This window comes from Rhinolophus sinicus, chromosome 1 (assembly GCF_057876585.1).
Source record: "Rhinolophus sinicus isolate RSI-liver-muscle chromosome 1, RSI-T2T, whole genome shotgun sequence".
Classification (NCBI taxonomy): Eukaryota; Metazoa; Chordata; class Mammalia; order Chiroptera; family Rhinolophidae; genus Rhinolophus; species Rhinolophus sinicus.
This window is the reverse complement of record NC_142501.1, coordinates 155,725,473-155,797,561: the sequence shown is the minus strand read 5'-3', so window position 1 is coordinate 155,797,561 and position 72,089 is coordinate 155,725,473. Positions and strand designations below refer to the sequence as shown.

Genomic DNA, 72,089 nt, shown 5'->3' with positions numbered 1-72,089 from the left:
GCATTAAGACAGATTTTGCTGTATCAATATTATTTTAGGCTGTTTCTGTAGTTTGAAATATATCTTCTGGTTGTACTAAAGTTGATAGTTGATTTCCTTTCGAGTTTTGAGAAGTTCTTTGCAGTATAGGTGAGTCTATGGAATCCTCTTTAAGGTTTAGAAAAATAATCTGGATTTAAGAATAAGAGAATTTGGAAATAGCGCAATAGAAAATTGATCTGGAAAATTGGTGGAAAGCTTTGTTTCAGCTTTGGCAGCCTTCGCAGGTCTATATAATCTAATTTTTATGTCTGTATATTCAAGAAAAAGGACAGAGAATTACATTCCTCTTCTTTAGTTTTTGATTTTGTACTATTATCAGTCCTAATATTTTAATGCATCTCAATCCTTGTCATTTTCAAAGTACTTCTATATACTTCATAATTATCAATTATCTAGAACAATTATTGAAAGTAAATATAGTGTTCAGAAATCTGTTGGGGGCACTCATTTTGCTTAATGTAACAAAGCTAGTGGACTAACAATGGATAATGATGACACTGATAGATTCTTAATACTACTTTCTCTAAGTATTAGGTTGGTGCAAAAGTAATTGTGGTTTTTGCAATTGTTTTTAATCTTTTAAACCACAATCACTTTTGCACCAACCTAATACAATCTTTCTTTATCATGACTGCCTTTTGTATCAGCTATGATACAATACTGGATTCAGTTTTATAAACTAACCCTTTTTTAGCCTGGAGATATTTTTCTCCTTTTTTTGATTTCAAAGTTTCATTTTAATTGTTTCCTTCTGGTTTGGTTTCATCAAAACCTAAGTTAAATCATTCAATTGAGTAAGGGTCTTCTTCATTGAGAGAAATTACAATTATTTTTGTAATTGCCATGTCTGCCTCTGGAGTTTTAGGTCTACCTTTGGATGGCACTTTGTACTGGAATAGGAGACAAAGGCAGACTGAGAAACTCTTGAACTGAAAAGGCAGGGAAAGAAACAGGTCATTCTGTAGGGGATAGCAGGACCAGTTAGCATGCATAGCAAGAATGGGAGAAGTGATTCTCACATCTGTCTGTAGTTAGGCCTCCCCGTAAAACAATTGCTCAGATTGAGTTGTGAAGTGAATTAAGAGCATTGGTATTCATTACCTTGTTACTTAAATGCAGATTTGTAATAAATAGAACAGTAGATGAGGAGGAAATGATCTTTTTGGCATATTCTTGAATCCTGTGAATTTTTATAAAGGGTAGGATCTTAATTTCTGAGCACAAGAGGAAGGTCAATTGATGTCTGTGATGAAAACATTTTTTAAAATATGGTATAATCTCTTAAAAAACTAGCCTGAAAACATTTTTTTTTTTTTTCTCTTCGAACCTCATTTTTTTTTCCAGGAAGGGATAAAAAACTGAAAATAATGTTATGGAATATATTAAAATGTTTGTAATTTCAACTTCTATGTAATAAAATATTTTTAAAAATCTGATCCTTTGTCTTAGAAATTGCTGAGAAAAAGATTGTGCTTAAGTTCCACAGATATGAGACAGATTAAGTAAATATTACAAAAAAAGGAGAGACTCAGAATTTCTTTACAATTAAAACATAACATAGACATCTAATTAAAAAAGATACTCATTGGGCACTTTACATAAAAATACTGGAAATCCACAATTTTTCTTTTATTTTGTGCTAAATATAAAAAAAGGAAGCGAGATAAGAGTTCTGAATGTGGAGAAATCTTTTATCTGATTAGCTGAGCACAATCAAAAAAGGAAAGGAAAAATACCGGTGAAGGCAAAATCAACTTGCAATGATTTTGAGGCTTTTTCTGCAGTCATAGAAAGATGGACCCTAATATGTCTCAGGAAGGAATTTGTTTTCTAAGTAAAGAGAATGAATAATAAAGAAAGGTCTAATTGAGATTATGAAAAAAAATTACAGAATGAAATGTATATTATAATTTAGGTTTAGTAAAAATGGTAACTGATTTACTACTAGAGAAGGGTTTGATAAACTGTGGCATGTGGGCCTGATTTGGCCTCTGGCCTGGTTTTGTACCCAGTAAATGAAACATGGTTTTTATAAATTTAAAAGATTATAAAAACAACAAACAAACAATAAAAAATATCCACAAATTCCTAAAATGTTTACTACTTGGCTCTTTACAGAAAAATTTTGCTGATCCCTGTTTTAACTAGAGGAACTTTTTAAAGAAAGTCTATTTCACCATTTATTGTTTGCTATCGCCTATTTTTAAAAGTCCTTTAAAAAATAAAACAAATATTTTCTGGGAAACATTGGTGTATTTATGCAGTTATTGGTGTACTACTGGGCTCTATATAAAATTGTCTGGGCTCTACCTTTTGATGTACTAGCTGTATGATCTTATGTAAGTTATTGAACTTTTCTAAGATTTAGTAATCTCAGTTACTGATTTTCCTCGTTAGTGATGTATGTGCATGATTATGAAATCTATCTATGGGCTTTTTGTGAAGTTTAAATGGGGTACTGAACATTACATGTGTAGCAGTATCTGACACAAAGTAAATGCCCAATAAGTGTTAACTATTATTATCTGTGAAATTGTTAGATACAAAAATTCCAGAATTATTGCAACAAGGAAGCAAATTTACCATGCTACACAGGTAGAGTTTTTCGTGACATCCATGTGTCTGCCCAATGGGGAAATTTATATTAATTTTGGAACCCATTGAGGAATTTGTCTTCCCACTCAATGTTGTGGAAATTAACTCACAACAGTGTCACCAGTGTGCAGACAACATCTGCAGCTGGCTAGAGACCTTGGCACAGAGCTCAAAGTAGAAAAGTAAAGAAACAGATGTACAACCACAGAACCAAAAAAAAAAAATCTGTTTTCAGATTAAATAAAGCAAAATTACCAATATTTTATTGAGTTTGCCAAAGAAATGAACACCTTTCATTTATACCCGAGCACAAGCAGAAACTGAAATAAGGCATATTTCACCCCACATTGGCTTGGAACAAGCCTCAAAGCTTGTCCTCATTGAACACTGAGATGTCTCTAATGAGAATAGCTATTCTCCAAAATAGGATGACCTTGGACATTACTACTGCCTCAAAAGGAGTCACCTGTATCATTATCTGAACAGTGCTGTGTACTCATATGATGAGTTTGCTTATGTGTCGTTTTTATTAAATCACATCAGGACACAAGTGAACACCCTGAATGTTCTGACCCCCAGCCTACGGGACTAAATAAATCAGTGTTTTGGATCATGGGACTCTTAGTGGAAACTTATTTTGGTAATCATTGTCTTAATGTGTTATCTCTTACATGTATCTATATTGTTGCTATGGTATCTGTCTCCAATGCAGGCAGATAGCTGCCAAACCAGCCACTTCCATGCTAGTAAAACACTTGCTGACTGCTCAGGACATAGTGCAGGAGTTGTGGGGTGGGGGTGGGCACGTACATTGTAATAGCCAGTCACCAGGGGTGGAATGTTGGAGGATGTCATTGAGGGGACATGACCACTAGTTGACCTGTGAGCTGGATCCCGGCAATCTAGGCTCCTCACCCCCTCCTCTATCCTTGGAAAGTACATTTTCCCACTGTTTCCCCACCTGGAGCCATTTCAAGGATGGAACCTCGAGAGACTAAGGTGTTATTGAGAGCATCTGGACTGAGTATGTGATAAAACCCAGCTAAGGCCTCTATATAAACTTTTCAGATTCTGGTGGGAATGGAGAGCTACTCATTTAGCTGCCACTAAAGAAAGCCTCATAAGTTTCCTTACTTATTAAACCTGCCAGTTACCAATCTGGAGAGGTTTTTGTCTTATTTGGGTCTCTCCTTGTTCTTCATGTACAGGGGCTTGTTTGAAAACCAATAATATTATGTTAGGTATGGCTGTTTTGTTTGTAGATACTCTATATTAGTTTGAGAAAAGTACTTTCTCTTAGTTTACAGAATTTTTGTCACAAATGAGTGTTGAAATTATGTGGAATGCTTTTTCTGCTTTAATTGAGATGATTATACGGTTTTTATCTTAGGCTTTCAATAGGGTGAATTGCAATTTAGTTGACATACAATATTATATTAGTTTCAGGTATACAACATAGTGATTAGACATTTATATATCTTACAAAGTGATCACCCTGACAATCTAGTACCCATCTAACACCATACATAGTTATTACAATATTATTGACTATATTCCCTATGCTAGACTTTATATGCCTATGACTGTTTTATAACTACCCATTTGTACTTCTTAATCCCTTCCACTTGTCACCCACCCCCCAAAGCCCCTCCCATCTAGCAACCGTCAAAATGTGCTCTATTTCTATGACTCTGTTTCTATTATGTTTGTTCATTCATTTTGTTTCTAAGATTCCACGTATAAACAAAATCACATTGCATCTGTCTTTCTAGGTCTGACTTACTCCACTCAACATAGAACCCATCAGGTCCAAATCTGCCACCAGAAAGGGCAAAAACCCATTCCCTTCTATGGCTAAGCAATATTCCATTTTATATATGTACCACCTACACTTTATCCATTCATCCATTGACAGACACCCAGGCTGCGTCCAAATCTTGGCCATTGTAAACAATGCTGCAATGAACATATGGATGCACATGTGCCCTTGAAATAGCGTTTTGGTGTTTTTTTTTGAATAAATACCCAGAAGTAGGATTATTGGGTCCTTTGTCTTCTGTTATAAAGTCTTTGTTTTAGAGTCTTTTGCCTGGTATAAGTATTTTTACCACAACATTTTAATTTTTATTCTTTTGCCTGTTTATGAAATATCTTTTCCCATCCCTTTACTTTCTGTCTGTGTGTGTCTTTCAATCTGAAGTGAGTTTCTTGTAGGCAGCGTATGTAAGGGTTTTGTTTTCCTATCCATTCAACCTTCCAATGTCTTTTGATTGGAGAATTTAGTCCATTTACAGTGAAAGAAATTGTTGATAGATACGTAGCTATTGTATTTTGTTATTCATAATTCTGATTTTTTTCCCATCTTAAAGAAATCCCTATAACATTCCTTTTAATACTAGCTTGGTTGTGATGAACTTCTTTAGCATTTTTTTTTTTTGGTCTGGGGAGCTCTTTATCTGTCCTTTGATTTTAAATGATAGCTTTGCTGGATAGAATAATCTTGGCTGTTCATTATGTTCCAATATTTTCTGCCAATCTCTTCTGTCCTGCAAAGTTTCTGTTGAGAAATCAGCTGACAGTCATATGGAACCTCTCTTATAAGTTACTACTTGCCTTTCTTTCGCTGCCTTTAGGATACTCTTTTTGTCTTTAACCTTTGCTATTTTAATGTGTCTACTTCTGGGCCTACTTGAGTTCATTCTGTTTGGGGCTATCTGCACTTCCTGGGCTTTTTTGTGTCTATTCCTTTCCCAGGTTAGGAAAGTTTTCAGTAATTATTTCTTCAAATAGGTTCTCAATCTCTTGCTGTCCCTTTTCTCCTTCTGGTACCCCTATGATGCAAATGTTGTTGTGCTTGATGTTGTCCCAGAAGTTTCCTAAAATATCCTCATTTTGGGGGATTTTTTTTTTTTGCTGTTCTGATTAGGTGTTTTCTACTACCTTGTCTTCCACACCACTAATTCAATCCTCTGCTTCTTCTAGTCGGCTGGTGATTCCTTCTAGTGCATTCTTCATTTCAGTTATTGTATTCTTCACTTCTGACTGTTTCTTTTTTATGGTTTCTATGTCCTTTTTTATATTTGCAATCTCTTTGTTAAAATTCTCACTAAGTTCCTTGAGCATTTTCATAACCATTGTTTTGAACTCTGGTAGGTTGCTTGCCTCCATTTTATTTAGTTCTTTTTCTGGATTTTTCTCCTGTTCTTTCATTTAGGATGTATTTCTTCATTTCATTTTAGCTGCTTCTCTGTGTTTGTTTATATGTATTGTGTAGATCTGCTGGGTCTCCCAGTCTTGGCCTGGTGACCTTATGGAGTAGGTGTCCTGTGGGGCCCAGTGGCACAGTCTCCCTGGTCACTTGAGCTCGGTGCTCCAGAAGTGTCCCTCATGTGGGTTGTGTGTGTGCTCTTGTTATAGTTGAGCCTAGATTGCTATTGGCACGTCAGTAGGTGGGATTGACTCTCAGGCTGACTCACTATGGGGTTTGGCCTCATCCACAGCTTATGGGCTGCTATGTGTGAAGCTTACCTCACTGAGTGGAACTTGCCCCAATGGGCTCTGGTGCCTCTTGAGACCACCCATTGTATGTGCCACTTGTGTGGCTAATTGGCTAAGTGCTGTGGTCTGAAACCAACCTCTGAGTATGTTGGTTCTGGGCCTCTTGGGAGGGGTTCTGGTGCAGGACCAGGTCACCCACTGCGTGTGACTGGCTGGGAGCTACCTGGTAGGAGCTACAAAGCAATCGTCAGATATGTGTTGCCTTTGCTAAACCTGGAGGTTCATGAGAGAGGGTTGAGTATTTTGTTTTCAATTATAGTTGATGTTCAATATTACTATATATTAGTTTCCGATGTACAGCCTAGTGGTTAGACATCTATATAATTTATGAAGTGATCCCCCAATAAGTCTAGTACCGATTTGATGCTACACATAGTTTTTACAATAATATTGAACATATTCCCCATACTGTACTTTATGTCCTGTGACACTCCTGTAACTACCAATTTGTGTTTCTTAATCCCTTCACTTTTCTCACTCAGCTCCGCAATCCCCTCCCATCTAGTAACCATTAATTTGTTCTCTGTATCTATGGGTCTGTTTCTGTTTTGTTTGTTCATTTATTTTGTTCTTTAGATTCCACATGTAAATGAGACCATATTTGTCTTTCTCAGTCTGACTTATTTCACTAAGCCTAATTTTCTGTAGGTCCATCAATGTTGTTGCAAATGGTAATATTTCATTCTTTTTCTGGCAGAGTAATATTCCATTATATATACATGACACAATTTCTTTATTCAGTAGTCTATTGATGGGCATTTTGGTTGTTTCCATATTTTGGCTCAATACAATAGCATAGTGAACATAGTGGTGCATATATTTTTTGAATTAATGTTTTGGATTTCTTCAGATAAATACCCAGAAGTAGAATTGCTGGATCATAGGGTACCTCTATTTTTAAGTTTTTGAGGAGCCTCTGTACTTTTTTCCATTGTTGCTGCACCAATTTGAAATCCCACCAACAGTGCATGAGAATTCCCTTTTCTCCACATCCTTGCCAACACTTGTTTGTTGATTTGTTTATCATGGCCATCATGACAGTTGTGAGGTAGTATCTCATTTTGGTTTTAATTGCATCTATTCAGTTCTTCCGCCCATTTTAAAATTGGATATTTTAAATTGGATTTTATTTTTAAATTGAATTTTTGTTTTCTTTTTCTGCTTTTGAGTTGTTTGAGGTCCTTATATATTTCGGTTATTAATCCCTTAATAGATTTATTATTTGCAAATATTTTCTCCCATGTTATGTTTTTTTTTTTTTATTTTGTCGATTGTTTCTTTTGCTGTGCAGAAGCTTTTTTAGTTTGATGTAGTCTTTTTTAGCTTGATGTTAGTCTTACTTGTTCACATTTGCTAATAACATAACATTTAAGATTACATTTTTCTTTGATCATAGCCTTGATTTTGGAACAAATTATTCAACTCTTTCTAATTTCCTATATAATTTGTAACTACAGTTTTGATTTTTTCTTTGTCCCAGTGATTATTTAAGAAAATGTTTCTTGATTTCTAGTAGATGTTTTCCCCCTGAACTCTATTCCTCTATTGGTTTACTTTGCCCTGTCATGATATGGGAAGAGGCTCTTGGCTTATGCAAGGTTAATTTGAGTCCAGAAACCAGGTACAGATAAAGGCAATTAATTATGGGACTAAGAAGCTGCTAGGAGCAGGAGGGTAGTTGAAAAGTCTGTAATAAAAATGTTGAAATTGGAATCTGGGTCAAAATAGGTTTGATGATTATATTGCTAGGTCAATTCCAGAGAAAAATGGAGTTAGGTTTGCTTAGCCAAGATTTGGATCCCTGCCAGCAAAGGAAGGAGGATGACCATGCCAATCCAGACTCAAAGACTGGAATAAAGATGGAAAGGAGAGGTGATTACCAGGGGGGAGCAAATTTTCAGAAAATTAAATTCCCAACATCTGTGTTAATGGCTCTTACAGCTTGTGACCCATGATCATTGGATAATTTATTAGTCTTGCCTAATTGCAACTCTTTTTTTTCCCCAAGAGATAGAAACACTCATTTGTCCAAATGCAATTCTTAAGGCAGTAGTTTTCAAACTGTGGTTATGGTACATTAGTGGTGAGTGACTAGCATTAAAATACTAAAGACAGTATATATATGATATGAGATGTATTATATTTCATGGTGTAGCAAAGATGAATCTGAAGAGTTTGAAAAAAATATGAAATGTGAGAATACAAAACAACATTATTTAAAAATTGATATCTTTTTCCACATCATATATGATTTTAAACATATATGTAGATCTAATTAAATAAATTATAAGCAGAATGTGACAATTTTATTTACATTTTTACAAGTTTATATATTTGTGTTTACAAATTTAGAAGCTTTCAGTTATCCCCTCACCTGAAAATGTGTGAAATGTTTGTATTCAGAGTTTATGCAGGCAATATTCTAGTTAAATAACTGCCCACATTGAGGAGCTATAAGCATGTAAAGAAAGTATTGGAAGTGGATCTGAGTGCTTTGTTTACATGTGGCTGGATGTAATCGTTGCATTTAATTTATCTCACATATCCTTTCTATTGAAACTGAGGGGTTGGAGTCTCTTCTATGTACAACAAATAAAAGAAACCCTTATTTCAAACTTTTATTAGCTAGGGAAAATCAAGAAGAGAGTTTCTTGGTAGATTTCCCATCAGTGGCAGGCACTTCTGTTTGGTAATGCTAATACACACTGTTTATTAGATCTTTATACTTAAATAATGGGATTTGAAGTAAATTTTTCAGTGTTTGATACTGTTATGTATATTCTGTGAAAGAGTCACAATCATAATTTCTAGAAATAAATTTGCAAATACTTATTTTTTTGTAAGTGCTTTTCTGACACGTTTTAAGGCATTCCATGAATAAAAATTCAAAGTTTCCCAGCACATAAAACACAAGGTGATTTTTTTCTTATTATATGTATTTATTATTTAAAATACACCATATAATTGGCATTTTTAGTGGTCTTAATATGACTGATTAAAAATAGTCAACTTACATAAAATTTATTAGGAACACATTTGTTGGGTAAAGAATAAAATACTCTACATTAAAATTTCTCCTACATAATTAATTTAATTCATTTTTGCATAATATCATCATCTTATGATAAGTTACTTTTTTCCATTTCGTAATGATTAATGAATGACTAATCTGTGCCTCAAAGCTGCAAATAGTCTTTTAAAAATTTTGTTTTCAGAGTCCAAGGGAATACAATAAATGTATCATTAATAAGATATCTTCAATTTTCTCATATTAGCTTTCAATTTTATTTAATTTTTGTTGCTTATAACTTATTCTTTCTGGACTACATTTTCATCTCATCACTCAAATGAATGCTGGGTAATCAGCAGTCATGTGTAAGTTAATGCCCAGTTTCATCTGAATAGGAGCTCAGATTGTTTTCATTCTATGATAGTTCCTGTAGTCATATTGATATTTCTAATAATGATGCTGGATCTTTTTGATTCATTTACAAATTGTTATATGGCTGGAATCATTTCTCCTAAAGCCAGTAGTCTTGACTCCTTCCTTGGTGATTACAAGTATGTAAATTGTTCTTTCAGTGTAATTCACATTCTATATACTTATACACCTCTAATACACCCCACCTTCTTCTATCTCCTTTAAAATTTTTCTTGACTCCCAACTCCTGCTGAAATTCTCAACATCCTTTCAGGATGCTTTACAATAGTACATAATGTTTATTTGTCTGTATTCTTGAGCATAATATTATTTTTCTGACCTAAGACTGATATCACTGAACACCAGCCTCTATGAAATGTAGATGAAATAAATGCACATAAAAACTTGTATATAAAGGTCTTCAATACTTTTTTAGAACACCAGAAAAACATATACAGACAGAACAAAAACTGATATGGCTTGCAAACTGGATTCCAGTATTAAAGAATTTAATCAAAGTTAAGTACAATAGACTGAGAAAATTCACTCCCCAGCTAAAAAATTTCCCACAATGAAAACTGCAACCAGAGGTTTGCTGTGTATGGTGGAGGGCCCAGGGCTCAGACCTTGGACCTCTGCAGAAGAGAACTTCTTCAAACTCCTGCCACAACATCTACCTACCTACCAACATCTGCACCCACCTGTTATCTTCCCACTTGTCACCATAGATGTATATCTGCTCCTAACTAAAGCTAATCCACTCGTGTTCTAAATTCTACCCCCATTTCCTACTCAGGAATGTTGCTGCAGCTGTTCTCCTGCATCAATATTTGCTCCTCCAAGAATGTTTCTATGAGCATAAAAATACATTTCTTGACCCACTTTTCTCACCAGCTATCATCCACTCATGTGCTCCCCTTTGCAGGAAAACACCTGGAAAGAGTTATTTATTCTTGTTCTAAATTCACTTTTTCCATTCTTTCTTAAACTCACTACAGTCAATCTTTTATTCCCACTATTTCACAGAAATCATTGTTGTCAAGATCTAAATCCAGTGGTCAGTTCTTAGTTCTCATTTTACTTGACCTATTATCAAGTAATAGGTCACACAGCTGACCTATTAGCATCACACAACTGACACTCCTGACACTCCTGTTTGGAATACTTTTTTTTTTTAAGTTGGTTTCATAGATACTCGTACAAACATTCTCTTAGATTTCCTCATATATCCCGAGCTATTCTTTTTCAGGCTTCTTAGCTGGTTCTTTCTTTCTCCCTGATGTCTTTCCCTATCTACACTCACTCACTCACTCACTCACTCACTCACTCACTCACTCACTCACTCACTTAGTTCTTTGGTAATCTCATTCATTCTCATGACACTCAAATTTATAACTTTCTCCTGATCTTTCTCTGAACTCAGAATCTTCCATACAACTGTCTCCTTGAAATCTCTACTTGCATTATTTATTACCAATTTTATACTTATTCATCGAAAAATGATCTTCTGATCTTTTTCTCCAAAATTATCCATATGCATGCAGCCTTCCGCATTGCAGGTGATGGCAGCTTTCACCTTCTAGTTGCCCAGGACAAAACTTCAGAGTCAAACTTGACCTGTGTCTCATAGCCCCACTCAATCCATCCTGTTAGCTCTACTACAAAACATATGCAGAATTTGATGACTTCTAACCATTTCCACTGCTACCACTGTGCTCCAAGCCACTGCCATCTGTTACTTACTTACTGTAGTAACTGCCTACCTAGTCTTTCCACTTCTAATCATATCATCTTGGAGTTAATTCTCAAGATAATAACCAGTATGTTTAAAACATAGGTCAGATTAATACAAAACATAGGCTACTCTTAACACAACATCTAGTGTGTTTAAAATATAAATCAAATCATGTCATTTCCTCACTGAAAACCCTCCAATGGCTGCTCACTTCACTGAGTAAGAATTAAAATGTTTACTATGACCTCTAAGGAATTATGTAATTTAGCTTCTATTGCCTTTTTGACATCATCTCATACTAATTTCTGTCTCATTCACTCAACTCCAGCCTCCTTGCTATTCCTGCAAAACAGCAGGCACACTTTCACTTTGGTGCTTTTGCCCTTGTTCCCTGTGCCTGGAACAGTCTTCCTCCAAGAAGCCTCACATTTAGCTCCCTCATTTGCTTCAGCTATTTCCTTAAAAGTCACTTTTTCAGAGGTGTTCTCTGGCTACCCTACCAAAAAAATTTAAGTTGATTTTCTTATATATCATACTTCCTTGCTTAACTTATTTTCCCTTAGCATTTATTACCACTAGCATATCATATATTTATTTATTGTTTATTTGCTTATTACTGTATCCTAGTCTCTAGAATAGTACATGGTACTTGGTAGGCACTCAATAAATGTTTGTTGTTGAGAGAATGATGTTTACAGTGGTTTGTTCCACCCTTTAAAAGAATAAAAGTAGCCGCTTGGTTAGCATATGTAAAAAAAAATTCAAATTACATATTAGTGACTTTAAATTGCATATTAATATCTTTAAATCATATATGACGGCAGACTAGACTCAATGGAAATTACCGAGAGGCAGGTCACGAACACTAAGAGGCCCATGGTCAAGTAGAGCCCTTTCATCCTTCCCATCTGCTTCCTGAAAAAGCAAGGACAACTCATTCTCTGTTTTCTATGCAGCAACTACATTCATGACACATATTTATTATCAACAGAGCCATTTCTTATAGAGGAACTTATTAAGCGTAACAAAAAAATGTTTGAAATCTTTTAAGTAGACAAAACATAAATATCTTACATTTAATACTTTAACGTATTTGCATTCTTGGAAAACTGTTTTTCGATATAAAATTTTAAAAATTAGTAAGCATGTAGAAGGGAAAATAGTAATGTTAAACCATTTTGAATTTCAGAATATTCATCATTATTCAAATCATGCTGTGAGCTGCATTTCAGCATTGAATATGAATATTTATTTAGTGAATATTGTGTTATTTGAGTTAGAACTGCCCTCTACTGTATAGTACCAAGAGTTAGTATGATTAAAGCACATATTTCATTGTATTGGGAATTCATTTTATGAAGTCATGGAATGTGAGTTAGAAAGGATTTGAGAGATAATGATGATTTCTGACCAGTTAGTGCAATGTGTCATAAGAACATAGACTTCAGTCTACTAAATAGGTCTATCATTTACTGAGTAGCTATCATTTACTGAACTATTCTAAGAAATGGGCAACATGTTATTTATATTGCTCTCAATTCTAGCAACAACTCTAAGAAGTAGATAAAACCACCATCATTTAATAGATAGAAAAACTAAGAAAAAGTTTAAGCAACTTTTTCAAGGTCTCAAGTAAGTGACAAAGTCTATCATTTACTGAGTAGCTATCATTTACTGAACTATTCTAAGAAATGGGCAACATGTTATTTATATTGCTCTCAATTCTAGCAACAACTCTAAGAAGTAGATAAAACCACCATCATTTAATAGATAGAAAAACTAAGAAAAAGTTTAAGCAACTTTTTCAAGGTCTCAAGTAAGTGACAAAGCTAGGGTTTAAAAATATTACTCTGACTCAAAAGCTCTTATTTTTTTTTAAAACCTGTTATGCTACCATGGAAAGTCTAAAATAATGTATTTTTCTTCAATATTCTACAAGAGAAGAAAGCTTTTCTTTTTGGAACATCTGTTCTCTAATATGGTCGTATTTTTGTTAGGTGTGTGCATTTATCTTGGAAATTAATTAAACTGCAGGACTAGAATAATGGAATAAGAAGGAATTACACAGCTAATTTTTGAGAAATTTACTCTTAACCATTCTATAAAAAAAATAGACGCTATGGTTAGATTTCTAAGTAGCAATAATATGAACTACAAAATTCAGTCATTATGTTAAGGCAAACATTCAATTAATTTAAACCTGTGGTCAAGTGAGTGAATGTTATTTGACACTGAAAGTTTAGAAGAGAAGTCTAGAAATGGCTATTGGATGGATACGGCACTTCTAAAATGGGGCTTAATGAACACTTTTCTTTACTATATTTCCTACTACATATTTTGCAATTTTATAAGAACAGCATCATTGACTGCACATTCATTGAAAGCATATCAAAATTTCAACCTATCAGAGTGCCTGGTAAATTTTCATTAAGCTGCAAAATCCAAAGTATAAAGAACTGAGTCTGGGTCTCTTTTCAAAAGTCTCAATTGAAAATTACCAGTACATATGGTACCTATCCTGTGGTGTCCGTCCTTGATATGGTCAAATTAGTTTAATGGATTCTTGTCAGTCACTGTGTTTGGGCATCTTCACAATCCAAGAGTAAGTGAAGACTAAGGACACCATTTAAGAAGAACCAGTGAGATAACAATGGTTTTTATAATTATGTTTTTTCTATTTCATTCTTTTGAGCAATAGGATATATTGTGCTGGAAGAGAAGGTCATGACTGAATTCAACTGAAGTGTTCTCTTAAACAAAAGGATAAATGGTTGTCATTCACTGTGTTTGATAGTTGTCTTTGTCTTCCTCCAACAGTTGTGTTGTAATTCACCACACCAGGTTTTTATAAGCAACTAAGTTAAAAAAAAAGCCCTTTATAACCATGTCCATTTTATTCAGGGTATAATGTGTAAATTGGAAAAGCACAATAAAAAAAATTGAAGGCATGGCAGTGATATAAAATATTAGTGCTGGAGCTTATCTGTTTGTTCTATAAATACCATTTCACTGTTTTATTTTGCACTTACCTCAGTATGCCTTTTAGTACAGTAATGTAGACATCTGTCTGACTTGCCCACTTGATTAGGGACATGTTTGGTGTCTTGTTCTCCTTTGTATTGGCCATAGCTTCTAGCATAGAATCTTGTACAAATCAGGCACTTGATATCTGCTTGCTGAACGTTTTTTATATTTTACAGAAGATATAACTTATTTTAGAAATGGAATATATAACTTCAGGCAGTGGTGACTTGGTCACAATTCACCCTCTTGTTTTCAAAAATTTGCAGAGGAACACCTGGCATATTAGATGTACAATTAAAAGAGAAATTATTCATAATTTTTATGCATGTCATTCACTTCACTGTTGGGGCTCCATCATGTATTTTATTTTTGTTCCTCTCATGTAATGTTTGGCTATTTATCCATCAAAACAAGGCTTCTAAAATTCCATTCCTTTATGAAGCCATCCTTGATGAGATGATCAGCATTATGAATTTTCTCTCTCTTTTTTTTTTGAACTTTGATTTTTGTTTAGTATCCTACAATTTAGTCCTCTGTCATACTTCATTGTGTCTCTCACTCTCTTCTCTGCTTCTTTCCTTTTTTCCTGCCATCCATGGTTTGTAATCTAAGTGTCTAATATTACCTTCAAAAACAGTGAAGGATCTAGTGTGATATTTTCTCCTCTATTTTGATGAGGGCTTCATAGTTAAAAAAAAAATAGGTCCACAGATTTAATTTGGGAAGTCTTTGTGTTCTGGATTCTATGAATACTAGTGTTCTGCTTATGAATTTGTTAATTTAGAATACAGATTTGTCTTGTTTTAATAATGCTACCGTTTATTAAGCCAAGGTTATTAGGACAGGTAATCAGTAACATATTTAGCATTAGAAGTTTAGGAAGAGATGACAGGAGATACATGCTAAATGATATTATGGGTTGAATTGTGCCTCCCCCCCTGAAAAAAGGTATGTTGAAGTCCTAACCCTCAGTAACTGAGTGTGATCCTGTTTGAAAATAGGGTCATTGTAGATGTAAGCATTAGGGTGAGGTCATACTAAAGTAGGATGAGCTCCTAATCCATTATACCTGGTGTCTAAATAAGTAGATGATCATATGAGGACACAGGGACAACACCATGTGAAGCAGGCAGAGATAGGAGTTATGTTGTCACACGCCAAAGAATAGTTGGAGCTGCCAGAAACTGGAAGAGGAAAGAAAGAATCTTTCTTTCAAAGGGAGCATAGACCTGCCAACACCTTGATTTTTTGACTTCTAGCCTCATAAAATGGGAGGCAATAAATTTTTTGTGGTTTTAAGGCACCTAGTTTGTGACACATTTTTTAGGCAGACTTAGGAAACTAATACAAATGGAGACAGGGTTTCTTACTAAGTAAATATCCCAATGAGGTTTTATATGCTTTTCTTTTGAATGCTTTTCTCTTTCACACTAATATGTACATATGTATAAAAAAACTCTGCAGCATTGCTGGCTTATTAGCCGCTAGGAATAACATATTTAAAGGTTTCAGCATGGATCTGTATTCAAAGACCTCTGTGTGTGATCCCAAAGTTCTACCTGAGTGGGATCCTTCCCACTGGGCCTGTTAGAGAGATGCCCAGCAGCCCCTGTGCGCAGGCATCTGCAAGCCCCAGAGAAACAACTACAAGGAGACTGCTGAGGAGCTCTGAAAGGACAGTGGCTCATAAAGCCCTCTAATAAATTCATTTGGACATTGGAAGAGAAGATTGTATCTGGAGTGAGACATTTTGCTCAAAGGAAAGAAAGATACTTGCTCTTGAAGAACTTACCAGTTGTTACTTGTATATCCTTTCTTCCCTAAGAACTGTGTTGTGACTCAGTGGGTCATATTGGCTGGACACTGCAAGTTAGTTTTGCATCAAGCTTTTATTTTTTGGACTGATACTGTTAGGCAATTGGTGGTAACTTTAATAACAACTATCCTCTGTTCTGATGGAGACATTGTTGTCTTAATCAGACAAAGCTCCTTACAGAATTGCCCAATTGCTCCAGGATATTATTTAACAGCAGAAACTCTGGCTTTGATATATCCACAAAAAGTTATCAGGAGTGACAAAACTTATTTCATTCATGCAACAAGCACTTAGTAACATATTTCTATGGGCCTGTCAGTAGCCTTTGGGTGTATGTCGCATTTTCTCTCAGCCATGCTAGTTGATGGCATTTTTTTTAGTTTTCTCATGATTAAATATTTATATTTAAAATGATCTTTCATACTATCTTTTAGATATAGCTATGTAATCCTTTAAGTACTCTCTCAAGATCCTCTATCAAAATTAAGCTTCATGTGCCTTCTTATAGTATTATTGTCTCCTTATTTAAAAAAGTATTTGAGAATAGCTGAGACTAGAACTCAGGATTAGTGGCTTTGTTATTATTATTCATTCATCAAATTAAAAATATTTTCTATGTCCTTTAAAAATTTTCTGAAACCTATAATTTTTCAAAACTTTTGATATTATGTCACAGATCCCTGTGTCTCTTTTTATTTTGAGTATATATATTTTTTTCTCTTTCCTTGTTTGGTTGAATAACTTTTTTGTTTTTCAATTAAAAAATGTATTAAATTTTTCGGGATGACATTGCTAACCATTTAAACCTAAAACTGTCAGGGAATCTCTTTCAGGATACATTGCCCTTCTCCACATAATAAGGACTATGGACATATTAGTGGTTTTTCAATTTAACTTTTCCTCAGAACCTTCTAGTAAGTTTTTTAGAAATACAGGCCTTACCTCCAGAGATCATGTTCAGAAAGTCTGTTCTGAAGTAGGACCCAGATATCTGAATTTTTCTTAAAGTTCCCTAGGTTATTTCTGATAATAAGCCAAGTTTGAGGACTACTATACTAGATGATACTTTAGGGAGACAGAGCATATGACAGAGACTCTTGGTACTAATAACTTCTGAATTCTGTAAAGAAAGTTTCTCTACACAGATGTGGAGATATGCTATCTGTCAAAATCTTACGATAAAGTCCCTTGAGACAAGGGCTATAGTTTATTAGTCTATTTTCATCACAGCTTTTAAATGAATGTTCAAGGTCAAGAAGGAATCTTTCAAAGATGTTCTATGCCACCCTTTCCAAGTTCTTAAATTTGTCAGTCACAACATATATATTTTTAAATATAAAAACAATAAGAAAAAATACTCAGCTTTCTCAGAATTATTTGGGTATTCATTCATTCATTCAAATATTTACTGAGCAAATACTATGTACCTAGCATTGTTCTAGGCATTGTGAATAAAAGTAACACATATGAAAGTAAAAACATATTTTCCCACTGACACAACAGTTTTCTTTTAGTAATTTACATGTGTCTCCTTCTCCTAGGTTAGTGACAGATTTGCTATCTTTTTTATCTTTGTTTCCTTTGTAGATCTATAGCACTTTGCATAGACTTTATTGTATAGTGTAGTTGTTCTATATATTAATTAGACTGATACTGTCTGCTGGAATAAATAGGACCCAAAATTTATAATGGCTCTCACTCAAGAGAGGATTATTACTTGATTGATGACTGCTGTTGTAGTTCATTGGGTAGCTTTACTTCATGTGGTGATTCAGAGACTCAGGTTCCTGTTCTTTTGTGTTCTCACCATCTACTAGAGCCCCATCAACACCTCTGTCCAGCTGGTGAAAGAGAAGTGGGAGAGGAGACAATAGACTTTTAAGAGTGTTGGAAAAAAATAAAAAAATAAAAAAAATAAAAAGAGTGTTGGCCTAGAAATAACTATGTCACTTCTGCTTATAAACCATAGTGTGGAACTCAGTCATATGACCAACTAGTAGCAAAACAGGCTAATGTCTATAAAAAAGGGGAAATTTTATACACAAACACACACACATATAAATATATATTAATATATATATTTGGTCAAAAGCTAGTAATGTCTTCTATATTTGCTGATTAAAATTTTTATTTTATCAGACCAAAACCTAATAAATTCAAGTAATGGAAAATATTTCCTCATATTTATCAAATGCTTGCTATGATTTAGACACTGTGGTAAGTATTGGGTTACATCAGTCAACAAGAGAAAGAAAATCCCTGCCCTATAGAAATTTCCTTCTAGGTTGTGTGTGTGTGTGTGTGTGTGTGTGTGTGTGTGTGTGTGAGACATAAAATAAATTGTATATTATATTAAAGGTGATAACTTGTACGGAAAAAACAGAGCTGCGTAAGGGAAATTAGAAGTGCTAGTGGAGGAGGCATTGAAATAGATAATCACAGAAGACCTCATTGAAAAAAATGACAATTGACCACAAATATGAAGAAGGTGTGGAAATGAATCCTGTGGTTTCCAGAAGAATATTTTTGGCAGAAAGAACTGAGGTGGGAGTGTGGCTGGCTTGGTTGAGGACAAGTAAGAGGGCCAGTATGGCTTAGGACAAAAAACAGGGAAGAAGCATAAAGAGATCATGACAGAGAGGAAATGGCCCAGATCGTATAGGGCCTTATACACCACCGTACAAGATTGAAGCAATTGCAGGCTTTTTAGCAGAGTAGTGATATGATTTGACTCATGTTTTAAAAGGAAAACTGTGACTATAATAATGGAGAGGACAACAGGAGAGAGGCAAAGATGGAGGAAGGGAAATTAGTAACATGCAATAACATGGGCAGAGTTGGTGATGGCTTGGACAAGGGTGGATACAGGCTGGCAAGAGAGGTTAGAGTCTAAAGCTATCTGAAATTAACACCAACAAGGTTTGCTGATAGATTTGATGATTAGATGAAGCAATTGATAGAAAGAGGAATCAAGATTTTGGGCTTGATCCATCAGAAAGATGAAATTGCCTTTAACTGAGATAGAGGAGTGTGTGTGTGTGTGTGTGTATCTTAGAGATCAGGAGTTCCAATTTAGATATATAGAATTTCAAGCGGAAAAAAATTACATTCTTTTATCATAGCTAATTTTATCTTTAATTTCAAAATCTGGAGGTAATTTTGAAATGTTATGAAATCCTAATTGAATTACATTTCTAGTTTTCTTGTTTGATAGATAGAAAGGTTACCCTTTGGTGCCACTCTTTCCTCTTTCTGACTCTCTACTCCATCTTCTAAGATCAAACCTCTCGAATCACATATGTTCCTGAAGACGTTCATGACCATTTGTGGGGACAGAGCCAGGAGTGCAGTTTCCAGGCTCTCGGCCTCACGTGGAAAAGTGCTGGCTCAGGTAGTAAATGGCCATCAACCAGCTGTGGCTAGTTGACCGTCAGCTGTAGCCAGTGAGCCATTGGCCACTAATATAACTGCCATGGCTTTGCTAGCAGAAAATGGGGGCTAGTAAGAAGATGGTGGCTGAGCCTGCAAGCGGCGCAGTGAGGGTTGCGGATCGTGTGGCTCCTGTTTCCTGTTTCTCCAACCCAGCCGCCAGCGAGACTATAGTGGTGTGACTCCCCTACCTATGGCTCCGTGGGTGTTCCTTGTTGGCCTTACCATATCCTGTGTTCTTATGTGGGGAATGGGACTAGAGACCCCGCCTGACACCCTGCGTGACACCATTGTATCCTTTTATTGATCTTTCTTCCTTATGCACCTAGTGAGGATCTTATGGTTTTATATACTGTCCTTTACCCCTACTGTTTTTGTCTTTTCTGTAGTTTCCTAAACTTATGTAGGGTCTATGTATGATATGTTTACAGGGGCCCTGCAGTGTACAGAAACCTGGACATAGTAGCTTACAGGTTTTGAAGCCACTGTGTTACAGTATTTATGATTCCTACTTATGCTACTGTATACAGTTAGCAAATGGATATATACTTTCAGTGTTTCAAATATGTTGATAGTCCTCCATTCACCAAAACACAAATTAAGTAACTGAGAGAGCATATCTTATAATTGGCTTATGAGGCTGGTGAGATATTCTGTGTGAGATAACAAAGGGACACTCATCTTTCTAAACAGGATTCTCCGGGGGTTAATTATCCATAACGTTGTTATTGTTAGAGTAGCAATATCCATAAATTTGTCAATCTCAGGAAGGTTAGAAAAACAATCTGTACTTTGTAGTAAATGGCTCATTGGGATTTTCAGTCTTTTCTATTTTAGTTTGTAACGTACAAATCCATTGATTTTAAAACATTTTACACATTAGTCAATCTATTTCCTTTCTTATTTTTGTCTACTTGCTCTGATGATTTTTAAGATATGTTAAAGATCACCCATAATTGTGAATTGGTTAATATTTCATTTTATTTATATAATTTTTCTTTATATTTATATTTTTAAGTGTTCAGAAGTTCATGCTATTATAATTTTAGACGGATTGTGAGTTGTGTATCAATATAAATATATTAGAAATTCTTGCCTGGCATCCTGTGAAGTTTAGATGCTTTCCTATAGATAATGGGGGTGAGGGTGGGCATTGATAGTTTGTAATCGAGTAGAGGAATGATCAGCTTTGACTTTTTCTGAAAACTTTTCAGAGTGGAAGATGGGTTTGATTTGGAAAAAGCTAAAGGTAGGAAGACTTCTATAGAGAATTATTGTAAAATACTGCATACTCACAATGTGGTTCTATTATAGACTGGTAGGAATGAGGATGATATGGAAAGCATCTGTTCCATAGATAGAATCAATTAGATTGAACAGTAAATGATATCTGTAGTTTGCTACCTTTAATACCTCCATTGCATCAAAAGCCAGAAAGTCCTCTCATTCTTGTAAAGTCATCTCTCTGCTTTCTGGGATCAAGAGAGGTCTTATTTATACAGGAATGTCAAGTCAAGCCCAAGAAGCCCGTGTGCTTTCATAACATCCACACTTCTCTCTGCAATACTCACTGCCTTGCTACCACTGTCTGCTCTGTATACCCTAATGATCTTTATCCCTGTTTATGTCAGTCACCACAAGACTTACAAGTCTCCCAGGAAATGCTCCCATTTTCCACACTAATTCCTATAAGGTATTGCACATTTCTCCTTTTGACTCATCTCTGATTACTGCCCCTTGATTCCTGAAATTTTTATCATTCCATCCAGTTTGCAGTCTTACAGTGAATTTTAACTCTTTTTTCAGCCCTACTTTTAGTTCATAACTTAAATCTGTCATCAATGACTTTCAGAAACAACTTTTTTTATTCCATACTTCTTAGCAAATAAATGCTAAAAAATTAATAATTATTTGTTGAAAAAAAGATTGAATATTCATTGTCACAGCTTCAATATCATCACTTGACTGTTTTTTTCTCATTATTTAGCTTAAATGATACCTCTTCAGAGAAGCTTTTTGAAACACCCAATCTAAACTAGTATCTTTACTCTCTATTATTTCACACTACTTTAGTTCCTGTAGTTTACTTTTTATCTCTATCTCAAATGACCTTTCTTTTCTTCCTTATAATATGACCTCACTCCCAAGAAAGTAGGATCTGTGAGAGCAGTGACTTTGTCTTTCTTGTTGTACATTGTATGTCCAGTTGTTTAAACAGTGCCTGTCACATATATGTGGTCTCACAATTAAGTCTGTGAACTTGCCACTGTGCACCTACATTGGCAGCACTGTAAAACAGCTCAGTGAGGTTCCATAACCTTGGTATATCAGTGTCATACAGCTGAGTTCATGTCGATGTGTGGCGGTGTCTTGCTGAGTGGTGTTCGGTATTGGTGGACTAACAGGGACATGTTAATCCAAGTTTATGGGGATAATGCCATGAAGAAATGGCACTGCACAAATGGATCAAACATTTTTCTGAGGGGAGAGAATGCTTCACTAATGAAGAGACGTCAGGGTGGCCAGTAGTGAGCAGAACTGATGAAAACATTGCAAAAATTCATTGACTTGTGCATCAAAATCATTGGATGACTGTGAGTAGGATAGCAGACCAAGTAAACATAGGTAGAGAAACAGTTAGAAAAGTCTTAACTGAAAATCATGGCCTGACAAAGGTGAGTGCACAAATGGTCCCGAAGGAGCTCACTGATGAACAAAAGCAAAGGAGAGTCGAAGTTTGCCAACACCTTTTGGAGAGGCAAGATGATGTTTTGGGCCATGTTATCACTGGTGATGAAACATGAGTGTACCAATATGGCCCTGAAACAAAGCGTTGAAGTGCTCAATGGAAGCCAGCCAATTCTCCATGACCAAAAAATTTCTGTCAGTCCAAATCAAGAGTCAAAACAATGAAAAATTGCAATAAAAGTGGTGGTGTGAGGTTAGCCTCTTGAAATCTCCCTGGAATTTACAGCAAATTGAACAACTATAACTCCACAAAGGACTCCCTGCACAGCAGACAGGCAGGACTAAGGGGCACACTACTGAAATCATCTAAAGGTGGGCAAATTGCGTGAGCAGGTGAGGAGGGAAGGGCGAAGTGTGGAGATGGGACAGCATGGTCGCAGGATGCAGACCTAGCTTGGTGCTCTGAGCTCGCTACATTCTGGAATTACCGCTGATGCAGGAGAGGGAAGAATTTGGACTGCTAGGCTCTGCTTATGGCCCACAGAGCTGAGGGGGCAGCATATAACATGGCTGAACCCAACACTCACAACAGAGACTTTAGAGCAAAGACTGAGGGAAAAAGGCTAAAAACAGTGGTTTAAGCCCTCACTGCCAAGCAGAGAACAGAAGCCTTAGGAACTGAGCCTAGCTACCCCTTCCCTACCCTCCCAGAGTTTGCCCTGCCCCCACCTGCCCAGTGCTAGAAGTGGAACAGTAGCAGTGTCAGATCAAAAGAACAGAATGTTTGTAGGTCTGAGAACTGTGGACCGCAGACAAGGACTAGCAGCCCAACTAGTTCCTGCAAAGGGGAGGGAGCCGTGGAAGCAGGACTGGCTGTGGTTGTTGTTGCCACCATTGCTCTGGGCCACCTCTCAGAACCCACCATACCCCTGTCCCCACGTATCTGGGTGGATCCCTGCAGGAGTAAACAGAGCTCCTGAAACACATGGGCTCTGAATCTGGTGAGGGAAGAGCTTTGGAACTTCAGAAGCTCTCCACATCTCCTCACAGAAATGGCAGCCTATGACCCAGGAGAGCTGTTCACAGAGGAGGAGCCCACCTTCTAGGGAATCCCTCCCTTTGTGTGAGATGCTGGAATAGTGCAGAGAAAATATAACACTACAGTGTGAGAAAGAATAAAAGGCTGCAGTTGGAGAGAAAATAAAACATTATAGCAAAACCTACTGGAAAACAAAAGAAAGACCTCTTTCTATCAACCTGTTGCAGAACCCACTCCTGTAGATGTCTAGGAAGATAAATAATAAATCATTAATAGACAGGAATAACCAAGGTAACAAGACAGCTCAGAAAGAAAATGAAAAGTCTCCAGAAAATGAACTTAAAGGTATGACTTAAATGACAGAGAATTCAAGATTGCAGTTCTTAAAAAACTCAATGAGATGCAAGAAAACACAGAGAGGCAGTTTAATGAACTCAGAAACACAATTGAAAAACAAAATGAAGATTTTACCAAAAAGACTGAAATTTTTAAAAAGAACCAAATAGAATTTCTGGAGATTAAGAACTTAATAAAAGAAATGAAGAATGAAATAGCCAGTTTAGGTAGTAGAGTTGACCAGATGGAGGAAAGAATCAGTGACACCAAAGATAGAAATCTGTAAATGACATGGATGGAAGAAGAAAGAGACTTGAGACTTAAAATAAATGAAAGAATTCTACAAGAACTTTCTAACTCCATCAGAAAGAGCAATATAAGAATAATGGGCATGCCAGAGGGAGAAGAAAGAGAGAAGGGAACAGAGAGTATATTCAAACAAATTGTCAACAAGAATTTCCCAAACTTTGGGAAAGAACTGGATCCTTGAATCTAAGAAGCAAATTGAATACCTAATTACCTCAACCCCAACAGGCCTTCTGCAAGGCACATTGTATTGAAACTGTCAAAAATTAACGACAAAGAAAGAATCCTCAAGGCAGCCAGGGAAAAGAAGATGGTAACCTACAAAGGAAAGCCCATTAGTTTATCATCAGATTTTTCGGCAGAAACTCTACAAGCCAGGAGGGAGTGGAATCAGATATTCAAACTGTTGAAAGAGAAATTGTGAGCCAAGAATAATATACCCAGCAAAGATATCCTTTACATATGAAGGAGCAATAAAGACCTTTCCAGACATACAGAAGCTGAGGGAATTTTCTAACACATGACATGCACTACGAGTGATACTGAAGGAGGCTACTCAACCAGCATACATATGGATAATCTGTGACAACCAAAACATAAAAGGGGGGAGAGTAAAAACCTGGACTGGAATATGGCAATAGAGAAAATAAGCATGCTGAAGAAAATGGAATACACTAAATATGAAACTTTCTTTTACATAAACTTAATGGTAATCACCCAAAAAAAAATCCAGAACTGAAATATATAACATAATAAAAGAAGAAATAGAAGGAAAAATCATAGAATGCCACCACACAGAAATAATAGATAACAAAAAGTCAAAGATACGATGGAGACACAATCTTATTAGAAAACCAAAGACAGAATGATAGGAAATCCTCACATATAAATAATCACCCTAAATGTAAATGGATTGAACTCACCAATAAAAAGGCACAGAGTAGCAGATTGGATCAAAAAACTAAACCCCACAATATGCTGCCTCCACGAGACACAACTCAGCTACAAGGACAAACATAGACTCAAAGTGAAAGGGTAGAAATCGACACTCGAAGCAAATGGTATCCAGAGAAAATCAGGTGTGACCATACTGATATCAAATGAAACAGACTTCAGGATAAAAAAGGTAACAAGAGACAAAGATGGACATTTCATAATGGTAAAGAGGACTATACAACAAGAAGACATAACAGTCATCAATATTTATGCCCCCAATCAGGGAGCACCGAAATATACCAAGCAACTACTAACAGAACTAAAGGGAGAAATTGACCAAAACACAATTATACTAGGGGACCAAAATACATCATTGACAGTTATGGATAGATCATCCAAACAGAAAATAAATAAAGAAATAGCAGCCCTAAATGACACATCAGATGAAATGAACATAATTGACACTTATAGAGCACTTCATTCTAGAACATCAGACTATACATTTTTTTCTAGTGTACATGGAACATTCTCAAGGATAGACCATATATTGGGACATAAAACTAGCCTCAGCAAGTTTAAGAATATTGAAATCATACCAAGCATATTCTCTGATCACATAGCTTTGAAATTCGATATCAACTGCAAAAAGAAAGCAGGAAAAACCACAAATACATGGAGATTAAACAACATCCTTTAAAAGAACGACTGGATCAAAGAAGAAATTAGAGGAGAGAGCAAAAGATACATAGAAACAAATGAGAATGAAAAAACATCCTACCAAAATTTTGGGGATGTAGTAAAAGCATTTTTAGGAGGGAAATTTGTATCATTACAAGCCTATTTCAAGAAACAAGAAAAATCCCAGATAAACGACCTCATGTTACACCTTAAAGAACTATAAAAAGAACAAATGAAACCCAAGGTCGGAAGAAGAAAGGAAATGATAAAAATCAGAGAAGAACTAAATAAAACAGAGAACAACAACAACAAAAAATATATAGAAAAAATTATTGTGACAAAGAGCTGGTTCTTTGAAAAGAATATCAAAATTGACAAACCCTTGGCTAGACTCACTAAAATAAAAAGAGAAAAGACACTAATAAACAAAATCAGAAATGAAAGAGGGGTCGTTATCACAGATGCCACAGAAATACAAAGGATCATCCAAGAATACTGTGAAGGATTATATGCCACCAAATTCAATAACCTAGAAAAAATGGAGCAGTTCTTAGAAACATATAGCTTTCCTAGGTTGAATCACGAAGATTTGGAAAATCTATATAGACCGATCACCAGTAAAGAAATTGAATCAGTCATCCAAAAGCTTCCTACAAGCAAAAGTCCGGGACCAGGTGGCTTCATTAGTGAATTTTACCAAACCTTCAAAGAGGATCTAATACCAATCCTGCTCAAACTCTTCCAAAAAACTGAAGAAGAGACAATACTTCTTAACTCATTTTATCAGGCCGACATTACCCTGATACCAAAACCTGGTAAGGATAACACAAAAAGAGAAAACTACAGACCAATATCTCTGATGAATACAGATGCAAAAATCGTAAACAAAATTCTAGCAAATCGAATGCAACAATGCATTAAAAAGGTTATTCATCATGACCATGTGAAGTTCATCCCCGGGGCACAAAGATGGTTCAACATACGCAAATCCATCAATGTGATACATCACGTAAACAAGATAAAGGACAAAAATCATATGATTATATCAATCAATGCAGAAAAAGTGTTTGATAAGATAGAACATCCATTTATGATGAAAACACTTAATAAAATAGGTATAAGGAAAATATCTTAACATAATAAAGGCCATATATGACAAACCCTCAATTAATATCACAATTAACAGTGAAAAACTGAAGCCCTTTGCTCTTCATTCAGGAACACGACAGGGCTGTCCCCTATCACTTCTGCCTTTCAATATAGTGTTGGAAGTCCTTGCCAGAGCAATCAGGCAAGAGAAAGAAATAAAAGGCATACAAATTGGGAATGAAGAAGTTAAATTGTCACTCTTTGCAGATGACATGATGCTATATATAGAAAACCTTAAAGACTCCACCAAAAAGCTATTAGAAACAATCAACGAATACAGTAAAGTTGCCGGCTACAAAATCAATGTACAAAAATCCATTACATTTCTATATACTAATAATGATATCTCAGAAAATGAAATAATAAAAAAAGCAATTCTTTTTGCAATTGCAGCAGAAAGAATAAAATACCTAGGAATAAACTTAACCAAGGATGTGAAAGACCCATATGCTGAAAACTATTAAGACATTTTTAAAAGAAATTGAAGAAGACACAAAGAAATAGAAAGACATTCTGTGCTCATGGATTGGAAGAATCAACATAGTTGAAATGGCCATATTACCCAAAGCAATATACAGATTTAACACAATCCACATCAAAATCCCAATGGCATTTTTTAAAGAAATAGAACAAAAAATCATCAGATTTGTATGGCACCACAAACGACCCTGAATAGCCAAAGCTATCCTAAGAAGAAAGAGCAATGCTGGAGGTATCCACTCCCTGACTTTAGTTTGTGCTACAGGGCAACAATAATCAAAACAGCGTAGTATTGGCAGAAAAACAGACACACAGAGCTATGGAATAGAATTGAGAACCCAGAGATAAACCCCATAAATATGGACAGATAATTTTTGACAAAGAAGCCAGTAACATACAATGGAGAAAAGACAGCCTCTTCAATAAATGGTGCTGGGAGAATTGGATAACCAAGTGCAAAAGAATGAATCTGGACTGCTATCAGTCACCATGTACCAAAATTAATTCAAAATGGATGAAAGACTTAAACATAAGACCTGAAACAATAAATGGCATAGATGAAAGCATAGGTACTAAACTTATGGACCTTGGGTTCAAAGAGCATTTTATGAATTTGACTCCAAAGGCAAGGGAAGTAAAAGCTAAAATAAATGAATGGGACTATATCAAACTTGAAAGCTTCTGCACAGCAAAAGAAAGCATTGACAAAATAAAGAGGCAACCAACTGAATGGGAGATTTTTGCAAACAGTGCCTCTAATAAGGGACTAATATAAAAAATATACAAAGAATTCATACAACTCAACAACAAAAAAGCAAACAACCCAATTGAAAAATGGACAGAGGACCTGAAGAGACATTTCTCCAAAGAGGACATACAAATGGCAAAAAGACATGAAAAGATGCTCAACATCACTAATCATCAGTGAAATGCAAATAAAAACCACAATGAAATATCACCTTACCCCAATTAGAATGGTTATCATCAACAAGACAAATAGTAACAAGTATTGGAGAGACTGGAGAAAAAGGAACCCTCATACACCGTTGGTGGGAATGCAGAATGGTGCAGCTGCTATGGAAGGCAGTGTGGAGTTTCCTCAAAAATTTAAGAGTAGAATTCCCATGTGACCCAACAATCCTTCTCCTTGGTATCTACCCAAAAAATCTGAAAACATTTATCCATAAACACAAGTGTGCTCCAGTGTTCATTGCAGATTTATTTATGGTGGCCAAGACGAGAAAACAACCAAAATGTCCTTCGATAGATGAATGGATAAAAAAGTTGTGGTGTATATACACAATGGAATACTATTTGGCGGGAAGCAAAGATGAAATAGGACCATTTGTGACAACATGGATGGATCTTGAGATAATAATGCTAAGCAAAGTAAGTCAGACAGAAAAAAGTCAAGAACCATATGATTTCACTGATATGTGGTATATAAAACTGAAAACAACAAAAGAACAAGACAAGCAAATGAAGAAACAAAATCTCATAAATATAGACAATAGTTTATAGGTTACCAGAGGGTAAGGGGGGGAGGAGGGCTCTAGAAGTGGGTAAATGTGGTCTAATATATGATGATGGAAAGAGAACTGACTCTGGGTGGTGAATACACAAGGTGAGATATAAATGATGTATTACAGAATTGTACACCTGAAATCTATGTAATTTCACTAACAATTGTCACCATGATAAACTTTAAAGAAAACAAATAAAATAAAATAAAATAAAGAGTCAAAATGATGTTGCTAAGCTTTTTGATATCAGAGGGATTATTCATTATGAATTTATACCAACTGGACAAAACAGTTAACCAAGTTTACTATTTGGAAGTGCTGAAAGGCTTTGTGAATAAGTTAGATGAAAGTGACCTGAACTTTCCACCAACAATTCCTGGCTCTTGCATCACGACAATGCACCAGGTCACATGGCACTGTTTGTGGAGGAGTTTTTAGTCAGTAAACAAATAACTGTATTGTAACACCCTCCCTACTCACCTGATCTCGTCCCCAATGACTTCTTTCTTTACCTGAAGATAAAGGAAATATTGAAAGGAAGACATTTTGATAACATTCAGGACACCAAGTGACAGCTCTGATGGCCATTCCAGAAAGTTTCAAAATTGCTTTGAAGGGTGGACTAGGTGCTGGCATTGGTGGAGTATTTCCCAAGGGGAGTACTTTGAAGGTGACCATACTGATATTCCGCAATGAGGTATGTAGCACTTTTCTAGGATGATTTCATGGACTTAATTTTCAGATCTCGGATATAGCACCTCTTCTTTATCTATTCATCTATTCAATGACACTCAGTTTGCCTTCATAGCTTGGCTATTGTAAATAATGCTGCAATGACCATATGGATAAGCATGTCCCTTCGAAGTGTTTTGGGTTTCTTAGGATAAATACCCAGAAGTGGAAATTCTAGGTCGTCCCTTGTGTGTTGTTATAGTCTGATTTAAAGTCTATTTTGTCTGGAATAAATATTGCTACCCCAGCTTTTTGCTTGTTTGTTTCCATTTTTCATGAAATATCTTTCTCCATACCTTTACTTTCAGCCTGTGTGTGTCTTTCAATCTGAAGTGTGTCTCTTATAGGCAGCATATGTAAGGGTATTGTTTTCTTATTCATTCAGCCCCACTATCTTTTTTTTTTAATTGGGGAATATTGGGGAAGAGTGTGTTTTTCTAGGACCCATCAGCTCCAAGTCAAGTCATTGTTTTCAATCTAGTTGTGGAGGGCGCAGGTCATTGGCCCGTGAGGGAATTGATTCAGAGACCTTGGTGTTATGAGCACTGTGCTCTAACCAACTGAGCCAACCGGCCGCCTCCCCCCTCAACCACCCTCCCCCCGCTATCTTTTGATTGGAGCATTTAATCCACTTACATTGAAAGTAATTATTGGTAAGGTATGTAGTTATTTCCATTTTATTATTCATATTTTTGATTTTTTTTTTTTTTTTCATCTTAAAGAAATCCCTCTAACATTCCTTGTATAGTAATACTGGTTTGGTGGTGATGAACTTCAGCTTTTTCTTGTCTGGGAAGCACTTTATCTGTCCCTTGAATCTAAATGATAGCTTTGCTGGGTAGAGTCATCTTTGCTAGGTAAAGTAGTTTTGCTTTTTGTCACTTTGAATATTTCCTGCCAGTCCCTTCTGGTCTTCCAAGTTTCTGTTGAGAAATCAGCTGAGAGTCTTATGGTAGCTCTCTTGTAGGTAACTAACTTTTCTCTTGCTACTTAAAGCATATGTTTAACTGATATAATCAGAACAGATATTTTATCAACTGTAAAAAATAGTAAAATTATGGCCTGCCCCTGGGTCTAATCACAAAATAATTAAATTGAGAGTTTCTAAATACCTACCTACATGAGATACTTCACAGTTTCTTTCAAACTTCTTGTCCTGTGGATTGTTGTCAACTATTACGTTTGGATATCTTTACAATACAGGCGTAACTGAAGATAAAGGAAATAAGTCAGAAGATGGGGGCAATAATTTTTTTTATAGCTTTCCTTGTTTATTCACTTTGGAGATGGAAGGGAATGTCACATCCAGATTGCTGCTTTTGCTCAAGCTTAGAACTGATAGTTGTTACACTGGGAGTTTGGCAGTTGTCCTTGTACAGCTATTTTCTCTCAAGGACCTGTGTATTATACCTCAATAAGTCAGGTTCTCGAATGTCTAAGTTATATACTCTGATTAAAGTAATCACATTAACTCTTTTAGAGCACAAGTATAACTAGAGCCAAGATTTCCTTGTGTTTTTAAACAAGAAAGTTCCATTATAAGAGTGCACATTTGCTTCAGGATATGATGTAAACATTAAAATATTTTGGCTCACCAGCATGCTTGAACAGATTCATTATAAATTTATAGAACTTTAGAACTAGAAGGAATTTCCTTTCTCTCTGCCCCCTTTCCTCATTCCCTCCTTCTTCTCTCCCTCCCTCCCTTCCTCCTTTCCTTCCTCTCTTCATCTCTTTTTCCTCCCTGCCTACTTTCCTTCCTTTTCTATTTGTTCATTTATTGATTCAGCATTTATTCAGCATCTATTATATACTAGGCACTAATATTAATTACATATTGACTACATAGGATAATCAATGAATCTTATTTTTCCACATGATTTAGTTGAATTAGATGTTTATTTTTTTAAATTCTCTTCATAAGGATACTTTGTAATTGCTCTTTTATATAATTGCTAAAGTGATTCCAAGTCAAAATTGATCTCTTCCTCTTACGTGTTTCCACAGCTCTCAACTGTTATCCAGCTCATCACATGGTGGTTACTCCCACTGAAGTGAATACACCTCTTTGCAACCTCCCTTCATGGAACCAGAGTAAGACTTTTGGAAAGAGCAAGCTCTCAATACGTTTTGTTGTAAATAATTTTTACTTTACCTTTCAAAATAATGAAAATGTAATTTTATATTTCTTTCAGATGGAATAGCATGTTAACCTTACATGAATTAAATTTCTTTCAGAAAATATGTGTAAATCTGTGGGGACAGAGCCAGGAGTGCAGTTTCCAGGCTCTTGCTCTCACGTGGAAAGGTGCTCACTCAGGTAGTAAATGGCCCTCAACTGTGACTGGATGGCCATTAGCTGTAACTAATTGGCCGTCAGCTGTAACCAGTGCGCCATTGGCCACTAACATAACTGCCATGGCTAGGCTAGCAAAAAATGGGGGCTAGCAAGAAGATGGTGGCTGAGCTACAAGAGCAGATTGCAATTAGCACGGTGGATTGCAGCTAGCAAGTGAGGTTGGTTGTCAGAGAAGTGGACGCAGGTTGTGGATAGTGTGGCTCCTGCCTCCTGTGTCTATAACCCAGCTGCCAGCGAGAATATAGCGGTATGACTCCCCTATCTATGGCTCCGTGGGTGTTCCTTTTTGGCCTCACCATATCCTGCGTTCTTATGTTGGGAGAGGGAGCTGAGACCCTGCATTCCACCCTGAATGACAAAATCCTTAATATATAAATTCTAAAATACTTAAGAAATCATATTTATTATTTTGGACAGCAGTGAACTCACCTGTGGATATTTGTCTTAATTCTGCCTACCAACTGATTTCAGTAACTTTCTTCCTACCTGTCCTTATAGTTCAAGCCACCCAGATTCATTCCCCATGAAGTAGCCCATCTCTAGGCTATTTCCTTCCAGTACCTCTTCCTCTCTTTTGCCTGAGCTTATACTCTGTTTAATTAGGACTGAAAAATATTATCTCTGTTTTCCTTCATTGTATTTTGGTTTTGGCAGTGGTATCATATGTCTTAGACTTGTTTTCCAGTCTAGGGAAGAGTGTCTGCATGAAACTTTCTCTTTTCCTTCCAAAAGATCTCTACAATTTGCCAAAACCCAAGTATGGAAACTTTGCCAAGTTAGCCAATTGATTTGGAATTATGTTTTGTTTCTTAATTAAGACTCATTATATGTTTTATTGGGTTAACAATAGAATTTTCTGGGATTAAAAAATTCATAATTTTATTCTTTCTCAAAGTTAATTTTTAAGAGTGTGCATCAGAAGGTTAGAGAAACAATTTGTACTTAGTAGTGAAAGTACTTATTTTAATTCCTTCTCTTTAACCTCAGTTGACATCACCTGTGTCCATGACAGGTGAGAACCTCTGAATTGCCATGTCCTAAGGATGAATTGAGCAATTTTTTCAGCTTTATAGAATGCTTTGTTTTTTTGGAAATGACACTTAAAATTATTTTAGTGGTTTCTTTTTGTTCTGGATTGGCAGGTCTTTTGCACACTGATTTTCAAGGCTCATAAAATCTTGCGGCTCTGTTGAAGCAGTTTCCTTTTTCATCAGAAACGTCTTGTTGCTATGCAGCTGAAACCTTTGTTGTATTCTATGGCAGCATCTTGCTTGTTTTCCAGCTGAAGGACAGGAAGCCTTTTTGCTGTCTTCTACTTTTTGGCCTTACAACGTATTTACTCTGCTGGTGATTCAGTGTGTTTTTTCTAGACTTTGGGTTAATCAATAGGTATTTTGAGGAAGGACCTGAGTCCTTTTAAGGAGGTATATAAAAATTCTTAAGTGTAGAACTACCTTCCTACTTCATATTCTTTTGCAAATATGAATTATTGTGCATTGGGCTTGCTCAAATAAGAATGGCAGTTTTAGGGAGAAAATTATAGAAGCACTCAGACGTGGATTTACTATGAAGCTAGTAATAGTTAAGCTTCAGGGCTGGTCATTTGCAAAGGCTTCGTCTCACTCCTTGGGAATGAACCACCACCCACCCTTCCACCCTGCAAACTGATTTGAATGTCAAGACTGATGATACCACACATAGCAGGAGGGACACAAAAGGCTTTATTGTTCACATAGTGGAGATCAACACAGGTGCAAGCTGGTCCAGCTGGCCTGAGGGAAGAAGAGAGAGTGAGTTGGACCTATGTGGTGGTTAGGGGTGGGTCTGGGGAAGAATTCACAGTGGGCTTGGGGTTTGTAAAGTAGGAACTGCCCTCAGGCACCAAAAGACATGTCATACACACAGGCCTTCTTACCATAGTTGCCCAGATATGGTGTAGGTAGAGAAGAGGATGGGGATTTAAATGCTGTCAATGGTTAAACATCAAAAATGAAGTATGCCTCACTATTACAGAAGAATACCTAACAATGTGGTCATATAGGTTATATACTTTTGCAATATTTGCAGAAATAAAATATTTAACCATGCTTGGTTAAGATCACCATCTTTCCCTCTTCAACATCACTCTGTCTCACTTCCCTTTGTGTCTGGTGGCGTTTGAAATGATGCTGCAGGCATTTTGGAGAACAGGTTATGAGGAAGTTGTGATGGGAATATATTTAGTTTAGATATATTAGGATATATTTTTATGGGTCACGTTCACTTTTAGGTATAGGTAAGTTATTGCTAGCCTTCCAAGTATAAGAGAGACTTACATAAATAATTCTACTGTCCACTGTATAAATTGACCTGGCACTGTGATATGAATGTGTAGGGCCAAAGGTCATATCAGAGTAAGAACATATCTAAGGTACCTAGCACCCAAAGAAATATGGATAGGGGAAAAGAAAGACGGTTTGAAAGGTACAGAGCCAGAAGTGAGTCTGTACAAAATTCTTCTCTCATCAGATGTGTAAAATTGTAAACAGAACATTTAGTTTTCATTGATGCATAGTCAACATGGAAACTCTTGCCTTGATTATAAAATTTATCTATCTATCATCTACCATCTGTCTATCTATTTCAGGGATATCATGAAACAGAATTTTCATTTTTTCTGTTTTTGTAGTGCATGAACAAAGCTATTCAAACAGTGAGTACAGCTCTGTGTTAAGCTGCAAGTTTTTTGTATGTTCAGGAAACTAACATTGTCAAAAATATTATAAAACCCATAATATACTACTAAACGTGAGAACATCATTAATAAATTGCCATCATTTCAAAAGGTATTTAAGTTACTTTTACAGGAATACTTCAAATACTCTGAAATCGGATAGCTCATATGTGAAAGAAACTTGGTAAAAGTTTTCCAGCATTTGACAATGATTTAAAAAATGTACATGCTATTGCCAATGAGTTGTAAGCGTAAATGAAAAATTTAAACTATCAATAATAAAAAGATATTTTAATCAAAGAATTTACAAAAATGCAGGATATGGATCCGCCTGTTAGTTATAGCATAGAATGCTGAGGTCAATCATTTTATCTCCTTCAGGAGCAGATTCACATATGTAACCAAGCACTGAAGATTTATTAGTGTGACTACTACTGTTGCTATCTTACTAACAAACAAAAATAAAGGTAAACTGGTGTTGTTTATCTAATGCAAATTGTGGGAGGTATGTGAGATTCTATGAGAGAGAGAGAGAGAGAGAGAGAGAGATTAAGTATGAATAAATGTGAAATATTTGGCTTTATTTATTGCTTCATCTGGGATGAATAATATAATAGTTATTTTATATAATAATAATCTGGGCATTTAATAGTTTTAATATCCATAAGTTTATGACTTACCAAAAGGTTAGATAAAACATGTTACTGCTTAGGTAAAATCTTGGCTCTGACACTTTTAATCTGTATAATGGGGAACAATAATAGTTTGGAGGATTAAATGAGTTAGTGTTTGTAAAGCTCTTAGTGTCTGACAGTACCATATAAGTGCTAAATTAAAAAAATTGTGCCAGTGATGGCTTATGTAGATTTTAGATTTTTCTCTCTCCTGTCTGTCAACATCCTACTTCAATGGTACCAAGTTGTCTCTGTTAGGTAAGGCTCTTAGATTTCCCATGCTAAATCCATTTTATCACTTTTTTTTTTATTTTTTAAATTTATTGGGGTGACAATTGTTAATAAAATTACATAGATTTCAGGTGTACAATTCTGTATTACATCATCTATAAATCCCACTGTGTGTTCACCACCCAGAGTCAGTTCTCCTTCCATCACCATATATTTGATCCCCATTACCCTCACTTTTTAATTATTCATTTTTATCAAAGAAATATAATTTATAGATCAAACACTATTATAAGGGGAAAAGTAGTTGTCCCAGTCCCACCCCTTCACATCCAGGCAGCTCTCCAGAGGGAATTAGTTCCAACTCTTTTAGCTGTTTCTTTTAGCATTTGCCTGCATTTTCAAAACCAGAAGCTTAACAGATATTTTAAAAATTGGTGACATTTTAAAGGAGATATAATATACTTCCAGTAAATTGTGCACAACTTAACCTTTACCTGTTTCATCTTGAATATTTACATATGTCACATATGCATACACCTGAGTGTCCAGAGCCCAGATCAAGACAGGAAATATTTCTTGCTTCCCAGGGATTCCCTTTGCTTTCTCCTAGCCAAACCCTCCCAGCATAAATCATTTGTCACCTTAGATCAGGGTTTCTCCGTCTCAGTTAACACTACTGACTCTTGTAGAGGCCATCCTGTGCACTGTAGGATGTTTAGTAGCATCTGTGTCCTTTTCCCATTCATGTAGGAAGAATAAAACTTCCCGCAACCCCCAAAATGTCTATGCCCTAATCCCTAAAATCTGTGACAATTTCTGTTACATAGTAAGGGGGAATTAAGATGGCAGATGAAGTTAAGGTTGCTAATCACATCATCTTAATATAAGCAGATTATCCTGAATTGTCCAGGGCTCAGTGTAATAATGGCAGACTTGCAAAAATGATGAGCCCCTGTATTCCATTAGAGTGTCAGTGTGTTGTGACTCAAGAAATTCATTTTACCAAGGGCTCATGGAAGAATGGAAAAATATGGGCAGGTATCAGTCCTCATCAAAATAGTCCCTCCAGGTGGCCAAACTAGCCTGGCAATTGAAATAGGGCATATGTAGAAATGGCAAAAATTTTCCACATTAAAAGCTCTGTGGGATGGTACACTGATGGCTGCCAAAAGTCAAAGGGACAAAGAGCTCCTGATGGAAATATGTTTTTGATTATGTTTGCATACAGGTCATAGTAAAGTACCTATTAGTATTTATTTTCTAAATAAAGGTCAAATTGAGGATTAAACTGGAGGTGGCATGAATCAGTCCAGTTGCTGCTATCAGGAAGAGGAGATGGGGTGGCCCAATGGCTCAGTTGGTTAGAGTGCAAACTCTTAACAACAGGGTCACCAGTTAGATTCCCACATGAGCCAGTGAGCTGCACCCTCCACAACTAGGTTGAAGATAACGAACTGCCACTGAGCTGCCAGAGGGGTGGCCAGATGGCTCAGTTGGTCAGAGTGTGTGCTCTCAACAACTAGGTTGCTGGTTCAATTCCCACATGAGATGGTGGGCTGCGCCCCCTGCAACTAAGATTGAGAAATGGAGACTGGACTTGAAGCTGAGCTGCACCCACCACAACAAGATTGAAGGACTACAACTTGGAGCTGATGGGCCTTGGAGAAACACACTGTTCCCTAACTTAAAAAAATAAAAAATAAATTAAAAAAAAAAAAAAAAAAAAGAAGAGGAGAGCAACAGAGAATAGCTAGTACAGTGACTCTGATCCCAAGCTGGAAAATTAGTGGGGCCTGGATTTATGTGTAATGCTTAAGCAGCATAGAGGTTTAGAAGCCAGATTATGGTGATGGCACCTGAAAAGAACATTGGAGAAATCTGGAATGTAGTGACTTAATGCTCTAAAGTAGGAGTTCAGAGCTGTTCTTCAAAGGCCAAATACACATGGATATATAACTCTGACTTTTCATATATTCCATAAAGATTTGGTGTAGTCTTTTGTGTAATACAATCATGAACAGACAGTCAGATACAAAGTTTTTAAATGACAGAAATATACCTGATATTATTAGGTTGATTGTGGACAACTAATTCTGTAGCCATATTTGCTGGTTGCACCTCTGAAAAGTAATTTTCTGCTATAATCGAAAATAACTAAACAAAATGGAGACAAGCAGTCTACCAGAAACAGAATTAAAAACACTAGTTATAAAGATGCTCAGTCATCTCAGGGAGAACTTCAACAATGAGATAGGAAACATAAAAATGGGGACAGAAAACATAAAAAAGAACCAGTCAGAAATAAAGAATACAATCACTTAAATGAGGAATACATGAGAGGGAATCAACAGTAGATTAGATGAAGATCAAATCAGTGATTTAGAAGTTAAGGTAGCAGAAAACACCCAATGAGAACAGCAAAAAGAAAAAAAAAAATCTAAGCATTAATTGAAAGAAAAAGAAAAGAAAAGAAAAAAAAAAATCCAACAAAATGAGAAGAGTTTAAGGGGCCTCTGGGACAACATCAAACATACCAACATTCACCATAGGGGTACCAGAAAGAGAAGAGATAGAGCAATGAATTGAAAACCTATTTGAAGAAATACATGTAATGATGGAAAAGTTCCCTAACATGGCAAAGGAAATAGACATAAAAGCCCAGGAAACACAGAGAGACCCAAACAAGATGTCTCCAAAGAGGCCCACACTAAGACACATCATAATTAAAATGTCAAAAGTTAAAGACAAAGAGAGAATTTTAAAAGTAGCAAGAGAAAAGCAGTTAGTTGTCTACAAGGGAGCTCCATAAGACCGTCAGCTGATTTCTCAACAGAAACTTTGCAGGCCCGAAGGATTGGCAGGAAATATTCAAAGGATGAAAAGCCAGCACCTACAACCAAAATTACTCTACACAGCAAAGCTATCATTTAAAAGTGAAGGAGAGATAAAGAGCTTCCCAGTCAAGAAAAAGCTTAAGGAGTTCATCACCACAAAATCAGTATTACAAGGAACGTTAAATGGACTTTTTTTAAGAAGAAGAAGAAAAATAAAAGATAAAAAATATAAATACAAAAAAGGCAATAACTACACATCTATCAACAATTATTTTAAATGTAAATGGATTAAATGTTCCAGTCAAAAATAGAGTGGCTGAAGAGTTAGCCTACAAGAGACTCACTTGAGATTGAAAGACACACACAGACTGAAAGTAAAAAGATGGAAAAAGATATTTCATGAAAATTGAAACAAACAAACAAACAAAAAAAAAACTGGGGTAATAATACTTATACCAGACAAGATAGACTAAAACAAAGGCTATAATAAGAGACAAAGAAGGAACCAGTGATCCCACTCTGGGTATTTATCTGAAAATATCCAAAATGCTACTTTATGGAGACATGTGAATCCATATGTTCATTGCAACATTGTTTGCAATGGCGAAAATGTGCAGGCAGCCTGGGTGTCTGTTGATGGACGAGTAGATAAAGAGGAGGTGGTACATATATACAGTGGGATATTGCTTCGCCATGGAAGGGAATGGGTTCTTGACATTTGTTGTGGCATGGATGGACCTGGAGGGTATTGTGCTGAGTGGAGTATGTCAGACAGTGAAAGACAGATATATTGTGATTTTGCTTATATGTGGAATTTAAAGAACAAAATAAACAAATAAACAATGCAGAAAGAAACTCATAGATACAGAGAAAATTTTGATGGTTGCCAGACAGGTGGGTTGTTGGGAAGATGGGTGAAGTGGGGACGGGATTAAGAAGTACAAATTGGTAGTTACAAAATAGTTACGGGGTTGTAAAGTATAGCATAGGGAATATAGTCAATAATATTGTAATAACTATGTATGGTGTCAGATGGGTACTAGATTTATTGAGATGAGGTGAACACTTCATAAGTTATATAAATGTCTAATCACTATGTTGTATACATGAAACTAATATAATATTGTGTGTCAACTGAGTTGTAAGATAAAAAATTTATTCAAAATGTTTCCTGCTGTAATCAAATTTCATTTAAATTCCATTTTAATAAAATAGATACAATTCTGTCTCATGTCCTATTTAGACAATTAGATTTGCTAGAATAGAAAGAAGAGAATTTTCACTCCAAAGATGAATAAATCAATGATGCCATCATTATAGAAAATGATTACATAGTAATATGAGAGATAATTTGAGGGGAGGTAAAATGATCAACTTTAAGATATTACCTTATGTTTCATATTTATAGTCTGTGCTGCTATAATTAAGAAGGCACTTTTAAAGTTTTTAAAATATGCCTTTTGTTTATATTGACATATTTATGTATGTAGTATTTTTATTTCAATTTTGTTTTATGTTTCTTTTTTTAAATTTATATATTTTTATTTATATTTTTATTACCTAGTTTCCCTGCAAAAGGCAATACAAATTGATATACTTTTATAATTCATCTTGCTGCCATCTCTTCTCCTTTCTGTGCAGGAAGCCAGGAGCCCTCATATACTTTCTTGTCTACTTATTTGGCTTCAAAATGCTGAACCAGGTCACTCTGTGCTGACAGTTCCTCGTTAGCAGTTCACCTTTCTCTGCTTAGCTCTCCACCCTGGGAGGATGACCATACAAACTCATTACATAGGTTCCCTTGCCTGTGAAATTTTGATTGGAGTCCACTGATGAAAGCAATAGGAGAAGGGGAAAAGTAGGGGTACCATCCTGCTCTCTCCATTCTGTGGGCTGCAGTAGTTACATCCATTCACAGCAATAAGTCCCACTGGGTGAACTTTCACTGTCCCAGCTTTCATTCAGGCTTTGGTATAGGCATTTGATCCTTTTACCCAAGTAAGCCTAGGCACACTACCAGCTAGATTCTGTATTTCTCTATATTTCTCAACATCCCTTGTTGGTTCACTAAATCAAGCCTCTCTTTAAGTACATACTCTATTAAATGCCTGTTTTGTATAAAGTGTCCCTGTTTCCTTCTGGGAAACTGACTGATCAGCTATTGGGAGATAATAAACTGTAGGATTGAGTGGTAGTCATCATGACAGCAATAGATGCATATTTTTGCTCAAATAGTACTTAATTTTATTTGTTTGGTGTGCTAGTTATCAGAGTTGGTTTCATTGAAATAATTACAATTCATTTCTCTTAAGGGCTCAGAGCAATTTGGAAAATATCATTTCTCACAATTTTGATCAAAAAAGCAAAGGAATTTATCCCAATAATACTTGAAATTTTTCGTTTTTGGTGTTGTCACTTGGATAGTGGTACTGGGTAATATGGTGGTGGGAGGGTTGGTTATAATTTGAGTAGTAGCTGTGGTAGATTGTGTAGTGGTGGGGTCTATTGACGAAGAGGTAGGTATTGCTGATGAGGTGGTGGCTTCTGTTGTGGTGATGATTGGTTCTGTGGAAGTGATGGTGGTGGCTATTGTTGTTGGTTCTGTGGAAGTGGTGGTTGTTGCTACCGAAGAAGGTAGTACAAACATCGTGGTGGTTGTTGCGGGGGTGGGTTCTGTGGAAATGATGGTGGCTGTTGTGATAGGTTCTATGGAAGTGATGGTGGTTGTACCCATTGTAGTGGGTACTGTGAAAGTGGTGGCTGCTCTTGTGCTGATGGGTTCTGTGGAAGAGATGATGGTTGTTGTGGTGGGTTCTGTGGAAGTGGTGGTGGTTGATGTTGTGGAGATGGGTTCAGCGATGGTAGTGACTGTTGTAGTAGCTACTATGTCATTGGTGGTGGTTGTCATGGTGGGTTCTGTGGAAATGACGGTGGGTGTTGTGGTGGGTTCTGTGGAAGTGATGGTAGTTGCCATTGTAGTGGGTACTGTGAAAGTGGTGGCTGCTGTTGTGCTGATGGGTTCTGTGGAAGAGATTACGGTTGTTGTTGTGGTGGGTTCTGTGGAAATGGTGGTGGTTGATGTTGTGGTGACTGGTTCGGTGGAAGTGGTGATGGCTGTTGTGCTAGTGGTTTCTGTGAAATCAGTGGTAGCTTCTCTTATAGCTGTTTCTGTGGAAGCGGTGGTAGTGACTGTTGTAGTAGCTACTATGTCATTGGTGGTTGTTGTCATGGGGAGTTCTGTGGAAATGATGGTGGGTGTTGTGGTGGGTTCTGTGGAAGTCATGGTGATTGATGTGGCGATGGGTTCGGTGGAAGTGGTGATGACTGTTGTGCTAGTGGTTTCTGTGATATCAGTGGTACCTTGTGTTGCAGCTGTTTCTGTGGAAGTGGTGGCAGTGACTATTGTAGTGGGTACTGTGGAAGTAGTGGTGGTCATGGTGGGTTCTGTGGAAATGATGGTGGCTGTCGTTGTGGGTTCTGTGGAAATGATGGTGGCTGTTGTGGTGGGTTCTGTGGAAGTGATGGTGGTTGATGTGGTGATGGGATCGGTGGAAGTGGTGATGGCTGTTGTGCTAGTGGTTTCTGTGAAATCAGTGGTAGCTTCTCTTATAGCTGTTTCTGTGGAAGCGGTGGTAGTGACTGTTGTAGTAGCTACTATGTCATTGGTGGTTGTTGTCATGGGGGGTTCTGTGGAAATGATGGTGGGTGTTGTGGTGGGTTCTGTGGAAGTCATGGTGGTTGATGTGGCGATGGGTTCGGTGGAAGTGGTGATGGTTGTTGTGCTAGTGGTTTCTGTGATATCAGTGGTACCTTGTGTTGCAGCTGTTTCTGTGGAAGTGGTGGCAGTGACTATTGTAGTAGGTACTGTGGAAGTAGTGGTGGTCATGGTGGGTTCTGTGGAAATGATGGTGGCTGTCGTTGTGGGTTCTGTGGAAATGATGGTGGCTGTTGTGGTGGGTTCTGTGGAAGTGATGGTGGTTGATGTGGTGATGGGATCGGTGGAAGTGGTGATGGCTGTTGTGCTAGTGGTTTCTGTGAAATCAGTGGTAGCTTCTCTTATAACTGTTTCTGTGGAAGCGGTGGTAGGGACTGTTGTAATAGCTACTATGTCATTGGTGGTTGTTGTCATGGGGGGTTCTGTGGAAATGATGGTGGGTGTTGTGGCGGGTTCTGTGGAAGTCATGGTGGTTGATGTGGCGATGGGTTCGGTGGAAGTGGTGATGGCTGTTGTGCTAGGGGTTTCTGTGATATCAGTGGTACCTTGTGTTGCAGCTGTTTCTGTGGAAGTGGTGGCAGTGACTATTGTAGTGGGTACTGTGGAAGTAGCGGTGGTCATGGTGGGTTCTGTGGAAATGATGGTGGCTGTCGTTGTGGGTTCTGTGGAAATGATGGTGGCTGTTGTGGTGGGTTCTGTGGAAGTGATGGTGGTTGATGTGGTGATGGGTTCAGTGGAAGTGGTGATGGCTGTTGTGCTAGTGGTTTCTGTGAAATCAGTGGTACCTTGTGTTGCAGCTGTTTCTGTGGAAGTGGTGGCAGTGACTATTGTAGTGGGTACTGTGGAAGTAGCGGTGGTCATGGTGGGTTCTGTGGAAATGATGGTGGCTGTCGTTGTGGGTTCTGTGGAAATGATGGTGGCTGTTGTGGTGGGTTCTGTGGAAGTGATGGTGGTTGATGTGGTGACGGGTTCGGTGGAAGTGGTGATGGCTGTTGTGCTAGTGGTTTCTGTGAAATCAGTGGTAGCTTCTCTTATAGCTGTTTCTGTGGAAGCGGTGGTAGTGACTGTTGTAGTAGCTACTATGTCATTGGTGGTTGTTGTCATGGGGGGTTCTGTGGAAATGATGGTGGGTGTTATGGTGGGTTCTGTGGAAGTCATGGTGGTTGATGTGGTGATGGGTTCGGTGGACGTGGTGGCTGCTGTTGTGCTGATGGGTTCTGTGGAAGAGATGATGGTTGTTGTGGTGGTGGGTTCTGTGGAAGTGGTGACGGTTGCTGTTGTGGTGGCAGATTCTGTACTGGTAGTGGTTGCAGTTGTAGGTATGGTGGTTGTTTTAATTGCGGGTTGAGGTTTAGGGAAGGGACAATAAATAGACATGGGATATGGCAGAGGGTAAGGTCTTGGTTGGAAAGGTAAATTTGGATAACCTGGAAAAGGTAGAGGTTTCAATGGATGGGGTCTAGGATTAATATGCACTGGGCCAAAGGGAAAAGCATAAAGAGGAATGCATCCTGGTGGAACAAGAGGAGGTAGAGGTGGTGGAATACGTCCCGGGCTGGGTGGTGGAATACGTCCCGGGCTGGGTGGTGGAATACGTCCGGGGCCGGGTGGTGGAATACGTCCCGGGCTAGGTGGTGGAAAACGTCCCGGGCCGGGTGGTGGAATACGTCCGGGGCCGGGTGGTGGAATACGTCCGGGGCCGGGTGGTGGAAAACGTCCCGGGCCGGGTGGTGGAATACGTCCGGGGCCGGGTGGTGGAAAACGTCCCGGGCCGGGTGGTGGAAAACGTCCCGGGTCGGGTGGTGGAAAACGTCCCGGGCCGGGTGGTGGAATACGTCCCGGGCTGGGCGGTGGAAAACGTCCCGGGTCGGGCGGTGGAAAACGTCCCGGGTCGGGTGGTGGAAAACGTCCCGGGCCGGGTGGTGGAAAACGTCCCGGGCCGGGTGGTGGAATACGTCCTGGGCCATGGAGAGGAGGAGGGTATGGGATGTAGAATGGAGGGTGTTGTGGCAGCGGGCCAGGTAGATGTGGTCCTCTGGGTACTCTTTGGCTCTCACTGCACTGTGGAGGTAAAAACCAAACAGAAACAAAAAACAGGTTTCTATATTTGACCATTTAAAATTCAAGCTTTAGTATCTGTACTTTTAAAAATCATATAGTCACATATTTCACTGAGAAAATAAGTTAGAAAAAAAAATGGAATATAAAATTTTCTTCCCTTCTGGTAGTCTGGTCACTAAATAAAAACTAGGATAGTATTAAATGCAAAAAAAAAAAAAAAAAAAAAAAAGGAAAAAAGGAAAAAAACAACAACTTTACTTTCTGACCTACAAGGTTTAGAGGGGCCAAATTACCTTGATTGCCTAATAAAAGAAACCACCTTTGGAAGTAGTTTCAAATGGAAGGAAATGCTGCAGTGGAATGATTCACAGACATTTGGTGCTGTCCAAGATGTCCACAGAAACATTAGATCCATGAGGACCCATCTGTCTCACCCCATGTGCCATGACCAGCTAAGCTCTGAAGTGAGAAGGGCTATTATTGTCAATACAATCACAATACAGTTATTGAACCAATAAAACATAACAGTGTTTTTTATGTATTAATTCTGTAAACCAAATGTATCAATACATGTTATGGGTTGTTTGGACCCAGGGATGTTTCCTAAGCATGGATGTTTTGGACAGGACCAAATTTCAAGAATCTTTTGCCATGGAGCAAATGTCCTTGTGGACGTTTTGCCCAGGACCAAATGTCCTATAGGGTTTCCAGGCGGGAATTCCTGCCTCTTCTCAGGAATTTTATTTGCTTTCCCGTTTCCGAATTCTGAGATGTAAACGGTTTTCCATTCTCCAGGATGAATCATTTCCACAAAGTGATGGCTGATACTATCAACCACCAAATCAACTACCAAATCAAGGAGCTGATTTTCCCAATTTCCCGACCAACTTTTCTTGGGATTCGTGAACAGAAAAGCAAAAAAAAATTCCTGAAAATGGGCAGGAATTCCTGCCTGGAAACTCCTGCAATTCAGTGGGAACTACCAGGGAATTTTCTTTCTTACTCTGCATTCTAAGAATTCAATAAGATTGCAGGCTCTGAATCATAATTCATTCTGTAACTGTTTTTTGAGAAACTATTATATGCAACACACCTTTTAACAGCTAAGGAAACCAGATTTAAGACATGAACCATCCTTACGTGAGTCTGAAATCTAGTAGGAACTATAACCCCCCCAAAGTACACTGTAAGGCAATACAACAAAAAGTCTGAGGGAAGCAGTATAGTGTGTTGGTTAAGACAAGGATTCTGGAGTCCGATTTCTAAAGCCAATCCTTCCAGTGTTACAAGCTAGTTGAGGTGCTAACACTCTCTCTGCTTCTGTCTCCTCATTTCTAAAATTATTCTAGAAATAGTTTTCTTATATAGTGGTTGATAGGATTATTTATAATCTATGTAAATTGCTTAGAAATAGTAAATAAGGTAAGGACTCAGTATAAATTTGAGCTATTTTGAACTTCATGATTGAGTAAAAAATCTGGTAGCAGTTCAAGAAATACTTGATAAATGTGCAAAAAATTCTACATTAAATAACAATTTGGAGGGAAATTTTGTTTTTGGCAAAAGAGCAAGGATTAAGGATTGCTTTGTAGAATAGGCACGATAGTTTCTGAAATGAGCCTTAAATAATAGAATTGAAATGGGAAATAGGAAATCAAATTAAAAGAATGTTGTAAGCCAATGAACAGAGTCAGGAAAATACAAATCGTATTATAGAAATAGTCATAAGACCGTTTTGTTTGGAAGAGGTTTCATGAAGGTGAAAGATTCTGGTCACTGTCTTGCAACCTTTATCTCCTTATCTCCTTGTCTTTCTACCATAATGACTCAGGTAACATCAAACTTTTGGAACAACTCCATACGAATTACCTTCTTTATTTCTACTTCCAGGCTGGTGAACATTACTGGAGAATGCTGCAGATCCCTAAATATTATAAACACTAGAGATTCACAATGGCTATCCTCATTTGGTGCCTCAGCAGTGCCAATCCATCCCTCCCCATTTTCCCCAAAGGCTGTCTTCTCAACATCCACACTCCTTTTCTATCCCTCTTCTCTTCCACACCCTAAAAAAGATGATCTTGCCACCTATTTTGCAAAATTGAGGCTATTACAAGGAGAACTTTGCTTTTCTACCTACACGTCTATAAAATTCACCTATATCCAATTGTTCCTGCTTCTTGTTTACAACCAACCTCTTGTTTTCTGTGTAGATCTCCTCTTCCTCCCTAGAGGCTTTCCTGTCTTAATTATTTTTATTCCCTTCAACCTCTTTTTATCCTTGGCTCTATTCCCTCAGGTTATAATATCAATTTACGTATCATATGAGTATGTTAAAGAAGCCCATTCTCAAACTAGTGTACCCCTGTACCTATCCTTTTCCCTTCCTAGACTGATATTAGGGAAACCTAGGCTAGACTTTCTGTTTCTACTTCCTAATATCCTATTTGCTATTTATCCTGGATTCTATCCCCAGCATACAACTTAATCCCTTTTTACAAAGAGTGATGACTCAATAATTATAAAGAATTTAGCATAGAATTTGGCATGTATAGATTCTCAATGAAACCTGAATATTACTTTTTATAAACTTAATAATGTTGAGTTAATATTATAAATATTTTATAGATGAAGTATTTAGGCTTTTCCGTGCCCTATTGCCATGGTATGTACTTCTGTAGCTCAGGAGTTGGCAAACTAAAGTTGTGGGCCAAATGCAGCTTACATGATTGATAAAGATTCACTGGAATACAGCCACCCTCATTTGCTTATTAACGCTGCTTTGGAGCTATATTGGCTGAATTGATCAGTTGCTTCAGAGACTACATGACACACAAAGCCTAAAATATTTACTGTCTGGCACCTTTCAGAAAAAGTTTATTAATCCCTGCTCTGTCTATTACTGATTTATCCTGTATATGCAGACAGATTTAAGCCCCTTGAAGTTAAAGATCATATTTATCAATTTTTTATATCCCTATTACACCCCTATCAATGGGCAGCATTACATAAATATTTATGGGTGCTGTTCAGATATTTTAGAAGTTTTATTTTTTGACAAAGCATCACTAATGATGGAAAGTGAAATGTGTGGGAAGAGACTGTAAGTCTCTGAGGCTGTGCGTGACTTCATGCACTAAGTTTTCGCCTATTATTACTCAGAGTAAAAACCAAAGCTCAGTGCAATCTCATGAGACTTTACATTATCTAACCCTCCTCTGGTCTCACCCATGAACCTGTCTTCCCCTCTCACTCTGTACCAGACCTACCAACCTTGTTTGTCACACCAAGCAGGCATGCCGCTCTTTCAGATTTTGACATTTCCTGTTTCCTCTGCTTGCATGGCTTGTTTTTTCACTTCCTTCAGGTCTTTAATCAAACATCATTTCTACCTGGATACCCTATCTAAAATTGCAACCTTGTTCTAGTCCCTCCTCACCCTTCCCAATGTTCAATATTCCCTCTTCCTTTTCCTGCATTATATATAAGCTCCATGATGTTAGTAACTTTTTGTCTGTTTTGCTCACTGCTGTTTCCCCATCTGCAATTGTGCCTGGTAGACAGCAAGTGTTCAATAAATATTTGAAGTAAAAATTAGATGAGTTAGTGATAAGCAGAAATTTCCTTTATGTGATTTCAGTCTGCTAGTCCCTTCCTTGCACAAGCCAAGGAGCATAAGGCTCTTCCCTTGAAGACATCTGATGGGGAGAAACCCTTAAGGAGTCCTCAGTTTTTCTCAGTTTGGTTTTATGGCCTCCACTGGCCAGGGCTTTGCTGTTCATATGTTGTTTGCTGACCAGCAGCATCAGTTTTAGCATCAACTGACAGCCTGTTAAAAATGTAGACTCCTGGGCCCCACTCAAACCTATTGGATTAAAATTTGCATTTCTATAATTCCTCAGGTGATTTGTGTGCCTATTAGAGTTTGTAGTGTTTTGATTACGATCAGCTGGTCTAGGTTATTTGCTAATTGGTTATATAGTCAGTTCAGTTCAGACTAAGGGCTTTAGTTCATTTCTGCTTATTCTTTATTGCTTTTTTTTTTTTTTTTACTTTACTATTTTACTTTTCTCCACTTCTATTTTTTGTCATTAGGGATTAGAAACTGCCAGACTACTCTGGTTAGAGTAGTTTAGTGGACAGAATGTGTCACCCTTCACCATCCTGTGTGAATGGCACACATCCCTTGTCAATTATGCATCTTTTGTCTTGGAGCTTAGACTTGGGCTATAATCTATCCTCATGCCATACTTCAGATATCCTATAAAATGGCATGAAACAGTCAGAAACCTATTATATTTGGGAGTCAACTATACAGAAGCCCATTCACTCAGTCGTTTCATTATTGAGGGCTTACCTCATTTGCTGCTCTGTGCTATGTGTTGGAGCATCCCTAGTACCTGTCTGGCCCTACAGGGTTTTTGCAAGATTTAATTCTAATGTGAGGAAATCCATGTACTAAATTCATGTTTTTTTAGGACATAGAATCCTCTGCTTCTTATGTCACGGGGATTCTAGGTTATAGAATCCCCATGATATAAAAAGTAGAGGATTTAAACTAGAAAAGAATTTGTCTTAAGTTCATTAGTATTGCAGTTCAGGCATCTGGAATAAAAATGTGCCATTAATTTGTAAAAGTCTTCAAGATTGGTGCTTTGTATAAGGCTCCTTAGAAGTTGCCTGTTGTCAGTATGAAACAGAGGGTTGCAAGAAGGGGAACAAAGATATCATCTTCTCTGTTACTGTCTCTGAAAATTGCTCTACAAAGTTATATTTCATTTTACACAACTTTCCCAAGTTTACTAGTCCACGGAACTTCTTCTCTCTTCCATTCTATTAACATATTTTGGAAATGCTGAACCAAAATTTATTAATGTGGCCAGATAAATTATATTTGTCACAGTGTGTGGGGGAACGTTTCCAAAAAAGATAGTCTATTTTAACATGATAAATTTGATAATTCTAGTTATTAACCTAAGACCTTTTCTTTTTTTCTCTCTCTTTTAAAAAAGATTTTATTGGGAAGGGGAACAGGATTTTATTGAGGAACAGTGTGTACTTCTGGGACTTTTTCCAAGTCAAGTTGTTATCCTTTCCATCTTAGTTGTGCAGCTCAGCTCCAGGTCCAGTTGACATTGTTAGTTGCAGGGGGCGCAGCCCACCATCCCTTGCGGGACTCGAGGAGTCAAACTGGCAACCTTGTGGTTGAGAACCTATGCTCCAACCAACTGAGCCGTCTGGCACTGGCCCTTGTGGGAATCGAACCTGCAGCCTTTGGCGTTAGGAGTACAGAGCTCCAACCACCTGAGCCACCGGGCCAGCCCCCAACCTAAGACTTTTTCATTGGATGTATTGATTTCAGTTGTATTTACATTAAAAGCTTTCTTTATATAGCCTTTGTAATTATATCCAATAATACAATAAGTTAATTTTAAGAAAAGCTATTTGAGTCATCTCAAACTTCAGCATGCGTAAGAATCTTCTGGAATGCAGGTTCCCAGGCCTTAAAAGCCAGATATTATCTTTTTCAGCCCTGAGATACAGTCTGAAAATATATATTCTGAATAATTAAATAGATCATGTGTTCTGATACAGATATCTCATGGAATGAAACATGGTTCTACTGCAACATCATATTATAGATGAGAATCTCAGCTCAAAATAAACCACTTGTCCAAGAATATTTATACAGATGTCATTAAATGTACCAGAATAATAATTCTATAGTATGAGTTTATATTATTTCTTGTGCCTGTTGACATGTTTTTTTCATTGTGTGATATAGACTGATTCCTAACTAGTTTCTCTCAGGAAAGTACTATGAAGTGAAGCCCTAGTCTAAGAAGATCCCAATTTTGAATTCAACGCTGATACTTTTTGTGTTATCCAGCACTGGGGTCAACACACAGAAAATTATCAGTAATTCTTAAAAGTGAGACATAACTTTGAGCAGTCGCTCTCCTCTCTAACTCCTACCCCAATACCAACATACACGAGGGTAACTGTTCTTTCTCTGAGGTTCATATTATTCTATTGATGTTTTTGGCTGTGGAACTTATCACTTGCTTTTTTGCATTGTATATTTTTGGATCTTCTGTAGAGCCTATCCAGATGCTTTTCAAAGGTTGAATAAAGAAAGTGTTTCATGATTGACTGACCTTTCTTTTTCTGTTTTTATTTTTTCTTAAGTGAAAAAGTAAAGAGTGGAGTGAGCAGTAGAGTAGGACTTTACTCTCTAGTCAATTAACAGGAACATTTTAGCTGTAACCAGTGTGTTTTTAGACATCAGAAAGGCTTTCTAATTTTAAATTCTTTACAAATATTTTCAGTGAAAACAATGGTATAATCATTGATGCATTATTTTGTCCTTTTAGAAAATTTATCTTCAACTTCATATTTTCCCATTTCCTGTACCTTAAACATTTAGAAAGCTTCAATTATATTTTTCTGACAGTTTGATTGTAGTTCTTTTGAAAAAGAAAAAGGAGATGTTCCTAGATAAGAAAAAACTCTCTCAGATTCTACCTGCATTCTGTCCCTTCATCACCACAACTACTGACCACAGAGTCATACGTAAAAGAGAAAGAAAAAGGAAAATAGGAACTAGTCTGTAATGATTGATATCTTGACATTATAATGTTATAAAGAACATCATTGGTATCAAAACAATAAGGAGTGTATCAGGAATATTTATGACTGGGATAACTTACCGTGAAACATGCAATAAGAGTCAACAGGCTGAAGATGAAAGTTAATTGTTTCATTCTGTAATTTTGCTCCTGAAAGCAGAACAATGATTGCTCATGGTTAGTTAAATTTATCAACATTAGTTTTCTTAATTTAAAATAAAAATTTAGAAAAGATTCTAGCACACGTTATGTAATAGGACAAAGAAAAAGCACAACAGTCTTTTAAATATATGCTTGATATTTGGGGGAAAAGAAGAAGCATATATGCATAGCAGTATTATTATAATTTAATATTTCATGGCAAAATGATGGGACTTGTTATTTTATGAAAGGTAATTCCAGATAATTATTCAAATGCATTTTATAAATGAAAGCATTTTGGAAAATACTTGTGGTCAGTCTCTAGAGGTGATACTTTGGAAAGACATCTTATTAGAATGTACATTTTATAAAGCTTATTAAAATTAATTAAAATGTATAGATTTCTATAGATTCAGGACCTGGGTAGTCAATGTGGCACTGAAGTATTGCAAAACCTAACTTTTAATAAAACTATTTTTTTAAAACAAGAAAAATATTCCTCTGTTAAATTTATCTGAAGGGACAAGAACTGTGGGACGTGTATCTTTCTTTTATCATCAATCTGCTAAGGTATTATTTCCTTATTATTTTTTCCTCAAGTGATTCCCAAAAGCCAATTATTGTCCAAATTATTGTCCAATTATTGACTAAATTAGGAAAAAGAGTTTTTGCCCTTAATTTGATTATAGTTTTCAGCATATTGTCACAAGTACATGGCAACCTGTGCTCTGGGAAGGCAGAGTTCAAGTACCATCATGATAACAGATTGTTTTGAAAATGACACAGGAAAAGAGGTCCACAGATTCTATAGTTGTATATTTATGAGGCCACCCCCTTAAAATTGCTTTTTTAAAATATGCTCTCTTTGAATACAGTTTAAAAATACATAAAAAGAAAAATCACAATGCAGACAAAAGCAACAGAAATGCAAATCTGTCTGTATGTATCTTTAAGCCTCTTTTACTCATGATTGGCTTTAGAGACCATTAAAATGTAACAACAGAAAAGATTCAGCAGATTGTGAAATTGGATGTAAATTGTGTAACCAGTTAGCATGAATATTCTTCCTGACACAATCTTTCCTAAATGTTACAGATTTTGTGAACTTTACCACTAACAATATTTTTTTTCTTAAACACATCTGATTTTCTTCCTTCAGCTTTATTGATGTGTAATTGACAAACAAATGTGTAAGATTGTTTAAAGGGTACAAGGTGATGATTTGATATATGTATACATTGTGAAAAGATTCCTCTCATTGAGTTAGCATATCCATCATCTCACATATTTACCCTTTTTTCTTAATTTTTTTTGCAAAAAAAACTTAAGTTCTACTCTCAGCAAATTTCAGTTTTACAACACAGTGTTATCAATTAGAGTCACTGTATTATACATTAGATTCTCAGATCTTATTCATCTTATAACTGAAAACTTGTACATTTTTACCAACCTCTCCCTATTTCCCCCATCCCACTGGCAACCACTTTTCTTCTACTTTTCTTCTCTGTTTCTATGAGTTTGACTTCTTCTTTTTTTCCCCTACCTGTAAGTAATATCATGCGATATTTGTCTCTTTCTATCTGGCTTTTTGTGCTTTGCACAATGCTCTAGTTTCACCCATGTTGTTGCAAATGATAGGATTTGCTTCTTTTTTAAGGCTGACTAATATTTCATTATACATCACACAGTGAGAACAATAAGCTTGAGGATATGAGCAACAGTTAGAATTTAAAGTTAAAACCCTTGCATCTATATTTCCAATACATACCTTGGCAGGAGATTCTCCCTTGGAACAACCAAACTGTTATTTAATCTTACTTTTGCCAGATCAGGTTAGATAGTTACTGTTTGAAAATTCAAGAAGGAAAAGAACTTCCACTGGAAAAATCTTCCTCTTAAGTACCTCTGTCTGAATTTTTATTGGAGTTAAGAGAAAGGTTGCGGGAAGGTAATCTGGGGTGATGTTCTTTACCTAAACAAAGAACTGACAGTTGCAGCAGTTTGGCAACTTCATTCATGGAAGTATAATCCAATCACTGTCTAACAGGCCTTGGGGAAGCATTTGAAATGCTCTAATACAACGGTTTTCAAATTTGACTGCACATTAAAATTACTTGGGGAGATTTTTTAAAATTCCCAATTCTGAGACGTTATCCCAGACTGTTTTATCAGAATCTATGGGGCAAGAAGATAGACAAAAGTATTTTTACAAGTCCCCTGTAGTGATTACCAAATGAAACCTATTTTGAGAACCACTGCTGTGAAATAGTGTGGATTCTGGCGTTTCCACATGTCTAGGCATATATATCTGAACTGACATGTACATTGTAAGAATTGGTTTATTTGTGAAGAAGGATTTTGAAGAATGAGAAAGGAGGTAGTTAAAATAAATACTTTGTCTCAATTTTGGAAATAAGATAAAGGATCTCATGGTGGGACACGGACAATTAGGAAACAGAATCTTTATACTTTCTTAATCTTAACTTGATATTTCTTTCCTAGATGTAATTTTATTTAAAATTAAGTGTAATTTTATTTAAAGGTACTGTAAACAGGCTTTTGAGCCACTTAAAATATCAAACATGGAAATTTCTTAATAAATTTCCTGTAGCAAATGAATAGCTGGACTACTTAAAGGGTAAGAAAATACCTGAAGATGTATTGGGTTCTGCAAGTATATGGTGTTATCTCCATTATCTAAACAATATGAATGGATACAATACATACTAGCCTAGCAGAGGTGGTAGGTATGGGAGAATTATATAACCTATTTTTAATTTATGGCAAGTGGATATAGTAAATCAATTTTGTGTTTTTTAAAAAAACCCAGGTACCGCGAGACTTACCCATATGAGATTAATTTGTTCATTTGAGAAAAAAATTATTCTATGTTAGAAGATGTTATACTTTATTCTCTCAGCTATAATTTGTTGAGTCCTTACCATGTCCTCGACTGTGATATTCACTTCTTATGGATTAGATTATTTAATCCTCACAATAACCCCTTGTAATATGTTATTATTGCCATGTTATTGATTAGAAAATTAAATCATAGGGAAGGTCAGTAACTTGTTCTAGTTCACACAAATATTTAGGATAGGCATTGTGCTTAAATATGACACATTTCAGAGCTTGAATTTTTTCCACTGTACTATTTTGTTCCCCAAATTCAATTGTTTCCCAACTGCTTAACTAATTAATACACTTTTTAAAAAATAACTCTTATTAAATTGTGGATTCAACCCGTTTGTAATCTGTGATATCAATTAAGAGAGTAGCAAACAGAATTTAAAGAACAGCTAGAGTAGAATATAAAAGAAAATATTAGATTGTTTCACATGTATTTTTGTTAAGAAATATTTTATGGTTATACATGTGGGTATATGTAGGGTTATCATGTAAATTATGTCTTTGAGTTGTAGTCAGAAAAATGTGACAGACTTTTGTCATAGAGTAGTTTAGTGGTGCGTGTGGGATGAGTCAAGTAGCCTGATTGGAATCCCAACTCTGGCCCTTTGTTTAGTTGTATATTGTATGGGCAACTACTTAATCCCATTGTGTTAACATCATTATCTTCAAATAAGACACTTCATAGAATGTTCTGAACATTAAATGAAATTAGACATGAAAGTCTGATCCGTGTGATTAGTAAATGTTAGTTGAAATTTCAATGGGTATTTCTTTCTTCATTCATTTAAAAAAATATCCTGATATGATAACTGTCTAGGTAATTGAGGTATAATGCATATTTAAATTTAAAGGTGATTTAAAAGCTTTTAGAGGTGATGGGGGAATTGAGTTGAAAATGGTCTTCAATTACCAAGTTTTCTTTGCTAATGATTTCATGTAGTTGACAAGTAGAACGCATGCACAATGTATTACTTTGCTAATTATGTTTGACATATTGACACATTTTGTTGCTATTCATTTGTGTGAGCCAACAAATCTTTCTAGTTTAATGCTGAATACTTCGAAAGTTGTTACCTTCTGTAGTCACATATTCACATTTTTAAAAAGATAAGTTTTCTCTCTCCTTGATAGTGTAAATTGTTTTTATGCCAAGATGTATTTTCAGCCAAGTGTTTTAATACAAGGTGTGATTTCTACTTGTCATGGAACACTGGCTGTAAAGGATTTAGGATGAACATTGTCAAAACTGGAACAATTTCTGCATGGATAATATCCAAAAGAGGATTAGAGTGTCTGAAGCAAGTGGAAACACACTTCTTTGAAAAACAAAAACTGTACTCAAGAAAATTTTAATTAAATTCTGACCTTAAGAGATCTTGACTAGGTATTTTCTAGAACCATACCTAAAGTAGCGATTGTCTTTTGTGAATCACCAGCAACAGGAGATTCAGGTTGCTGGTGGAGTCTTACTATTGTTAGAGAATACAGTTATTTAACATAAATTTTTTTAATAAATAAATCTGTGTCTAGCAGAATTAAGTCTGTGATTTATGTTTGCTCTTGTGTTGTAATAGCTCCCTTATCCCTTCAGTTCTGTCAGTTCTTGCATTTTATATACTTAAGACTGTTTTAAAACAAATTTAAAATTGTTATATTATTATTGAATCAATCCTTGTACATTAAGAAATATGCCTTATTTCTGGTAATACTTCTATTCTTTAAGTCTATTTTATCTGCTATTAGTATAGCTATACCAGATTCCTTTTGGATAGTGATTTTCATGGCATAATTTTTTCCATTCTCCTGACCCCACCCTCCATCATTCACTGTCTTTATGTTCAAGGGGAATCTCTTGTAGACAATATATAATTTTAAAAAATTAAGTCTGATGATCTTTGTCTTTAATTAGATAATCTAGATTGTTTATTACTGAGCAAGGACTTGCTGCCTGATGCACATAGAGGCCAATATTATGACATCAGTTTTTGGGAAAAACAAGATCTATTATTGCTAGTTGACCAGCAAGGAGACAGGAGACAAGGCTCAAATCTGTCTCCATGACCAATAATTTTTGGTTACATTTAAAGGAAGAATTGGGGGAAATTATGTATATTCTATAGAGTTACATTATTTCAGCATGAGAGCTTAGTGTGCAGTTGTTAGAGGATCATGGCTTATTATGCCTTGCGTGTTTAAATTCGTGGGGGTTTAATATGTAGTCCATGGTGGATTTCGTCCAGATGACATTGAAAGGTTACTCTAGGGTGAATTCTTTCTTTACTGTACATGGCTGACTGCATGATTTGTGGTCTTGTTCTGTTATCTCTGAAAAACAACTCAGTATATCCGTAGAAATAGGAGAAGACCAGTTTGGATTGGTTCTGTAATTACAACCCCTCCCCCCTTTCTGTTATTCATTTCTGTCTTGAGGGAAATAGCCTAACAGGGCCCAGGTTCACTTAAGATGGTGGATTTGTTTCAAGATGGAGTCAGATTTGTCCACCCATTGCTCCCTTCTTATCCAGCTCTTTATATCTGCCATGCCCACCTCTTCCGCGATGGTCTCTGAGCTTTAGAGGACACTCTGGGTGTTTAATTTACAAGCAGAGACCACAGCAACAATAGAGGTAGCAGTACACCAGGACACCTGTATCCTCGCATGAGACAAAGGATCGTAACTTTTGTCTTTATGTGCCCCAGGACCTGAACCATGATGATGACCATCATGACAATCACTGGGGAGAAAGAAAGTTTGGGGTTTGACAGTTGTTTCCTGCTGCTCAGGGATGGAGATCAGAATCTGAAGAATGACATTGCTTTGCATTTAGTTGTATATACTCACAAGTACCAGATTGTGGGTCTTGATGAAGTATTAAGTTGTGAGAGCCATAATTTGGGATGGGGAAGGGCTAGGTGCATTAAAGTCAGCCAGAATAACTTTGAAGAGTATTCAAATAGTTAATATTTATATGAGTAAGATCATTAGCATTTGTAGTTCCGAGCTCAAGAAGGACCCAATTCCAGAAGGTAACCAGCTGAAAAGATCAGAGTGCCTGTCTATGGCCAAGGTTCTGTTTGTGCCATTATCTTAATATTTTGTTTTATGATCTCTAAATCATTTACTACCTGGCCAGAGGTGTTGATGATATAAAAGCAGCAACTTTCCCTTAGTAATGTGCAGGTCCCTCCTGTCTCAGTTATCAAGATGTCTAGATCCCATGGGTTTTGTAATATCATTTCAGCCAGTGAATTAATAGCTATTTTTTGATATTCTATAGTAGAAACAGTGGGCCTTCCAGGATTTTTGGATTAAAATTGAAATGTTATAGACAGACCTTTTTAGATTGGCTTTCCCAAAAAAACAGAATAAATCTCTATATGACCAATTCCTGAGTGATCTATTATGGGGTTATTGGTGCTTAAAATTCCAAAGCCAAGTGAGGTACCATAAAGGTCTCTTTTAATCCTGGGCTTTTGAAATGCAGTAGAAAGGAAGGGGCCTAATTTAGGAATTTCAGCTGAAGTTTCCAGGGAAGTGAGGTTGTATGCCTCAAGCAACTCTCCAGCTGCCATGCAAATGCCTCACCAGGATAAGGGGAGAGTGTGGTAAAGGTTGGAAGCACAAAGGAAAAATAATCCAATACCCTTGTGAAAAACAGCAGTTAGTATCCCTCAAAACAAAACCTTATTGTGGGTAGTATTGAGAACAAATATTTTAGGATCTAAGAGTCTATTATCCATCCATGACTATTGGTGGACATGAAACTGTGAGCGCATAAGGGGTGATAGGAGGTCCCTAAAGGAGTCTGAGTGTTGTGAGTGTGATTGGAATTACATCTCAAATTTCCGTAAACTAGTGTTAGCAGGGTAGGCCTAAGGTTAGTAGAATTTGTATAGTTGAAGTGAGATGTCACACCATCTAGTTCCCGGATCCAAGGAATTACTAAGAGGAGGTCTATTTCAAATATATTCTGAGTTATATTGAGAAGAAAAATTTTAGTTTCCCAACAGGCAATGACATTAACAGCATATTACCCCATATTAGGAAAACTCTGAAGGTGGTATATTCATACGCTGTCTCATTATTAACAGGGACAAGACTCCCTGAGGTAGTATTGTATTCAAGTGTGACATTTCAATGTAAATTAAGATTGAGAAACACCAAAAGAGGCCCAAAGCCATATAATTGCTGAAACAGGCTTTGAAGGGCAGGACTGTACCTTTCATACTGACTCAAGCCAACGACTAGCAGGGTCTGTAGGATTTTGATTGGCCCATCCAAACCTGGATCTAAACCCCAATCAATATGTGGCTATAGATGTTGTGTAGGTGTACCCTGACATTTTTCCACTCTGATTTAATAGAGTGGCAAGAGTAAGGGGAATACCAATAAACATAGGTTCATCCTCCATATGATTAAAAGGGGTGCAGACCCAACAATTAGCCAATCCAGGCTTACTGGCCAGCCATTCTGTGGCAGGCCTACATGGGTGAAATGTTGTTAGGACTGCCAGAAGCAAAAAATATAGACGTAACAAAGTATAGTGTGCCATTAGTAAATAGGAAAACTAAAGTGAGAAGGGAGAAGATTTTATCAGGAAAAAGGAGGAAACTTAACCCTAATGTTTACAGAGGAAGTGATGTACTCCTTTAGGAAGAGTACAAGAAAGCATAAAGAAATAGAATACTGAGACTATGCAAGCATATATCACAAACAGTAAAAAGTAAAACACATTGCTTAACCCCAAACACCAGAACAATAGTAAGTTAAAAGAGTTTAGTATTAAATGGTTGGATTAATAGGGTAACCATAATAAAGGAGAGATATAAGTGGAATTTAGGTTTATAGAGGCCTGGTCTGGACTCTTGGGAAGAACCAGTCTACTCTTGAGATGTCTGTGTGTTCTCTTCTTGGCCAGGTTGTGTCTTGGTTGTCCTGTTTCTTTTAAAAAGCAATTTAAGATTAGTTAAGAGTTCACAAGTGTACTTAGGAGCCGAAAAGTCAGTGGTGGGCTTTCAGGCCCATCCGATGTTAGGACAGTAGGGTCCTCCGGTTTTTTCCCACTCGTGAAGTCTGTGCTCTGTTTGGGAATTGTAAAGGGGGGTACTGGCTAGCGATGGGTCTTATTTTTACTTGTGAAATATCTAAGGTTTAACTTCTTTTAACTTAACTGAAGAATGTGTAACTAGAAGGACTCCATAGGGTCCATTCTATGCGTATTTCAGCTGCAGTTGATCTTCAGGGTGTAGCTTTTTCCAAGTGTTGAGGGGGACCCATTCTCCTGGGCTCACACAATGCGAGGGGACATCATTGGAAACATTAACCAGCTAGAAGAATACTTATGTACGGCAGGTAACATAGCACCTAGAGCCTACACATATTTTACAGTATCTAATTCTTTTACAACATGATTATTTTAAATGCTACAGTAATATTTAGTGTACAGGAAGGGTCTCCCACATGACATTCCATAAGGGCTCAATGGGAGCATGCTTCTGGGGGACTCTCACCCTAAGCAGGGCAACTGGTAAGACCTTATTACCATGTTAAATTGGTTTCTTGACATATTTTGGCAGTTATCATTTTAAAGATATAATTAATCTTTTCAGTCTTTTCTGTAGAAACATGTAACTCCCATTGTATTCTGAGGGACCCAGACACCTCTAATGTTACCTTGGCTATGAAATCTCCACTTTCACCTTGAATCATAAGTTACAACTGAAAATGAGGGATAATTTCTTTCAGTATGCCTTTGTCACCTCAGAAGCCTTTTCTCTCCTGCGTGGAAAAGCTTTGAACCATCCCATGAAGGTGTCCACAAATACAAGCAAATACTTATAATTTCCCATGGCACTTGGCATAACAGTTAAGTCTATTTGTCAATCATCTTCTGGTTCTGTCCCTTGGGTTTGTTTGTCCCTTTTATTATTGGAGATGGCCTGGTTTTAGGATTGTTTTTGGCATAGATCTGGCAATTTTGTACTACTCTTTATAATCCTTTGCATTTGTGGAGTTTTTGATTCTGGATACCTGTTTTGCAGCCTCATCAGACAAATTATTTCCTTTAGCTACATAACTATCAGTCTTTTGGTGACCTGGACAATGAACTATGTCCACTTCTTCCAGCATTTTAATGGAGTCCAATAGAGTCAGTATCTCATTGTGTTTAATTTCTTTTCTTCCTGATGTTAGTAGACTTCTCTCTTTCTATGTGGCTCTGTGAGCATGTATGACAGAATAGGCATATTTAAGCAGTATAAATAGTTACCTTTTTCTTAGCTCCAAGGTGCAGGGCTCTTGTGAGTATTATGAATTCTTCTTTCTGAGCAGATGTACCTGAAGGGAGGGCTCTGCTTCTAGGACTTCCTGATGAGTTACTACTGCATACTCAGCCTTCTGAAGTCTCTGGTCCATGAAGATTCTCCCAGCAGTAGACACTTCCATATCTGGATTTTCTAAAGGCTGATCAGTCAGGTCAGGTCTGCTGGAATAAACTTCTTGAATTATTTGTATACATTTGTGATCAGGCTCTCTAGTTATACTGGGAGCAGATTGCTGGGTTTAGAGAGGATACTGCTTGCAGTTTTACATTCAAGTTGTCCAGTAGTATGGCCTGATATTTGTCCGGCCTCCCCAAAATAAGCCAACATTTACCCTTTGTTCAGGAGAGGTAGCACACAGTGTGGAGTGTATACAATGGTAGGCCAGCCCAGGGTAAAATTTTCAGCCTTCTATAAAATACCACAGGTTGCATCCACAGCCTGGAGGTAAACTGGCCATCCTTGAGTTACGATGTCCCAAGTATTTGTAAAAGTAAGCTACTGGTCTTCTTATGGCACCTAATTTTGAGTTAGTACTGCAGGACTGATGCCCTGTCTTTCATCTACAAAATGATGCAATTGTTTTTTAATGTCCAGGAGACCAAGTGCTGGGGCTATTAAAAATTTCTCCTTGATGATATGGAGCATCTTATGGCATTCTATAGTCCAGCTTAATGGCTCATTGTCCTTTCCTATAAGAGCCTCATATAGGGGTTTGTCTATGAGTCCAAAATTAGGAATCCAAATATGACAAAACCTAGTCATTCTAAGAAATCCTTGTAATTGTCTTTCAGTGGTCAGTACAGCCACTGAATGATTCTCTTCGATCCAGCAACAAGTTTCTTTGTCCTTTTGATAACTCAAATCCTAGGTATTTTCAGTTGATTGAGAAATTTGTGCCTTTCCCTCAGAGGCTTTATGTCTCTGGTCTGCTAGAAAGTTTAAAGTTAGGATTGTATTCTGTTCTGAAGCTTTTAAAGTTTTACTAGCAATTACTATGAAATCCACATATTGGAGTAAGACTTCCTCATTTAATTAGCAATCCCTTAAGTTGTTGGCTAAGACTTCTCAGAAGATGGTGGAGGTGGTCTGAAACCCTTGTGGGAGTACCGTCCATCAATATTGTTGTTTTATATTAGTCTCTGGATCATTCCATTCAAAGGCAAACAGTTCCTGGGACTAAGGATTGTGGGGTATGCAGTAAAAGGCATCTTTTAAGCCCAGAATTGTGAACCAGTAAAAGTCTCCAATAAAGTTGTAAGCAAAGTATAAGGATCCGGCATCACTGACAATATATCCTCTACAATTTGATTAATGGCTCTCAATTCCTGTACAAAATGGTAATCTCCAGTCCCAAATTTTTGTACCAACAGGATGGGAGTGTTATATGGGGATTGATAAGGTAGAATTCATTGGCTTTTAAGAAAGGTTGTTATCAGAGGCTTTATGTTTTCCTTAGCATGTCTCTTTAAAGGATATTGCTTCAAATTTGGAGTCTTGGTGCCTGGACAGAGATTTACTACTATTGAGTTAGCCATCTTGGCCCTTCCTGGACTCCTGTCAGCTTTAACCTCCACTCTTACATTTTATAGAATATCTTAGGGGATTTATGGTTGAGGCTTGTTTTTCAATTATAATAGTGCAGCTTGAAAGATGCAGGCTCGATCAGGGAGCACCTCAATATCTAGCTTTTCTGGTGAAAAACACACTTGGACATTTAATTCAGTTAATAAATCTTGACCCAATAAAGGAATAGGGCACTTAGGCATATACAGAAAACTGTGCTTCAGATATGTTTCTCCTATGTGACATTCAAGTGGCTGAAGGAAGGATTTGTGGGAGGTCTCCTCGGATATACCATGGTTTTAGGGGAGAGGGGACCTTGTTTGGTGTTTAGGACAGAATATGTAGCTCCAGTCTCAATTATTTCTCAACCACTTGAGAAATTTGAGAAATTGGAATCCCCAACCTCCTTCTACCCATTGTAACTATTTTCTTATGTTAGGAGCACTCTGACTGATGAAAGTCATATTAACTAGTGTCAAGTTTTCTGGGTCAATGTGAATATGTTGTCTATAGGTTTCAAAGGTTCTTTAAAAAGGAAGAGGGATTCTGTTAGTCCTTGCTGTTGCTCCCAGACCTTATTTAGACTCTTTTGTTTTGGGCATTTCCATTATTAAATGTGCTTTGTAATGGCTTAATTTTGCTTGGCCTTTGGGATCATTGGGATTCCAGTCTGGCTCAAGCCTGGGTATACCCTGTATAGCGGAGCCCTGACTGGGTCATGAGGTTAATCAGGAAGGTTCTGGACCTCTTGACAAGCCTTTTTTAGTACTATCCTTATACTTGATGGCAAAGACTTGTAGGGACTTGTCTTAATGGGAATTGCCCTACGTGGGGTGGAGTGTTCCCTGGATAAAACTGAGTACACTGACAGTTTATTTTGGGGGGTGGGTGGGTATTCCTCTCTGACTCTTAGGTAAAGAGGGGTACAATACTGAGCCAGCAACTTCAGTGGGTGCATTATGTCCTACCTGGTCATTTTTAGCTGCACTCATGGCATGATGTAAATGCCAAAGGGCAAGATCATCATCTGAGTTAGATTCTGAAAGGACAGGCTTTTACTGCAGATTCTCCTTCTGAATCATGATCTTACATCTCTTTTGTAAATTTTTATTTTGATATAAAGACATGAAGATTTTACATAGGGGATCATGTCTCATTTCTCCTCTCTTTTATAAACAGGTCTAATTGTAAAATAGTGTTATAGTTCAAAGACCCATTCTTGGGCTAAATCTCCCCTGACTCCAACTGATATTGGGCCCCGGCAGTGTTTCAAAATAAAACCATTTTTATTTTCCTTTTCATAGGCTCATAACTAGACATTGACCAATTCTGAAAAATACATCCCAAGGGACTCCAGTCAGTTATACTGTTAACATTCCCATGATTTTAAGAGAATTTAGTTTAAGGTGACTGGGTCAATGACTTTTCACTTTCAGTCCAATTAATGTGGTGTTCCAGTATCTGAACTTGCCACAATGCTTCTGACCTTAAGTTTGATCCCCTCAACAGGGGCAAACTAATGACTCAGACTCATCTTGCAACGGATACCCTTTATCCACTCCAGGTGGGGAGGGCTGACCTCTGGTTGGTAATCAAGAAAGTATTTGCTCAGTATGGTTCAAATGCAACAAACCACTACCCTTAGTTAGGCTTGCCTGGCTGCAACTGGCAACTCCTTCAGGGTTTGCTGAAGACTGGCAAATTACAGAACTTTTAATCTAAAACAAAATGCACACAAAACAAGACCAACACACATACAATACAGTAGATTGCATACTCTTCTAAGCAGAATCTGGATTGGAACCCAAGGTTCAGGACTCTAAATTGATATTTGAGGACTTCAGTGGTTATAAACTTTCCTCCAATTATCTCCGTAGGGTGGGACTTGAACACACAATCTTAGCCCTGGGATTCTAACCTAAGTCTCTGGCAGTGGGACTCAAACCCACAATCCTCAAGAAATTCTTACACAATTTAGGCCCAAGTACATATTAGCAAGGTCATTCGCCCTATAGACATCTGATCCAGGAACTCTTTCTCTCAAAAGTAAAAGTGCAGCAGAGCCTGGAGCTTCCCTGTGGGGAAGCACAAACCCAGCAGCCAAGCCTTTAGACAAACAGGTCTAGGTGGCCTTTCAGGGTCAGTTGTGAGGGCTCACACCCCACTGTGGGGCTACAGTGCCTTGGGCAGGCAGTCACAAGACCCTGATCCCTGTATAATTGCCCAAACTGTGACCAAGCAAGGGCTCACTGCTGGACACACATAGGGAAAAGAAAAAGCTGTGTATTGCTAAGTTGACCAGCAAGGATGTGGAGGTGAAGCTCAAATCTCTCTCCCCGACTAGGGGTTTTTGGGTTACATTTAAAGGAAGAAGTAGAGGGAAGTAATGCATATTCTATAGAGTTACATTATTTAAGCATAATGAGATCTTAGGATCAGATGCTGGGGGATCTCAACTTTTCAAGGGTCATACATTTGAATTTGGGGGCGGTGGTGTGTGTGTGTGTGTGAGAGTGTGTATGTATGTATGCGTGTGTGTGTGTGTGTGTGTGTGTGTGTGTGTGTGTTAGAATGTAGTCTGCGGTGGATTTTGATCTGGTGACACTGAAAGGTAATTCTAGGGTCAATTTTTTTCTCTAGTGCACACGTCCGACTGTTTGATTTGCTATCTTGTTCCTGTTATCTCTGAAAAAAACAACTCAGTATCTCTTTAGAAAGAGGACTAGGCCAGTTTAGAGTGGTTCTGTGGTTGCAGGAATACCTATGGAAGTTATGTATCTATGGAATTTCCAAATTGTGCCAATAGAACAATAGACTCCAAATCATATTTAGAATCTGTGTAAATAGTAGCAGTTTTATGAATCCTGTTTTCCTGAGAGTTCTGTAAATTCTTACCCAGTTTAATTTTAGACCCCTTCATAATCTTTATTGTGTAGAAAGTGAAACAATCAATTATTAATTATTTCTTTACTTATGACTAGCTACTAAACAACAAGGAAGATGCAGGAAACAATATATGTATCTCACTATCTATCTATCTATCTGTCTGTCTATCTATCTATCTATCTATCATCTATCTATCTATCTATCTATCTATCTATCTATCTATCTATCTATCATCTATCTATAATATCTATCTATCTGTCTATCTATCTTGGAACTTACAATGTATTTAGAAAAGACTTCATGAAAATACATAAGAAAACATACATGAAGATTAAATTATCTGACAGTATAAATGTTTCAAAGGAGGCGGGGAACAAAAATCCCTCCCTAGAGTTACAGGCTCAGTAGGCATATGAATGATCTGTCTTCCATATTATTGCAGTTTGCAGTTTTACCTAAATTTTGTTACTGCATAATATGCTCTTGTTCTTTTCATCCTATTAATTCCATATCCTCACCACCTACTATTTGATTGCTAAACCATTTCTTAGTCTCTCTTTTGTTAGTGCAGCACCCTTCTTCAAAATTTCTTGGTTACCAATTTCTCTGTTAGAGTATGCAAAGATGCAGGAAAAAATATATCCAAAACAAAGTAGCTCAGAACAACATAATTTAACTTCTTTCTCATATAACTCTGTATTAACATCATAGGTTGTGAGGGTTAAGTTTGGGGAGGCTTGTTAACACATAGTTGTTCAGAATACAAGGATGATGGCAACTCTGTTATCTTAGACAGGTATTCCTGGGATCAGTGTTACTGCCGCAGGAAGGGGAAAGATCCTGGAGTAACACATAAGAAGGATTGATGGCTGGGTTTAGAAGTGACACATCACTTTCTGCTCTCATTCCATTGGCTGAAATTCAGGCACATGGCCTCACCTAATTGCAAGGAAGGTTGGGAAGTATAGTTTAGTTGTATATCCAGAAACAAAAGGGACAAAGATTTTCCTCTGACACGCTATGGTTGCTGCTATAATCTGAATTCCTTCAATATTTAAACTCTTCTCCTCTCTTTACAAGTTTTCTATAAGTTTGATATTCCTTCAAAATTATTCTTTAGAATAAATATTTCCAGAGAAGTCACTTTGATGTATATTCATGGAGGAGTTTCTGAATATTTGTGGATTCCTTAAGCCCACTATTTAGTGATATGATTCTTTAATGGCAATTTAGGATTCTGGGCCACATAGGAGATATTCTGAAGCCCTATTAATCTTGATGTTACTGCATCCATATTGTTTGTAATTGGCATGATGGATGATATCACAGTAGAACATAACATTTGTAGAAAGGCACACTCTGAAGGCTGGCATTATGAAGTAAACATTACCTAGCAGAATTGTTAGTAAATGAAATAAGAAGTACCTAACAGGAATCAAGGTAAGATTATTTTTCAGCTTCATGAGTAGACTTAGCAGGGTCCTGTGTATTTAGCTAAGATGAGGAATGGGTATATACATGGTGTCTTGTTTATGTTGTCATTTCATCATGGGTCAAGGTGTAATTTTATTTCAATTACAAAATAGTTGATATTTTTAATTTGCATATTTATAAAGTTGTGATGTATACTTTTGCTCTGGACTGTTCGCAATATAGAGTAGACTTATTGCAGTAAGTGGCAGGAATGTTTAGCCTGTCTAGACAGCATAGACTTGTGATCTCCCTCAACAGTTGACCTAGGAGTGGGAGCAGAGAAAGTAGACAGTGGGAATTGCTCATTACATAAAAGTCAAAATGGGAATGTTAGAAATTGTAAACACTGTGTAAAGATTACAAGTGTCAGTTGGATCTGCTTGAGTTGGAATCCTGGCTCTGCCACTAATAAGATGCGTGTCCTTAGCCAAGTTATTTTAGCTCTCTGAGCCTCATTTGAAGAAGAAAAATATTAACACATGTATTGTAGAACAGTTTACGTATATGTATATATTTAATCTATTCTATCTTTTGATATCTATATTTTACATGGTTTCAAGCATTGAATCAGTTTACAATACTTAGAAGTTGTTATTAAATGTTGTAGTTAATTTATTATCAACTCAAAATGTTTACTGGTACCATGTAAAACTATATAATTTTTTCAATATTAGGATCCAGGCAGAAAATGGAAATAAATGAGCTCCAAATGCTAATCATATATTAACAAATCAGGAAGACTTAAAAGAGCCTAGTGAGAATAAAGAGGATATTTAATACAGGGAGGGGATGGGAAATTTAGAAAGACCGAAAACTGGGCCAGAGAAGAGTGTTCTAGAGTACCACATTTGAGAAGAAAGAATTGTATGGGATGTCTTTATCTAAGGGAATGATTTGCTGGTGACTGGCTTAAGTGATGTGGGTGGGCCATGGAAAGTGATGTGGTTGTCAATTATAAAACTAGGAATCAACTGGAGTGAAAACAGGGGGACTAACATGATTCAGGGTGTGACGGGTGGAACAGGGAGGAAGAAAATGGAATAGGGCCTAAAACTCTTTGACGAAGCTGGGAACATGTTCTAGGGATTGATTTGTAGCTTAGGTGAGAAAATGGAAGTGATACATGACTGTTAATAGGAGGAATTATTAAATAAGAGCAGTAGTAGAAGGATCTGGATGTGGCTGAGGGGAGCAGACAAAATTTCCTGGAGACGTGCAGCTTATAGTGAGTAGGATAAAGAGTAGTTTTTACGAGAAAGGTTATGTTTGCTGTTGTGAAGAAAAAGCCATATTTAGTTTACGATTCAAGGGAAAACCCCAAGACAGAAGGAGACTTGCTCATAATGGGGATTTTATTGACATGGTGGAATAGATAGATAGTGGTCTGCTATCTGTTAAATCTATCACCTATTCCTTGTTTGCTATCTTTCTTTTGTATTGGTCAGTGTTCTATTCAAGATAAGAAACGATCCTTTCAAGTAGAAAGGAAGTCCATGTGGATAACCATGTGTTTACAAAGCAATGGAAAGAATAATTGAAGAAATGGAAGTTAAGGGGCTTCCATGGTCTGCTTGTACGGCTATAGTTGTGATTCAGAGAGTACAAAGCTGTTTTTGCTGCTACCACTGCAGATGAATTGTCTCACAGCTATGGGGCAGCTGTCAGCTGCCTCAAACACATCTATCTGATCTTGTTTGCTAGTAGCCAAAGGAGCAAGAAAATGGCTTCTGCCCTACTTTTGCTTTCCAAATCTCATGTGAATGTATCCCACTGGTTGAATCCAGTCACATTTAGAATACTAGCTGTGTTTTGAAAATACAGTTTTTCCTCTATCTGACATATAAGAACTTACATATAAATTATTGGGAATTAAAGACAAATGACAATAAAGCATATACATTCCTTTCATCTTTGTCTTTTGTGTTGTCATCCAGCTGAGATAATGTAGTCCATTTCTATAATCCTTTTTTTGCATGTTCTCATAGACCATTTCATGCTCAGTACTTTGAAACCTTGATTAGACTTGATGCCACACTAAGAAACAAAATATAAAAAATAGGCCAAATAACTGGCTCAGCAAGAAATTCCTTAAAAGACAATATGGTGGAACTTTCAGTGCTAATACACCTCTCCTCACATGCCTAAAAAAGTTTAAATGTCAGTTCTGGGTTCTGTGATCTGGTAGTCTCTTTAGTTTACATCGACAGTTGAAAACTCCAAAATCTGGGCGTGCCTCCATGAGAAAGAAGGGAAGTATGAGGAAGCCACCGTACTCATTCACCTTACATTTTCGTAATGTCTGCATATTGTTTTTTCTACTTGTTCACATTTTTGATAATACTCCAAAGTGAGAGTATGCTTAGCCAAGTCTGAGTTGTCATTATAAACCATTGTAAACTTTCACCAGCCTTTGTAGTACAGCTTAGCTCATAGACAACCACAATTCCTAGAGTGGCTCTACTTTCCCATCTATTTTTCTGTCATTCTTTCCTGGCAAAATTGGGAGCCTAGATAAACTAAGTTCTTCTGTTTATTTTGCTCTTGTGTGTATATCCTGCCTTCTCAGTATCTCTACTTTGTGTCTCTTCAAACTTTCTGGGAATATGACCTCAAGATTTCCATCTCCTAGTTATTTAATCCAACATTAATCTAGGTACTTCTGCAAAGGGACTTCTCAGATGTCATTAAATATAGTTATTTAAACACAGAGATTATCCTGGATTATTTTGATAGGACTAATCTAATCACCTGAGTTCTTAAAAGTAGATACATTTCTCTGTCTGGAGTTAGAGAGATGTGGCAGAAGAAGAGTCAGGCAGTAGAGGAGTGTAGGAGAGACAAATGAGCCTTGAAACATTCTTCCCTAGAGCCTCCCAAAAGGAAGGCAGCCCTGCAAATACCTTGATTTCAGCCTTGTGAGACTAAGCAGAGGAACTAGCTGAGCCATGCTAGTGTATGAATATTGTATTGTCTGACCCATAGAACCGTGAGATAATGCATTTGTGTTAAGATGCTAAATTTGTGGTAATATGTTATGGCAGTAATAAAAAATAGAACTGAACTTAAAGAGAGATCTCAAACTTAACATATTATTCTGTGTTTCACTACTTCTCCCTTTCTCCATTGATCCCACCCACTCCCTCTCAACCATTCTTGAAATAGCCTCTACTCTTGTTCTACTAACAGTGTAGTATTCATAGACCAGCCAGAGAGGTGAAGTTTGGAAAATGAATATTTTATTCCCCTATTTGATGTTATTCCCCTATTTAGAGCTCCAGTGACCTCTGGTACATTTAGAATAAAATTCAAATCTTAGGTCCTTTATGATTTGGTCTGTCTCTGCCTTCTTGATATCTCCTTTTACTCTCCTTCTTTCTCACTAAGAGTGAGCCACATTAACATTTTTCTGGTTCTCTTGCACACAGAATTCATCACTGCTTCAGACCTTTACATGCTTGATCCCTTCTGCCTTGAATACTCTTCCTCTAGATATTTTAAGGTTTTGCTTTTTAACATTCTTCAAATATTTGCTTAAATATCATTTCTTCAGAGGCTCTCCCTGATAATCTCAGAACAATCACCACCACTTTGTATCTCTTTACCCTTCCTTATTATTTTTCAAAGCAATCTCACTTCTTAAATTATATTTGTGTGCATCTACTTTTTTGTCACACTAGAAGGTAAGCCCAATGAAGGCAGTGACTTTGACTGTCTTCACAACTGCTGATTGGTCAAATACTAGAACAACAGTCCCTGTGTCATCGTAGATTCTCAACAAGTATTTACGGAATTAAATATAGTATTAAGTACATCTCAACAAATTTGGACTTATTTTAGGTATCTTCAAGAAGTTTGGATTCATAAGTGTTTCACAATGTGGGTAGCAGTCTAAAATGTAGGAAAAATGTAGCTCTCGTGACATAAATGAGGCCATTTCTGAAATAGTCATAATAATTTTGATTAAAACCTTAACTAACAGTTGGAAGCAATGGAAACTTGGAAATCTTAGCCATCAGCCTCTTAATATTGATATCTGAATCCATCATCTATCTCTTCCTTAGCTTTCACAATGATTTTTCGTATCAAATTCCAAGATTTGTGCTTCGTATCTCACTCAGCTATTTAAATTTCCTAGAAAGACATTTCTGCTCTTGAACAGCTCCTATTAAAACCAATTTATGAGTAATGATCCGGTGATCCTCAGGGATTTTTCAGGGGGCATGTTGTGGGAGAGCTTAATTTTAATACTTATTAACATGGTATTTCATGTTTTGTAATTGTAGGATGGGTTATGGTACTCAAAAGGGCATCCTGTTGCCTACTCTTCTAGCTTCATCACCCTAAAAATTCTGGTATCTCACTGCATTTTTCCCTAATTACATCTTTGGCCTCATGGTACAAGGCCAGGCTTCTGGCAGCACTAATCTTCATTTGGGTGGAATACTTGGGGACAAACTGGTGGTTCTCATGACAACTCTGGAGATTTCATGTTGTTGCTCAACTCTTTATTTTTACTTTGTTTGCATAATATATGTGTGGGTTGTTTCAGTTTCGTTCTAAGATTATTTCTCCCCAAAGCTCAGAGGTTTTGCAATATCTCATCCTCAACCCACAATTGAAATGACTTTATCAAAAAAGCTCTTTTTAGTGGTTGTATCTTGAGTAGTAGAAGCAGTAGCTGTGGGGCTGGTGGAGTCTGTTTTGGTGGTGGTGGGGTTTGTTGTGGTCATAGTGGAGCTCGTTGTAGTAGTTTGTATTTGGGGTGCAGGGGTAAAGGAGGCAGGATAAAATGGAGGGTATTCAGGGAACAGTGGAGGTCCAGGTGGATAAGGTCTTGGTTGGAAAGGTGAATATGGATAACCTGGGGGAGGAGGAGGGGGTGGAATTCTCCCTGGGCCATAAGGGGGAGGAGGTGGTGGAATTCTCCCTGGGCCATAAGGGGGAGGAGGAGGGGGTGGAATTCTCCCTGGGCCATAAGGGGGAGGAGGAGGGAATGGAATGCTCCCTGGGCCATAAGGGGGAGGAGGAGGGAGTGGAACAAATCTTGGGTCCAAAGGTAAAGGCTGAGGAGGAGGAGGAGGCAGCAACAATGGGTTAGGTGGATATGGTCCCCTGTAGCCTCTCTGACTCTCACCAGGCTGTGGGGAAAAAGAAATAAACAATTTTAAATTGAATTAAAGCATAAGAACATATACTCTCTGTGGCAGGCAGAATTCTATGGTGGTTCCAAAGATTCCTGCTTTACATTGGCACAAACTGGCCTGAAATTAAAATAGTTCTATAGTTCAGAGACAGAAGAAGTCAGAGAGATTTGAAGCTGCTGCAAATGGTCTCCTATGGGCTTTGAAGCTAAGAGCCATATTGTGGAAAGTAAATGATAGACGGGCAGTCAAATCTTGGAATGGCCCCTAGCTCACAGCCAGCAAGAAAATAAGATCCTTAAATCCTGAAAACAAGGGATCCAATTCTGCTGAAAACCACGCAAGCTTGAAAGAGGATCCTGGGCTCCAGAAAGGAACACAGTCTTGGCAAAACTTTTTGAGCCTGGTGACCCTGAGCAGAGAATACAGCCAAGCGAAAACCAGAATTCTGACCAAAGAAATTGTGATATAATAAATGGATTTTTTTAAAGCTACTAATTCGTGGTAATTTGTTATGCAGCAAGAGAAAGCTGTCATATGTATCTAAGTAATGCAGTCTAAAAGTCTATATCAGAGCAAGGAAGAATTTCTCTTTTGCTCTCTGAATGCCTAGGCTCTCGATACAAAAAGCTGAGATAGTACTGAATGGAAAAATGAAAGATTTTGGATAAAATCATATCCTTTCCTTATAGAGATTGTTATTGAAATCAATTCCAAATGGAAAAAATGTCTCTTTGTATCTCTCAAGAGTTCAGGATTGTTCCAGGCTTTGAAAACTAATATTGTCAAACATGTTATTGAGCACCTACTTTGTGTAATACACGGAAGTAGGACATGTAGTATAGAAACATGCCTTCTGTGGGTCTGCAGACCAAGTAGCAACAATACAAAACGATACAAAAATGGCCCAACGGGAGGCAGAATGATAGTCTCTGGAGTTTCCTGCCA

General features: G+C 37.0%; 2 protein-coding genes across 2 annotated transcripts in view; both read right to left on the bottom strand.

The window, feature by feature from the left end:
- Nucleotides 1-40,349: 40,349 nt before the first annotated feature.
- Nucleotides 40,350-45,976, bottom strand: LOC141568483 (uncharacterized). The gene is made up of 2 exons (XM_074318610.2): nt 45,944-45,976; nt 40,350-44,074 (listed from the first exon to the last, which is right to left on the bottom strand). The coding sequence occupies exons 1-2, from the start codon at nt 45,974-45,976 to the stop codon at nt 40,634-40,636; spliced, it is 3,474 nt and encodes a 1,157-aa protein (XP_074174711.2). The 3' UTR covers nt 40,350-40,633.
- A 24,525-nt stretch (nt 45,977-70,501) lies between these two features.
- SMR3A (submaxillary gland androgen regulated protein 3A) overlaps nt 70,502-72,089 on the bottom strand; it is a 6,448-nt gene continuing 4,860 nt past the window's right edge. Inside the window, exon 3 of the mRNA XM_019757076.3 lies at nt 70,502-71,138. Coding sequence (XP_019612635.2) covers nt 70,605-71,138 — 534 coding nt within the window. The 3' untranslated portion in view covers nt 70,502-70,604. The remainder of the gene's footprint in view (nt 71,139-72,089) is intronic.

Coding starts and splice junctions, on each gene's coding strand:
- LOC141568483 (XM_074318610.2), bottom strand. CDS start 45,976: ATGTTCACCAGCCTGGAAGTAGAAATAAAGAAG. Junction 44,075..45,943: donor TGGAAGTAGAAATAAAGAAG/GTAATTCGTATG, acceptor TTACCTCCACAG/TGCAGTGAGAGCCAAAGAGT.